Source organism: Protomyctophum parallelum, assembly GCF_964188405.1.
Source record: "Protomyctophum parallelum genome assembly, chromosome: 13".
NCBI classification, from domain to species: domain Eukaryota; kingdom Metazoa; phylum Chordata; class Actinopteri; order Myctophiformes; family Myctophidae; genus Protomyctophum; species Protomyctophum parallelum.
The window spans coordinates 14,888,065-14,959,288 of NC_139708.1; the positions used below are offsets into that span (position 1 = coordinate 14,888,065).

General features: G+C 42.4%; 5 protein-coding genes across 10 annotated transcripts in view; 1 reads left to right on the forward strand and 4 right to left on the reverse strand.

The window, feature by feature from the left end:
• Positions 1–12,349: 12,349 nt before the first annotated feature.
• Positions 12,350–23,282, reverse strand: LOC310869828 (ras-related protein Rab-35). Its single transcript, XM_083780774.1, has 7 exons — positions 23,012–23,282; positions 21,313–22,336; positions 20,365–20,415; positions 19,703–19,826; positions 18,307–18,431; positions 16,676–16,800; positions 12,350–13,800 (listed from the first exon to the last, which is right to left on the reverse strand). The coding sequence occupies exons 2-7, from the start codon at positions 21,365–21,367 to the stop codon at positions 13,657–13,659; spliced, it is 624 nt and encodes a 207-aa protein (XP_083636900.1). The 5' UTR covers positions 21,368–22,336; positions 23,012–23,282; the 3' UTR covers positions 12,350–13,656.
• A 296-nt stretch (positions 23,283–23,578) lies between these two features.
• On the reverse strand, positions 23,579–36,381 carry thoc6 (THO complex 6). Its single transcript, XM_083779902.1, has 13 exons — positions 36,244–36,381; positions 35,775–35,866; positions 35,193–35,257; positions 34,168–34,271; positions 33,628–33,665; positions 33,457–33,505; positions 31,879–31,950; positions 31,145–31,247; positions 31,005–31,054; positions 28,969–29,031; positions 25,270–25,380; positions 24,949–25,077; positions 23,579–24,204 (listed from the first exon to the last, which is right to left on the reverse strand). Exons 1-13 carry the CDS (start codon positions 36,268–36,270, stop codon positions 24,124–24,126), a joined length of 984 nt encoding a protein of 327 aa, XP_083636028.1. The 5' UTR covers positions 36,271–36,381; the 3' UTR covers positions 23,579–24,123.
• A 457-nt stretch (positions 36,382–36,838) lies between these two features.
• On the forward strand, positions 36,839–39,517 carry rrn3 (RRN3 homolog, RNA polymerase I transcription factor). Its single transcript, XM_083780990.1, has one exon. It carries the CDS (start codon positions 37,118–37,120, stop codon positions 38,945–38,947), a length of 1,830 nt encoding a protein of 609 aa, XP_083637116.1. The 5' UTR covers positions 36,839–37,117; the 3' UTR covers positions 38,948–39,517.
• Positions 39,518–40,956: 1,439 nt separating this feature from the next.
• srrm2 (serine/arginine repetitive matrix 2) lies at positions 40,957–58,363 on the reverse strand. Of its 5 annotated transcripts, none has more exons than XM_083780396.1 (15): positions 58,143–58,363; positions 56,550–56,804; positions 53,781–53,873; positions 52,134–52,322; positions 50,732–50,815; positions 50,472–50,537; positions 50,352–50,384; positions 50,002–50,118; positions 49,720–49,849; positions 48,620–48,784; positions 46,032–48,571; positions 44,487–45,266; positions 43,554–43,628; positions 43,010–43,117; positions 40,957–42,305 (listed from the first exon to the last, which is right to left on the reverse strand). In XM_083780396.1, exons 2-15 carry the CDS (start codon positions 56,795–56,797, stop codon positions 42,248–42,250), a joined length of 4,686 nt encoding a protein of 1,561 aa, XP_083636522.1. In that variant the 5' UTR covers positions 56,798–56,804; positions 58,143–58,363; the 3' UTR covers positions 40,957–42,247. The 5 variants fall into 5 exon arrangements, 4 of the variants coding, with proteins under 4 accessions (XP_083636522.1, XP_083636524.1, XP_083636523.1 ...); XM_083780398.1 differs by having other exon boundaries at positions 46,032–48,031; positions 48,326–48,784; XM_083780397.1 differs by having other exon boundaries at positions 46,032–48,015; positions 48,151–48,784.
• Positions 58,364–68,656: 10,293 nt separating this feature from the next.
• The window catches only part of prmt1 (protein arginine methyltransferase 1), a 6,796-nt gene continuing 4,228 nt past the window's right edge, over positions 68,657–71,224 (reverse strand). For both annotated transcript variants that reach the window (XM_083780278.1, XM_083780279.1), the window contains exons 7-10: positions 71,079–71,194; positions 70,239–70,389; positions 69,564–69,685; positions 68,657–69,004 (exon numbers count right to left, since the gene is read on the reverse strand). In XM_083780278.1, the coding sequence (XP_083636404.1) occupies positions 68,921–69,004; positions 69,564–69,685; positions 70,239–70,389; positions 71,079–71,194 (473 nt within the window). In that variant the 3' untranslated portion in view covers positions 68,657–68,920. The remainder of the gene's footprint in view (positions 69,005–69,563; positions 69,686–70,238; positions 70,390–71,078; positions 71,195–71,224) is intronic.

Sequence of the window (71,224 nt, forward strand, 5' to 3'; positions counted from 1 at the left end):
CAACCACTTTGGCCTTTTTCCAGACAGAAGGGATGGTTTTCTGTGCTATGCATGTGTTCAGCATCCCCACAAGCCAGGTCTTTCCGTTAGGTCCCAGGTGCTGTATCATTTCTGCTAGTAGGTCATCAATCCCTGCTGCTTTTCCGGGTTTCAACTTTCCCATTGCAGTTTCACGTTCTTCTAGGTCGAAGGGTTTGGTTTGAAGGCTGGCTGATTGTGGTTGGTCTGATACCACTGTGCGATGGTATTCTCCTGTGGGTTGGTGGCGGTCTTGGTCACAACTGGTGGCCAACAGTTGTAACCAACACCGCCACCGACCCACATAGAATACCATCGCACAGTGGTATCAGACCAACCACAATCAGCCAGCCCTCAAACCAAACCCTTCGACTTAGAAGAACGTGAAACTGCAATGGGAAAGTTGAAACCCGGAAAAGCAGCAGGGATTGATGGCATACTGGCAGAAATGATACAGCACCTGGGACCTATCGCAAGGACCTGGCTTGTGGGGATGCTGAACACATGCATAGCACAGAAAACCATCCCTTCTGTTTGGAAAAAGGCCGAAGTGGTTGCAATCCCTAAACCTGGCAAAGACCCATTATCCCCGAAGAGCTACCGACCCATTTCCCTCCTGCATCACCTACAAGCTCTATGAGAGGCACTACATTTTCTGAACAGACTATATTTACATCAATATGTCTGGGTCCCCACCTACTCACTCAGGGTTGACGTGTCACACCTGCAGTGATGGGAGGGGCACCAAAATGTGGTATTTTGATTGTTTAATGGGGGCACTCCCTTAGTATAAAAGTGTATGTTTTGTGTACACATGACCTGATGAAGATCAAATAGATCGAAACGTTGTCAGTATTTCAATAAAGAACGTCTTTCTTATACCTGTGGTGTGCGGGCTCCATCCAATACCTACACCAGTTGTGATGCAACAGAGTTTGCTGTGACCGTTGTGAATTATGGGTGGTGTGGTCTTTGCCAAGACGGTGGATTGTGGCCCATGCCTTCCTGCTGTTATTTGTCATGTTTGTGTTCTCTATATCTTTTCGTCCTGGGCATGACGTTAAACTGTTCCGTTCGAGAGTACCAGCGACCCTCGAATGTAAACAGCCACGAAAGGAAATTATGTGTGTGTGAGGTGTTCTCTATGGGTTGGGTTTCAGGTGGTTGTATTGTAGTAGCTTGACATTTCTTGGAGGGCACTTTCAAGGACAGACTCAATCTTCTGGAAGTCTGCTTGTTGGGTCGTAATGCAGAGGTTGTCGGCGTAGATGAAATGCTGGCATTAGGCATTGGGTAGTGGCTGGTCGTTTGTGTAGATATTGAAAAGGAGGGGGGCGAGCACGCTACCTTGTGGGAGGCCGTTCTTTTGGGTTTTCCATTTACTCCTCTGGTCATTTAACTGGACATAGAAGCGCCTGTTGTTGAGGAGGCTTTTCCTGACCATTGTGCGGTGTTGGACAGTGTCGTAGGCAGCAGAGAGATCTCTGAATGCTGCTCCAGTTATTTGTTTCCCCTCAAACCCATCCTCAATGTGTTGGGTGAGGTTGAGCTCTGTCCAGCACAGGAGCGGCTGGGACGGAAACCAGCTTGGTCTTTAGTCAGCTTGGTATCTATGAGTGGCAACGAGGCGTTGGAGTAGCAGCTTCACAACTGGTGGCCAACAGTTGTAACCAACACCGCCACCGACTCACATAGAATACCATCGCACAGTGGTATCAGACCAACCACAATCAGCCAGCCCTCAAACCAAACCCTTCGACTTAGAAGAACGTGAAACTGCAATGGGAAAGTTGAAACCCGGAAAAGCAGCAGGGATTGATGGCATACTGGCAGAAATGATACAGCACCTGGGACCTAACGCAAGGACCTGGCTTGTGGGGATGCTGAACACATGCATAGCACAGAAAACCATCCCTTCTGTTTGGAAAAAGGCCGAAGTGGTTGCAATCCCTAAACCTGGCAAAGACCCATTATCCCCGAAGAGCTACCGACCCATTTCCCTCCTGCATCACCTACAAGCTCTATGAGAGGCACTACATTTTCTGAACAGACTATATTTACATCAATATGTCTGGGTCCCCACCTACTCACTCAGGGTTGACGTGTCACACCTGCAGTGATGGGAGGGGCACCAAAATGTGGTATTTTGATTGTTTAATGGGGGCACTCCCTTAGTATAAAAGTGTATGTTTTGTGTACACATGACCTGATGAAGATCAAATAGATCGAAACGTTGTCAGTATTTCAATAAAGAACGTCTTTCTTATACCTGTGGTGTGCGGGCTCCATCCAATACCTACACCAGTTGTGATGCAACAGAGTTTGCTGTGACCGTTGTGAATTATGGGTGGTGTGGTTTTTGCCAAGACGGTGGATTGTGGCCCATGCCTTCCTGCTGTTATTTGTCATGTTGGTGTTCTCTATATCTTTTCGTCCTGGGCATGACGTTAAACTGTTCCGTTCGAGAGTACCAGCGACCCTCGAATGTAAACAGCCACGAAAGGAAATTATGTGTGTGTGAGGTGTTCTCTATGGGTTGGGTTTCAGGTGGTTGTATTGTAGTAGCTTGACATTTCTTGGAGGGCACTTTCAAGGACAGGCTCAATCTTCTGGAAGTCTGCTTGTTGGGTCGTAATGCAGAGGTTGTCGGCGTAGATGAAATGCTGGCATTAGGCATTGGGTAGTGGCTGGTCGTTTGTGTAGATATTGAAAAGGAGGGGGGCGAGCACGCTACCTTGTGGGAGGCCGTTCTTTTGGGTTTTCCATTTACTCCTCTGGTCATTTAACTGGACATAGAAGCGCCTGTTGTTGAGGAGGCTTTTCCTGACCATTGTGCGGTGTTGGACAGTGTCGTAGGCAGCAGAGAGATCTCTGAATGCTGCTCCAGTTATTTGTTTCCCCTCAAACCCATCCTCAATGTGTTGGGTGAGGTTGAGCTCTGTCCAGCACAGGAGCGGCTGGGACGGAAACCAGCTTGGTCTTTAGTCAGCTTGGTATCTATGAGTGGCAACGAGGCGTTGGAGTAGCAGCTTCTCATATAGCCTTGTAGGTGATGCAGAGGGAAATGGGTCGGTAGCTCTTTGTGGATAATGGGTCTTTGCCAGGTTTAAGGATTGCAACCACTTTGGCCTTTTCCCAGACACAAGGGATGGTTTTCTGTGCTATGCATGTGTTCAGCATCCCCACAAGCCAGGTCTTTGCGTTGGGTCCCAGGTGCTGTAACATTTCTGCCAGTAGGTCATCAATCCCTGCTGCTTTTCCGGGTTTCAACTTTCCCATTGCAGTTTCAAGTTCTTCTAGGTCGAAGGGTTTGGTTTGAGGGCTGGCTGATTGTGGTTGGTCTGATACCACTGTGCGATGGTATTCTCCTGTGGGTCGGTGGCGGTCTTGGTCACAACTGGTGGCCAACAGTTGTAACCAACACCGCCACCGACTCACATAGAATACCATCGCACAGTGGTATCAGACCAACCACAATCAGCCAGCCCTCAAACCAAACCCTTCGACTTAGAAGAACGTGAAACTGCAATGGGAAAGTTGAAACCCGGAAAAGCAGCAGGGATTGATGGCATACTGGCAGAAATGATACAGCACCTGGGACCTAACGCAAGGACCTGGCTTGTGGGGATGCTGAACACATGCATAGCACAGAAAACCATCCCTTCTGTTTGGAAAAAGGCCGAAGTGGTTGCAATCCCTAAACCTGGCAAAGACCCATTATCCCCGAAGAGCTAACGACCCATTTCCCTCCTCTGCATCACATCTTTCTTATACCTGTGGTGTGCGGGCTCCATCCAATACCTACACCAGTTGTGATGCAACAGAGTTTGCTGTGACCGTTGTGAATTATGGGTGGTGTGGTCTTTGCCAAGATGGTGGATTGTGGCCCATGCCTTCCTGCTGTTATTTGTCATGTTGGTGTTCTCTATATCTTTTCGTCCTGGGCATGACGTTAAACTGTTCCGTTCGAGAGGACCGGCGACCCTCGAATGTAAACAGCCACGAAAGGAAACTATGTCTGTGTGGGGTGTTCTCTATCATTTCATTCCAGACTTTCCTTCGTTCATCCCCAACTTCACTGTCTATCTCCTGTGTTCTCCATTCATCTTGAGCGATACACAGTCGTCTGATGTGCGGGGTGAGGTGCCGGCTAGCGCATAAAGGCACGGGACAGGTGTTGTCTTGACGCATCCCGTGATGATGCGACAGGTGTCATTTAGGGCTGTGTCGACCAATTTGGTGTGACGTGATTGGCTCCAGCTTGAGCAGGCATACTCTGCTGTAGAGAAAGACAGGGCTATGGCAGTTGCACGGATTGTTTGTGGGTCTGCGCCCCACTTGGAGTTCACTAGTTTTCACAGGATGTTATTGTGGGTGTTGGCCGTGGCTTTTGTGTTCTTCAGGTGTTTTTTTTGAAGAGTGTCCTGTCCAGTGTAACTCCAAGATACATGGGGTAGATCAAGGTAGACGCCGTTGGAAGGCTCAACACAAACCGATGCCCCTAGAGATCCATCCCAAAGCTTCCCTCAGGGAGCCCAGCAAGCCAGCTAGCCAGCAAGCCTGCCCAGTCAGCCAACGCAGCCAGTCAGCTCCGCCAGTCAGCCAGTGTAGAAAGTCAGGCTGCCAAGCCAGAGCATATCAGCCTTGCAGTCAGCCATTGCAGCCATACCAGCCTTGCTCAGTCAGCTCAGCCAGGCCTCTCTCGAGGCCTGGCTCTCTGTCTGCCTGGCCCGGTCTGCCCTGCCCTGCCTTGCAGCAACAGAACCAGCCTTTCTGGCAAGCCAGCCAGCTCAGAATGCGAGCTGAGCAAGCCAGTGCAGCAACAAGCCCAGACTAGGTTACTGCAGCCTTACTGTGCAGCCACAGCCACTCAGCCAGATCAGCAGGAGCAAGCCAGGCTCCAACCCTTGCAGCGCAGCCTTAGGCCGGATAGTCCCCCTGCCTGCACTTTGTTGCCTTCCTGGCCTGTCTGCCTGCCTAGGCGCCTCGGTCTTCCTGTCTGTCTGCCTTGGCCTGCCGGTCTGAAACTGGTTAAGACTAACTGCGTGCTTGCCAGCTGCGCTGGCTTGCTGAGCTCGTATTCTGAGCTGGCTGGCTTGCCAGCAAGGCTGGTTCTGTTGCTGCAAGGCAGGGCGGGGCAGACCGGGCCAGGCAGACAGAGAGCCAGGCCTAGAGAGAGGCCTGGCTGAGCTGACTGAGCAAGGCTGGTATGGCTACAATGGTTGACTGCAAGGGCTGATGTGCGCTGGCTTGGCAGCCTGACTTTCTACACTGGCTGACTGGCGGAGTTGGCTGGCTGCGTTGGCTGACTGGGCGGGCTTGCTGGCTAGCTGGCTTGCTAGGCTCCCTGAGGGAAGCTTTGGGATGGATCTCTAGCGGCATCGGCTTGTGTCGAGCCTTCCAACGGCGTCTACCTTGATCTTCGTCCTAAGAAAGAAAGACAGAAAAAGAAAGACACACACAAACTCAACTACGCAGCTTCCACATGAGGAAGGCAGGCAGGAAGGCACGCAGGCACGCACAAGCTGTCTGCGTGCTTGCTTCGCCCTCCAGTTGCTGCTCCAGTTATTTGTTTTCCCTCAAACCCATCCTCAATGTATTGGGTGAGGTTGAGCTCTGTCCAGCACAGGAGCGGCCGGGACGGAAACCAGCTTGGTCTTTAGTCAGCTTGGTGTCTATGAGTGGCATGAGGCGTTGGAGTAGCAGCATCCCTTGTAGGTTATGCAGAGGAGGGAAATGGGTCGGTAGCTCTTTGGGGATGATGGGTCTTTGCCAGGTTTGGGGATTGCAACCACTTTGGCCTTTCTCCAGACAGAAGGGATGGTTTTCTGTGCCATGCATGTATTCAGCATCCCCACGATCCAGGTCTTTGCGTTAGGTTCCAGGTGCTGTATCATTTCTGCCAGTATGTCATCAATCCCTGCTGCTTTGCCGGGTTTCAACTTTCCCATTGCAGTTTCGAGTTCTTCTAGGTCGAAGGGTTTGGTTTGAGGGCTGGCTGATTGTGGTTGGTCTGATACCACTGTGCGATGGTATTCTCCTGTGGGTCGGCGGTGGTGTTGGTTACGACTGTTGGCCACCAGTTGTGATGCAACAGAGTTCGCTATGACTGTTGTAAAGTATGGGTGGCTCCCAGAGGTCCTTGATCCCCATGGGGTCCAACAGTGGTCATTGAAGCGTGCACACACACATGCACACATGCACACATGCACCTACACACGCACAGGCGCACATGCGTATACACACCTGGACCTGTAAATGAACAACAACACAAAAACTAAGGCACTGGTGTCGGACTTCTGGTTTACCGGAACGGGGTTCAACTCCCTGCAGTGCCCTGCTCAATGTGTTGTATTTACATGGTTCATTGGTCCATGGTCTCAGGTCATTGAGCGGCGCGCTATAGTGCGCGATTCTTCATCATTGTTGAGGATTTTAAAAAAGGTGAAAATCAAGGAAAAGCGAAAGGCTATAGTCCATGGTCACGATGAAAAACGAGGATAAAAAAAAATCAAAAATTCAAAAAACATGGGCTATAACCCATCGTTTTTTCATTTTTTTCAAATCCTCAAAAATGATGAAAAACGGCGTGCTATAGTATGCCATACGACAGGGTTCCCCAATAAATTTTCCTCAAGGGCCATATTTTGACTAGCGTAACAGGCTGGGGGCCGAGTCTGCACGCGCGAGGTCGAGGTCTTGCCCTGAAAATTCATTTTCAGGGCAAGACCCCATTTGAAAAGGTTGCCCAGTTTGACATGCATAGGCTACTGACCCCCATTTAATGCCATTTATATCTGGGACCCTTAAAAAAAACAAAAAAGAAAACCTTTTTTTTTTTTTTTTTTTTTTTTTAATTCTTTCATGGGCCACAAGGGGGCGCTCTGTGGGCCGCAAATGGCCCGCGGGCCGCCTATTGGGGAACCCTGCCATACGATATGGGCTATAGCCCATGGTCCAAAATGATGAAAAACGAGGATATTTTTTTTTAATCAAAAATTCAAAAAACATGGGCTATAACCCATCGTTTTTTTTCATTTTTTCATTTTTTTCAAATCCTCAAAAATGATGAAAAACGGCGTGCTATAGTATGCCGTACAATATCCAAAATGATGAAAAACGAGGATAAAAAAAATAATTCAAAAATTCAAAAAACATGGGCTATAACCCATCGTTTTTTTAATTTTTTCATTTTTTTCAAATCCTCAAAAATGATGAAAAACGGCGTGCTATAGTATGCCGTACGATATGGGCTATGGTCCAAAATGATGAAAAACGAGGATAAAAAAGAAATTAAAAAATTAAAAAACATGGGCTATAACCCATCGTTTTTTTCATTTTTTTCAAATCCTCAAAAATGATGAAAAACGGCGTGCTATAGTATGCCGTACGATATGGGCTATATATAGCCCATGGTCCAAAATGATGAAAAACAAGGATAATTTTTTTTTCAAAAATTCAAAAAACATGGGCTATAACCCATCGTTTTTTTAATTTTTTAAAGGAAAAGCAAAAGGATATAGTCCATGGTCACAATGAAAAACGAGGATAAAAAAAATAATCAAAAATTCAAAAAACATGGTCCAAAATGATGAAAAACGAGGATATTTTTTTTCTCCAAAAATTCAAAAAACATGGGCTATAACCCATCGTTTTTTTTCATTTTTTCATTTTTTTCAAATCCTCAAAAATGATGAAAAACGGCGTGCTATAGTATGCCGTACGATATGGGCTATAGCCCATGGTCCAAAATGATGAAAAACGAGGATAATTTTTTTTTTCAAAAATTCAAAAAACGATGGGCTTTTTTCATTTTTTCATCTTTTTTCAAATCCTCAAAAATGATGAAAAACGGCGTGCTATAGTATGCCGTACGATATGGGCTATAGCCCATGGTCCAAAATGATGAAAAACGAGGATAAAAAAAAAATCAAAAATTCAAAAAACGATGGGCTATAACCCATCGCTTTTTTCATTTTTTCATTTTTTTCAAATCCTCAAAAATGATGAAAAACGGCGTGCTATAGTATGCCATACGGTATGGGCTATAGCCCATGGTCAGAAATGATGAAAAACGAGGATAAAATAAATATCTAAAATTCAAAAAACGATGGGCTGTAGCCTGTAACCCATGTTTCTTTTTCCATTTTTTTCAAATCCTCAAAAATGATGAAAAACGGCGTGCTATAGTATATGCCGTACGATATGGGCTATAGCCCATATCCTCGCGGTGTATGAGAATGGGTGTTGCGGAGGATGAGAGGCATTCCTCTCATCCTCCGCAACACCCATTCTCGTACACCCATCCCCAATGCATTCTCTATGGCAATAGCCCAAACCTTGGCATGCTACTAGTCCTACATACTTACACCTAGCAACCCCATTCTAGCCTACTTAGGTTCATCTTACGGTGGACATGTTTGCCTGAAAAGGAATCTTTGAAATGTTTCATAGTTTTAGAAATATAGTGCTTTAAAATTTGAGACATTTAACATGGGGCTCAATGGCAGCTCTATAGGAACGTCAAAAGTCACTTTCACCTAGAAACTCCATTGACACTTTTTATTATTCAGCTTACTGTGGAGACACATGCTGTAACTTTTTTATTTTGAAATGTTTTGAAGTTTATGAGTTATTTAACTTAAACGCCCAATGCATTCTCTATGGCAATAGTCCAAACTTTGGCATGCTACTAGTCCTACATACTTACACCTAGCAACCCCATTCTAGCCTACTTAGGTTCATCTTACGGTGAACATGTTTGCCTGAAAAGGAATCTTTGAAATGTTTCATAGTTTTAGAAATATAGTGCTTTCAAATTTACAATGGGGCTCAATGGCAGACATTGGCACATCAAAAATCACTTTCACCTAGAAACTCCATTCACACTTTTTATTATTCAGCTTACTGTGGAGACACATGCTGGAACTTTTTACTTTGAAATGTTTTATAGTTTCTGAGTTATTTAACTTAAACGCCCAATGCATTCTAGTCTGTGGCAATAGCACAAACTTTGGCATGCTACTAGTCCTACATACAAAATGATGAAAAACGAGGATAAAAAAAAAAAAAAAAAAGAAAACGATGGGCTATAACCCATGTTTGTTTTTCTTTTTCTTTTTTTTCAAATCCTCAAAAATGATGAAAAACGGCATGCTATAGTATGCCATACGGTATGGGCTATAGCCCATGGTCAAAAATGATGAAAAAGGCCCAGGCCGTAGCGTAACGGTCTGGGCACCGGACTGGTAATCCAGTCGCAGTGTGCCGCGGGTTCGACTCCCGGACCCGACACGGCCTTTACTGCATGTCATCCCCCCATCTCTCTCCCGTTTCCTGTCAGCCTACTGTCTGTCCCTTCAAAAAATCAATAAAAGGCGTAAGCCGCAAAAAAATATCTAAAAAGAAAAAAAAAATGATGAAAAACGAGGATAAAAAAAATCTAAAATTCAAAAAACTATGGGCTATAACCCATGTTTTTTTCCCCATTTTTTTCAAATCCTCAAAAATGATGAAAAACGGCGCGCTATAGTGTGCCGTACAGTATGGGCTATAGCCCATGGTCAAAATTGATGAAAAACGAGGATAATTCTTTTCTTCAAAAATTCAAAAAACAATGGGCTATAACCCATGTTTATTTTTTTTCTCTTTTTTTTCAAATCCTCAAAAATGATGAAAAACGGCGTTCTATAGTATTCCGTACGATATGGGCTATAGCCCATATCCTCGCGGTGTATAGCGGTGTATGAGAATGGGTGTTGCGGAGGATGAGAGGCATTCCTCTCATCCTCCGCAACACCCATTCTCATACACCCATCCCCAATGCATTCTCTATGGCAATAGCCCAAACCTTGGCATGCTACTAGTCCTACATACTTACACCTAGCAACCCCATTCTAGCCTACTTAGGTTCATCTTACAGTGGACATGTTTGCCTGAAAAGGAATCTTTGAAATGTTTCATAGTTTTAGAAATATAGTGCTTTAAAATTTGAGACATTTAACATGGGGCTCAATGGCAGCTCTATAGGCACGTCAAAAGTCACTTTCACCTAGAAACTCCATTGACACTTTTTATTATTCAGCTTACTGTGGAGACACATGCTGTAACTTTTTTATTTTTAAATGTTTTGTAGTTTATGAGTTATTTAACTTAAACGCCCAATGCATTCTCTATGGCAATAGCACAAACTTTGGCATGCTACTAGTCCTACATACTTACACCTAGCAACCCCATTCTAGCCTACTTAGGTTCATCTTACGGTGAACATGTTTGCCTGAAAAGGAATCTTTGAAATGTTTCATAGTTTTAGAAATATAGTGCTTTAAAATTTGAGACATTTAACATGGGGCTCAATGGCAGCTCTATAGGCACGTCAAAAGTCACTTTCACCTAGAAACTCCATTCACACTTTTTATTATTCAGCTTACTGTGGAGACACATGCTGTAACTTTTTTATTTTGAAATGTTTTGTAGTTTATGAGTTAATTTAACTTAAACGCCCAATGCATTCTCTATGGCAATAGTCCAAACTTTGGCATGCTACTAGTCCTACATACTTACACCTAGCAACCCCATTCTAGCCTACTTAGGTTCATCTTACGGTGGACATGTTTGCCTGAAAAGGAATCTTTGAAATGTTTCATAGTTTTTGAAATATAGTGCTTTCAAATTCACAATGGGGCTCAATGGCAGACATTGGCACAAAAATCACTTTCACCTAGAAACTCCATTCACACTTTTTATTATTCAGCTTACTGTGTGGAGACACATGCTGGAACTTTTTACTTTGAAATGTTTTATAGTTTCTAAGTTATTTAACTTAAACGCCCAATGCATTCTCTATGGCAATAGTCCAAACTTTGGCATGCTACTAGTCCTATACATACTTACACCTAGCAACCCCATTCTAGCCTACTTAGGTTCATCTTACGGTGGACATGTTTGCCTGAAAAGGAATCTTTGAAATGTTTCATAGTTTTTGAAATATAGTGCTTTCAAATTCACAATGGGGCTCAATGGCAGACATTGGCACAAAAATCACTTTCACCTAGAAACTCCATTCACACTTTTTATTATTCAGCTTACTGTGTGGAGACACATGCTGGAACTTTTTACTTTGAAATGTTTTATAGTTTCTAAGTTATTTAACTTAAACGCCCAATGCATTCTAGTCTGTGGCAATAGCACAAACTTTGGCATGCTACTAGTCCTACATACAAAATGATGAAAAACGAGGATAATTTTTTTTTCAAAAATTCAAAAAACGATGGGCTATAACCCATCGCTTTTTTCATTTTTTTCAAATCCTCAAAAATGATGAAAAACGGCGTGCTATAGTATGCCATACGGTATGGGCTATAGCCCATGGTCAGAAATGATGAAAAACGAGGATAAAAAAAATATCTAAAATTCAAAAAACGATGGGCTGTAGCCTGTAACCCATGTTTCTTTTTCCATTTTTTATTATTCAGCTTACTGTGGAGACACATGCTGTAACTTTTTTATTTTGAAATGTTTTGTAGTTTATGAGTTAATTTAACTTAAACGCCCAATGCATTCTCTATGGCAATAGTCCAAACTTTGGCATGCTACTAGTCCTACATACTTACACCTAGCAACCCCATTCTAGCCTACTTAGGTTCATCTTACGGTGGACATGTTTGCCTGAAAAGGAATCTTTGAAATGTTTCATAGTTTTTGAAATATAGTGCTTTCAAATTCACAATGGGGCTCAATGGCAGACATTGGCACGTCAAAAAATCACTTTCACCTAGAAACTCCATTCACACTTTGTATTATTCAGCTTACTGTGGAGACACATGCTGGAACGTTTTACTTTGAAATGTTTTATAGTTTCTGAGTTATTTAACTGAAACGCCCAATGCATTCTCTATGGCAATAGCACAAACTTGAATATGCAGAATAAATAATGGGCCTTCATGTAAAAAGGGTTGAAAACCACTGTTTCAAGTGCAAGTGGGTCTGTGGTTTTCAAAATAATGAACCAATGAAAAGTATAAACAAGTGTGATATATTGGACATACAAGGTTTCCACCCAACAGCGATAGTATGCAGTATACAAGTTTACAAAATCCAGTGATGAAATGTGATGTAAAGTTTTCAAATAATTATTGCAGTGGAGTAAAAGCACTGCAATCTTTGCCTCAGAGATGTAGAAGTAGTAAAAGTATTGAAAATCAAAGTAGTACCTAGTAACTTTACACTGACAAATTCAACCTCCTGCATATCGTCACAAATTCACAACACACAGAAGTGGAACTGGGTTATTATGTGTAGGATGTTTAATGTCATATTGAAGAGAGACATGTTGTATTGCTTTGTTTATTTGGAGTCAGACAAAATTGTTTGCTGTTAAACAGTAATTTGCATTAAAAACAACAGACAAGACACTGCCTAGTTACTGTTGAACACTTTTGGGGCTCTTGTCATGAGACGAATACCTAGTCCAGGATTATCATCACATTCACAAACACAGAGCACATGGATGATTGAATTAGTATTTAAGAGAACAACCCTTTAGTAGTGTGTTAGCATCTTCTCTGGGTTACACTTCTAGTGGACATTTGACACTTTTTTTCCCTTTTAAAAAAAATGGAACTGACAGCCGACCATACTGTAAAAACCTAACTAGCAAAATAAAGTCTGCACATAAACAGTGGTTTTGCTATCCTGCTCCCTCCCTCCCCGTTTGTGCCTTCTCAGTGCAAGGTAAATGCATGTAAAACTTCTGGACTTACACACAGGGTTTGAACCACTTTTTCACTCCAGAGACGACTTGTATTGCTTGGCTAGATAAATTGACACTACATCTGCAAATTTAAAGTGATAGCATAAGGCACAATTTTCCCTATAGACTTCAGCGTTGACTGTTTTCCATTGAGTGTCAACACACTTTAAAGTGCAGCGACCCTTTGTTTTTGAGGTTTTAATTATGTAGTCATCTTGCCATGACGTAAATAAATATTGGTGAGTTATCTTCAATAGTTGCTGATAATTGATATTACAAAATGTTCTCATTGACTTATAATGCAGTGAACCAGATCGCAGAGTGAGTGTGAAATCGTAAACAGTTTCAACCTTTTCTGGATCAGGGCTCACGTGAAAATCATTGGGCCGCCGTGGTTAAGTGGTCAGATGGGTTAATTTTGAGAGCTTTTATTTTAACGATTTCATCGATTGTGTTACGGCTTGTATCAATGGAACTAGCATTGTATACTTTATGTTCCCATGTATCTGTATTACAATGTAAATGTATGTAATTAGTATTCCTTTTTATTTCTTATTTTTGGGGGGGAAATCAATTTCTAACAGAGCAACTATAGAAGATATTTCAACAATATCTGGAGTTACATCAAGGCAAGGTAACTTCAACACACAACCCAAACCTCTACCAAAGTGTCATCTTGCTTTAAGGCCCATTTAAAAATAAAAAAACAGCTTGAAAAAATAAGAAAGGGGATTTCTATAAGCTCACACAACTCGTCGTGACAAGACGCACTGTGGGCTTGTAGATCAGCTATTTTCTTGCTATTTATGAAAGTTTTAGCCTATAATAGTTTGCCCAAAACATGGACGCCAGGTGTAAAGTGGTTAAGCGGTAGCATCCAGTAGATCTCAGCAACATTTCTTCCCTCTCTTCCTCCGGTGGTCTCTCTGGGCGTTGATGTGCACAGTGTCATCTCTCTCACGCTCTTTCTCCGCACGGTTCTGGCTCTGCTTCTTGTACCGGAGGACCATGTGAGTGAAGGCCATGAACATCTGAGACGTAGAGAGGAGGAAGAGAGATGACAAACATGACAAATCCCTTTTTAAATGCCATTTTAAATTTATAATTTATAATATAGTTATATAGTAATATATATAGTAATATAGTTACAATAAGTGTTAAATGGCTCTATATTCTGATAGTACTCATTGCTATGGAGTTGTTATTCAGTAACATGAGTCGCCATGTCTCTCCAGCTCTTTAAACAGAAAATGCATTTTCAGGTCAGGATACCAATTTTATTCAATCAGGATACAGACAAGTAAGACGCGCAAACGCAGGAAGCGAACGCAGCTCGTAAATTGCAATAACAACAATTAGAATAAATTACGTACTTTTTTTTTCTTTTTAGTTAGTAATTTTTTAAGTTTTCTACTGTGTGTGTGTGTGTGTGCGCGCGAGCTACAGCTGCGCCCTCTGGTGGCGGGCGGGTGGTGTCACAGCGGGACAGACAGACACACACACACACAGACATGATCCGCAGGGTCTCATAGTTAGTGCTCAGTGCGTTCGCAATTAAACAACTGAAGTTGAAGTGATGACAAATAAATGAGCAAACCAATTTGGAACTGGAACACTATACAATTGAAGCCAATAAATGGGTACTCTCTCCTGATCAAACCCTCCTTTTTGCCTACAAAGCACTGAACCGACTGGCCCCCTCCTACATCGCCGACCTCCTATCATATCCCCCATATCCCGCCATTAGGACCCTCAGGTCAGCAGACAGACTCCTCCTAGCAATTCCAGCGACAAAGAAGAGGCTCTTCGATTCAACTCTATTCTCAATCCAAAAACGATTAAAAACGAAATTCAAAACGTTTCTCGATTCAAAATGATTCTCAATTCAATACATAGGATTTCATCACAATCTACTCCAGCCAACTGAAGTGACTTGAAAATAACTTGAAAATGACTGAAGACATGATGTTTACTCTACTGTGATTAGGGTAAGCTTACATTTCATATCACAAACACCATGTAGTGAAAACTCCTGTAACTGTAACCAGAAAAGAAAAAAGAAATCTTTTGGAAATTATGAATCGATTTTGAATCGTTCATAACGGGAATCGTGATTCTAATTCTAATTGTTTTTTTTAACCCCTATTCACAAGCCTTTCAATCCCCCTGATGCTCTTGCACTTTAATACATAGGATATGCTCTTAACGTTTTTCTTTTCTACTGTAACATAACTGCATAACTATGTACGGTATTGTTTTTATTGTTTTATTTTACACTGGTGTATTGTTTTCTCTGACCTGTGAAGCACTTTGGTATGATGAGTCGTTTTTAAATGTGCTATACATTACAAATACATTTGATTGGCTGGAATTGTGCAACCCACCTGAAATACCCACTCTACAGCAATGACGTCTATCAGAATATAGTGCTTTAATCTTTTAACAAAAATCTTTAACCAAAAAATATCACTTACCTACAATCCATGATTCATTTAAATGAATAAATTATATTTAAAACAATCTTGATGGTAGAGTATGTTAAAACTAGCAGTATATCTGCAGTGGTTGGAGGTGGTCTCTCTACTCTTCATTGAGAAATTTAGACCCTGGTGTCGGGTAGGACAGCAACTGATTGTAAATGTCAATAAAGTAATTTGACCCGATTGGTCACTAGATGTGCCAACATCTTTATTGTAGGTTGGACATCGTTGCAATTGCCTCTCTCCATCGGGAGAGGTGGACAACAAACTTATGGATTGTAGCTTTACAAGTGGACTGAGAAGATTAATTACAGTTAAGACCCATTGCTGTAATGACTGTTAAACTGCAGCAAATTTGACATGTGACAGTTCTATTACACCAGTTAAAATCCCAATTACACACACAATTACATGCGACCAAAACAGACCGAGATTAATGGTCACATGTATTACATGTGACCATTAATGACTCATACTAACATTTTTGTGGAGAAAATAAAGAATGCAAACGTTGTTTGTGCTCAAGTCGTATGACATGTTTTGATTGGTTCTCATATTGCAATCCGCAATGGCTTTAACCTGCCAATCAATTAGTTACAGGGTGGCTCAGGGGTAGAGTGACCGGATGAAAATCACAAGGTTCCCAGTTCGAACCCAGGCTCCCCCAGAGTTAGTGTCCAAGTGCCCTTGAGCAAGACAATGAACCCCTAATTGCTTCCGATGTGCAGGTTAGTGCCTTGCATGGTGTGTGTGAATGTAATGCACAATCTCTGTAAAGTGCCTTGGATAAAGGCGCTATATAAATGCACCATTTACCTCCTTCAGACCAGCAATCTGGTTTCGTGAGGGGCGGCATGCAGATTGTGATTTGTTGGATTAAAAATGTGGATAACCAGCAACTATAAATGATATGGGTACCTAAGGTATGAGGGCACAGCCTTCATTATAATTTGTCTACATTAATTTTGCAGAAACAATTAAATCTAAAAAATATATATATATTGTGTTTGCCTAGATATATAATTAGTTCTCAGCTCACCATTTCAAACCATTGTTTGAATACTTTATATTATAACTTAGTTAATATTCTAAACGAGATGCATGATGAAGTCAGTCCCGTTCATGACCTTTGCTGCATGTCTCTCCCCTTCTCTCTCTCCCTCTTTCCTGTAATTCTTCACTTGTACTATCAATAAAAGTAGAAAAGCCAAAAACAAGTCTTAAAAAGAATGTAATGTAATAAATGTATCGTCTTTAAACTTGTTCCAACTCAAGTGGATGGCAGAGTCCACACCACAACTACGACAGTGGGGAGCCACTGAGCCATATCATTGGGATACAGGGCTTCATGTCATGCAACATAAATAGCACTTTATGTGGAAAATAGCATTTTTTGCTTTAACCCCCCACCCCCTCCCAAGCTCACCTCTTCTACATTGATATTCTCTTTGGCGCTGGTCTCGAACACACGCACTCCCACGGAGTCGCCGAATCGCTGTGCATCCTGGGTGTCCACCTGCTTCCTGGTGGGGTCGTCATTCTTGTTACCCACTGAAGGGAGAGACATCAAAGGTGGTACAGGAGACATTTTATTTCTCACCACCATTATACGTAAACTCACTAGACAAACAACCAGAAAGGGCTCCCAAAAGGAAATCATGAAGGCATTGAGAGCTTGTACAAAGGCTATTTTGGCTATTCGGCTTAGGATATTAAGTATGTATGGCTTAGGTAGGTGGTTAAAGGATGTAAAGGCTCCGGGCCTATAAATATGAGTCCAAAAGAGCAGTGTCTAATGTATACAAGGGCCTGGTATCAACCAGGACTAACTCCAGAGTACATTAAAATAAAAATGGGAAAAAGAGTTGGAGATTACAATCACTCTTGATGAATGGGAAAATATGTGTAAAACATGTAAACAATGTACGTCAAGAATGTGGAGGGAGTTCTGCTGGGAGAATCTAGTTAAAATTAAATCAAGGCTACTAAAAAAAACAAGCATGTAAAGGCAAAGAAGCCAAGAATGGCTTATTCATACTGTAATTAATAGGACAGCAATTAACCAATTCCAACCTGGAGTCCAGAGTTTGGGCATGTCATAATAGGCAGACATTTTCAAAACGAAAATGGCTGATCTACAAAGCTTATGAATATGACAAAAGAAGGAAATTACGCAAGGTGTAAATAACAAAGAAACAGATAACCAGGGAAGGGAATTAAAGTAATTGCATTAATGTCCTACAACCATTTAGCTGCATCAAAAAAGATATGCAAGTTTCTTTAGTGTTGAACCAACAAATCAGTCCAACTCTTTGCTGCCTGCTACAAACTGTATTGGAGGAAATTATAGACACATGTGCTTCAGTCAGCTATTTCTAATCCCTGGTGATCTCACAAAATGGACATACAGCTTAGTAAATAAATTAACTGTAAGTCCTTGGTAACTTCCAAGGACTAATCCAGTCGAAGGTTTTAAATGTAATATGCAAATACAACCAGTGTTTCAATGAGTCAGTTGTTGTAGGTAGTGGTACTGTCCCCAGAGTCTAAACTGAATGCAGAGGAGGAGAGTTCAGCACTTATACACCACATATCTGGAGCAAACTACCAGAATACTGCAGTTCTGCTACAACTCTCAGTACTTCAAAGCTCACTACTGCACTTTTGCACATTTATTTTACTGTACTGTGACTTTATACTCATAATTTAATGAGCTTTATTTCGCCTTATTCTTATTTTCTATTCTCTTAACTGTTTAAAGCACTTTGAATTGCCTTGTTGTTGTGTGCTTGATAAAGAGTCAACAGACTCTTGCAGATACCTCTTTGCAGATAAAATATTCAAAAGAAGATTGGTGTGGCCCAGGCCGTAGCGTAACGGTCTCGGCACCGGACTGGTGATCCAGTCGCAGTGTGCCGCATGTTCGACTCCCGGACCCGACACGGCCTTTACCGCATGTCATCCCCCCATCTCTCTCCCGTTTCCTGTCAGCCTACTTTCTATCCCTTAAAAAATCAATAAAAGGCCCAAAAGAAAAACAAAAAAACAGAAACTCACCCAAGATCTTGCAGACGGTGTCGCAGTTTTGAGAGATTTCATTCAGCCATCTCTTAACATTCACAAATGACTCTGGGTTGGTCACATCGTAAACTATAATGACACCATGGGTGTTTCTGTAATACCTGTGGACGAGAAGAGAAACAGTTGTGACATTTATGCAACATTGTGTGGGGGGCTAAACATGTGTTATGAAATGTTTTGACAGGGTCACACAATCAAGAGTACGGTATGTGCTTGTATATACTGGGTCGTTATTCATGATTAAAATTCACGGTTCAAATTTATTATAATTTTTTGTTTAATGATCAGTCTGTGCTGGGCATTTTCAAACCACAAGGCCAAGCAGAGGTTATTCACTTTCATTAACCCAACTTCCTTCAAAGAAAGGTTATAGTTACAAAAAAAAAACACCTACCGGTATATAGTATAAACTTGGCGTCACTAACCCTGGTCTAAAGTTTTAAAACACACACACACCCACACACTCTAGATTCCTGTAGAATGACCCATTTGCAAACTTCCCTAATATTCCATGACATCATGACAGTCCCTGATCTGCTGTCAGCAATGTGTCTCTCATAATTCCATGATATCCCATGATCAGTACAAATGCTGGAAATTGGTGTTGACCGTCTGTTTCTTTGTATTTTATCATTGGGTTTTGAACTCAAAGCATGATCAAATGACATGAAGCAATAAAGGATTACTTGCCGTCTGATGACAGAATATAAATAAAATGTTCCAGTCTCTGAGAGAAGTCACGGGTGTTTAGGTACAGATGATGTGATGTGTTACAGAATGTTTAACAATTTATGACATGAGAATTAATGTAACGTACTGCCACACATTCTCTCCAGTTGTGTTTTCAATCAGTGGTTTGGGACTCAAAATTGGCCTACCAGATGTTGTATGTATATGTATATATGAATGAACTGAACTTTAGATCTTTCATTCCTCCCAAACTTTTGTTTGAAGAAATGGAATTCACTACAAATGCACTTTACCACAGTGAATTGAGCCCCAACATTTGTGGAAAAGCTGCAATCACTACAATTATGATGCTACATGTAATGACACACATTGACTGTGTATGACAGTTCCAAAATAGTTACATTTTGTCTGCAAATCACAGCCTTTGTAGAGTCTTAATATACATGCATAAACATCTATAATTGGAGTGCAGAAGAAAACTGTGCTCCTGAGGTACCGTATTGTCCCGAATATAAGTCGACGACCCCCATTTTTCAAGACCCATTTGTGGAAAAATAACATTGAATGTCAAATAGTCTAGTGAGTCCTGGATTATAATACGACCCAGTTATTTTTTTAGGATATTTCCATTTGGAAAAAAAGTAATCTTATATAATCCAGGCCAAAAGGGTATTAACATTACGTGGATGTGATGGTTCGGAATCTCTCTTGACCCGCCGTGTCCCAGATTTGCAGTTTGACACGCTCCCCGTCGATGTCCACCGTGCGGATCTTGAAGTCCACACCAATGGTAGTGATGTAGCTGCCTGAGAGAGATCAGAGCGAAGCATTAGAAACATCAAAACAAACGTAAAAAAAGCACAAAGTTGAACCAACCATGAACCCTATCATCCCTATTCTGGGCATGTTGTAATAGGCGAACATTCAATGAAAATAGGCAAATACATTAACAGCTGCAGAATGAAAATGGTTAAACCGTTTTGTGATGAAGATAGAGATTGAGCCATCGGCATGCCATAATCGTTTTGCGGTGTGATTTTGAGACATATCTAACAGAGTGCTATATGATGTAGCAAATGTACTGTATTATGGCATGTGCAGCTGTTATGCTGCTACATACCAATGCTACACTTTTACGCTAATAATACAGACTTGGAGACCATTTGGACAATATGAATTATGGATGGATTGATGGATGGATTTTATTTTGTCATTGGACACAAGTAATTTAAAATTAATCTTAAGATTACTGTGTAGACATTTTACTGATATGAGTGAAATAACTTAAGAACTCATACTCTTCCCCTGTTTGCAGATTGAGACAATGGTGAAACAATAACTCACCAGAGAAGGAGTTGTCTGCAAAGCGTAGGAGGAGACTGCTTTTCCCTACATCTGCAACAGGGAGGACAGAGAGCACAATAACAACATCTCAGTCTAACAACAATTAATAAGCAATAGATTGCTAGATCAATAGCTCGGTTACAGCCAAACCCCAGAAGTCTACAGTAAATCTTCCAAAAGGGCCTATGAATGCCTGAACTTAGTATACAGTAGTACAATACAAAAAGCAAATCTCTAGATTTTTAAGATAAATCTCAAGATTTAAGTATATACTTTGCTGACCGGGGTGTCACTGTCTAGGGGTCTGTACTTGGGCCCTCCTTTTTTGCTCTACGGTACACAAAATCTCTTTGTCGAAAATAGATGATCTATAAGCTATTTTCCCCGAATGATCACCACTAGGGTTTAAGCAGTTCAATAGTCTATGTAACATTGGTCACATTTCAAGATCGTTCCCATTTCATATTGCAGGAGTTACGTAATGACACCAGATATAAGCAGATTTAAACTCATTCTAGCAATAATTAGGATTATTTTAGAGAAGAAAATAATGAGTTGTTTTGGTAGTCTAGTCGACTCAACCTCTGTGAATCCAGAATGGGCATGCAAGACCAGTTAGTCATTATTGCCATCAGATGATTGTACTATTGTTTTACTGTCTGTTTAGTCACGAAAACTGTGAAACTTGCTAGTTTGTGCTGCTTTGTTGGATACCAAGGTTTATGATCAGCAGGACATTACAAAATGAAACTACAGTGGAACTCAATGAGTAGCATGTCCAAAAACAACTCAAAAACAGGAAAGATCACATCCTTGAGGAGAATAGACTAACAATGAATGTGAATGAAGATTTGACTGCTTAGCCTACTTGTAGCAGGCTGTGACATAAGATAAATCGTGGAATTTGTTCTTTGCAGGTAAATAAAGGACAAGTCAAAATGCACTAACTGGAGTCTCCAATGATGAGCAATTTGAAAAGATGATTGTAGTCCTTCGCCGCCATGTTACTGCTGTTAATGTGGACAGTCTCCCCACCAATTCCCAGTAAACACAGATAGTTCCAGTCAGGAGGTAATGGTGCAATGTCCCCAGAAACCTTCACTCTCTTCCCCAAATGCTAACACATCATTGTAGTGTTACTTTTCCAGAAAAGGATTTCCCTATACAGTCATTTCCAGTTGATTTCCAAAATTTTAAGAGATTCTGTGCAGTTTTAAATGTTCACATCATATATGTTTTGTTTTCCACATGCAACCGCAGCCAGTGAAGGTGGATCGCTTTATACACTTGACATGTGTGATTCATGCTAAGGCAAGTAAGGTGACGGTCGCCGTGATTCCACCTTAGTTCCAGTTTCCAATCCAACATTCGAGTTGGGGAATCCCAGCTCACCACATCCAAATGTTAATACTCCTCAAATTAATTCACAGTTTTGTTGCCATCAACTCAGTGTGTGCACTCCCTTCCCCGCCTCGTCCTTGGGCTTCACACCATCAATGGCAAGCCTGGAGCACTTTGGTAGAGTATACAATTCCAAGAGGTCTGTCCCTACTGCTTTGCAGTGGCTGAACTTAGATGTCCTTCACATAGAACCGTTGAAAGTTGTGCATATGTATTTCTAACTGTATTTGTTGCTTGACATTGTGACAGCAACACGAAAAAATATACACATGGGATGCATGGACAACTTGCAGATCAATCAAGTTGCTGCAAGCCAATCCTCAACTTGGTCCCTCATTTGTAATCTTGTGTCATTTGTTAGACAGGAGGTATCTGGGACAAAGAGCAGAAACTAGGATGCTGTCCCCTCTGACGTTATGTAGTGGTTATATCCGATGCCTCAAGTAATAATTCCTTAATTTCACTTCCTCTCCTCAGACAGACGAGCAAAGCGACATCTGCTCCTCCCTGTCTCATTCTACGAACAGGTTGTCCAGCTTCCTCTGCACGTTCGCCTCCAGGTTTAAGAAGACTGAGGAGAGGAAAGGAAAAGTGGATGATCAGGGTTTCGCCATCAACTCTGAGGTTCAAAAAATCGCAGTCATAATTTCCATTGTAGTATATAATTCTCCATCCCAGATGACCTGATCGCTGTGCCCCTCCCTCTCCTGCGTCGCCACAACCAGCAGCTTTGTGTCACTAAATATAACTTCCCCATCCTGCTTTTACCCACCCTGCATGCATGCTGCCATGCATACACCCTTCTCTCTCTCCATCATCATTAAATACGCCCAAAAAACCAACACCACCCACATATACAGTGCTTACTGCTTGGGCTCATTCACCCCCCTCTTGTGGAAGGTAACAGACAAAAAGTCACCCTGGAAGATGAGACAGGGAGGGAACCTTAACAACACTTAAACAACTTTAACATAGTCGCACGACAAGAATACATCTACAAACTGTTTTAGTCGGCAAGCGACAACATCCCACTATGGCGTTATACATTAGGATTTCAGTGACTTTTAGCTAGCGCCTGTGCTAGCAGACTAAACGTTAAAGTTCAGAAGTTGTATAGTTTAATACGCTAACTAACGTTACCCACCCACTCCATTCTCAGTCAACAGAGCACACCTAGCTAGCTGGCGACATCATCATAGTCAACAATGCTAGCAAGAAGAAAACTTCTCCATAACTTTCAACGAACCCGTCTCGAGTCAGCCCCCGTCGGTCCCATGCTGCTGCTCAGTCTGTCGGCGGCTCTAAACGCAGGAGTGGTGCCGCTCATGTCCCCCAGTGCCGTCCCGAAAACACTCTCGAACCCCGAGCCCGGTGGTGCTGGAGGAGGAAGGAATGGTGTTTTGTTTTTCGACCACACCTCACCTGACGACGCTAAAGCAGCAGCCGAGCAGCGATGTTGCTTTGCCGCTGATGAAATGACTCAACATCAGCCCTGTGAGCTCACTGCCGTTTGCTGTTGCGACAAAACCGATCACTTATCCAATTGTGTGAGCCCCACGGAAGTCGCTGCTGCTGTGCCCTGCCGGATCTGCCAAGTAAAACGGCGACATCTAGCGTCGCTTCGTTCGATAGGCCACCAATTCCAGTAAGACACAAGATCATGTGTTTGCCGAACACACCCTTCCTCGACTAGTTTCTTCCTCGTCTTGCTCAATATTCAAGACGTTAATGCACACATGAATGTAATAGACATTTTCATACAGTCAGCTTGAACACAGAACCAAATTCACTTTATGAAACACAAAAATAAATAAAAGTTTAAAAAATGTATTTTATTGTTATAAAATACTACACCACACTTGAAAATGTGAGATGTAATCATGTAACATCTGCAATGTTGGACGAAAAAAAAAGAAAATGTCAACTAAAGAACAGTCTTGTAGAGTAGACAATACTAGGAACTGCAGTTTTATGGTGTCTAACGCAGTGGTTCCCAAAGTGGGGGTCCTTGAGGGAGTTCCCAGCTAAATGATAGTTTGGAACCAAATGGACCCTTATGGGTCTGTAACTCGAGAGTGTACAAATGGACCCGAATTAACATTGATTTTACAATATAAATTGGGAGTCCCAGAGATAGAAATGCCATTAAGTGGGGGTCCGTAGACTAATGCATGTCAAACTGGGGCTCTTTGAAATTAAACTGGTTGAGAAACACTACTAGAGCCCTAAAAATCTTCTCTTATGGGGGTCCCTGGCATTTCTTTTCAAATGGGGGTCCGCGGGGCTAATTAGTGTCAATTCAAGCACAACAACAATTACTGAAATATTCTCTCAGGGTATATGTATGGGTGTATACTTTCAGAATGTCAGAGAAAAAGCTCTGTAGGACAGGTTGGTGAATACATCTATATGATCACTGCTGCCCCCCACAGTCAGCACCTGAAAGACAAACACAACATTATGTTACTTTGACTTACGTTAGTTATATTCTCTACACCAAATCTCTTAGATCCGCCAAAAGAGACAGATCTACAAGCTCACAACAACACATCATCCTCCAGAATAGGGATTATAGGGTTTATCACCACATGAACCCTATTCTTGTGCGAACATTCTTGGTATAGAGGGGGAAAAGGAGGACGCCTAGTATAGTCCCCCTGGGGAACACCGATCAATAAAGTATAATAGGATTCAAGTGGTTAAGATTTTAACTATTGTAATACCAAATGATGGCCTAAACATTAATTAAAATTGGACAGGCTTGCAATATGAGACTGCTGGTGGTCTGTTTGAATAGGGGTGGTTCTGAGATGGTAGACTTCACTGGTGAAACTCCTGAAGGTGTTGTGGGCCTAATTTGACGAAGCATATCTGATGGACCGTGCCCAAATCAGCAAATTCTGTTTCTCACCCACCTCGCTAACACAGTAAAGTTCCTACACCCAGATGGTGTAAAAACGTTTTTTTTCTGGTTAGAGTCAACTACTTTCAACCGGGTGTTCCTATTGTGTGAATGTGGCTGCAGGCAAAAATAGTCAAACATCAAAAACAGCTGATCTACAAGATGTGAGCTTGTAGATTGTCTTCTGTGCAACACAGTTGCATGATAAAATATAAAACATCACACATTCTACCTAAGTCTTCATCCTATAAGAGCAGGAAATCATTCACAATATATCTCACCCTGTGTTCTGTGCTGTTGGAGTTGATTGCTAGTGTGTTGAGGGAGTGGGGCGTACAGGGGATCTGGGCTTTGATGTCTCCTCCCAGCAGGCAGTGGGAGACACACTGGCCTTCACCCACTGTCAAGATCTATGCCACCGGACAGAGGGAGAAACAAATGTCAGAAAGAAAGTAACACTGAAGATAAGTTTAACAATAAATCCATGAACCGTCAACGCAAATAAAAAGCATGCACATAACCAGGCTATAACGGAATGGCATTGGCGCACACACACACACACACACACACACACACACACAATGTGCACACTCCGATCTCACCATATCTTGGTAGAAGGTTGCTTGTCGCTGACAGCCTGACAGGGGAAAGACAGACGTGGGAGACATGGATCGGAGGTGCCAGAGAGACAAGGACGGACCTCCTCCACACAGCTGGAGATAACAGAGAGAGACACCAAGATTCATACAGCCATTATTTAATTCTCAGCAAACACATTGTGTGGACCTTAATTCCTTTTCAATGACGCAAGGATTACAAATGAACACCTATACAACTCCAATAAAGAAAGAAAACAGAGAAGACAAGCGGTTTCTAATAAAGCAGGGGGTGTGCTGCACTAAAAAGGTAAATGGTGCATTTATATAGTACCTTTATCGAAGGCGCTTTACAGAGATTGTGCACTGTAGTTGTCTCTAGGTTTGATGTTTACCTGGTTTACAAAGTTACTTTGTAGTTGGTATATGGCATTTGTTAATGCCATATACTTTTCTTCTTGCACCTGTAAGTCGCTCTGGATGTGAAGAGTGTGTGCTAAATGCCTAAAATGGAAATGGGCTGAGAGCCTCTGTAAGTCTTATGGGAATTAGGTGGAAACCAAGTTCTGTTTTGATGTAAGAAAGCAGGATCTACAGTATACAGGTCCATCTCAATGAATTAGAATATTGTGTAAAAGTTCATTTTTTTCCATGGAGGTGATCAGGTTTGCTTTGATAAGAGCCGTAAATCCATTTGTATTGTTGAGTTTCCATGGTATAACAGCTGATCACCTCCATGCCACGCCCTAGCCGCAATTTGCAACTCTAGATTCTTTTACAATGGGTTGAATCTAGAGTTGCAACAAGCTCCATCCATTTCCTATTCATCTTTTTTGGTTTGTGATCTGCTTGTCTTAAATGACATTAAACTCACCAACATTGCAGCTGCAGTCCAAGCTTGAATTATCCTCTTTCAATCTGCCGAGCTTGTTTTTCATAAAAATCCCCCGTAGACATGTTATGAGCTACTTTCTGTCCAAAATATTCCAAGAGTGACATTTCCGAGCCGCCATTTTGTATTTTTGCAACGTGCCGTAAAACAAGACGTGAGGGGGAGCGCTTGTTTAATAGAAGGCTGTGTGTGATGGGGCGTCGCACTGCGTCGGCCTCTTCTTTGGGTGTCTTACCTGCGCAGGTAAGATTCTATTAAACAAGCGCTCCCCCTCACGTCTTGTTTTACGGCATGTTGCAAAAGTACAAAATGGCGGCTCGGAAATGTCACTCTTGGAATATTTTGGACAGAAAGTAAATTGTAAAAACATCTAGCCACGCCCCATTGATGAAATTATTTGTTCAAAAGTAGCCCAGACCTATTGACTGCATACATTAATATACTTTTCAGATGGTCGACATTTCTCGTTTACATAAAAAAAATTTGTGGTCACGTCAAATATTCTAATTTGTTGATTTTCATGAGCTGTACGCCATAATCATCAAGATTAAAACAAAAAAAAACATTTTAAATACTTCTACTTTATGCACAATGAATTGAAAAGTTGAAAAGTTTCACTTTTTGAATTATATTACGGAAGAAAATTAACTTTTACACAATCTTCCAATTCATTGAGATGGACCTGTATTGTCAATATGGATCTTCTTAAAAGTAAATATATCAACCCTGATGACTGGAAAACTGAATGCATCACTGCACATAAGTGCCTTATAGAGTCGAACGTAATCTACGCAAGAAGCACTACGCAACGGACGGTGAGAATGAAAGTGGTGTGCCAATTAGCTCCCCATCAGTCACGAGGACCTGAGTTTGAATCTAGCTCATGTCTCCGCTCTCTCTTCCCTAGCTTTCTGGTCTCTCTATAGAGCACCGAAGTCTGATGTCAATATCGGTAGAGGGTGCAAATCCACGGGTTCATGAACTTTTTATTTGCATTGTAATCCCCATAGGGGGATTTTAGATCGCCTCATATAATAACTGTGTTGGAAAAATGTCATCCCGGCCGTTTCACTCATATGGATATGAAGAATCAACTGACTGAGAGAAAACACTATAAATACATTTTCACTAGAAACAGACGGTATCATACTGTATATGAGTGACTGACTGTTGCAAACGATACAGAGACACCTCTCTGACAATAACGCTGATTTTTGGACCACAATGCTTATATAAACGATTTTAAGATGACCCCATATTCCTGCATATGCTTCTAACATTTCAAAAGTAATAGGTACACACCTGATTATGATGCTAATGTTCTAAACATCATTTACAGTACATATCTATTACTGTACATACACTATCTGTATATATTTGATTATTTAACCTGATTCTATCGCATGTTTTTGTTTTCTCACCTTTCTTGCTCCGACTCTACCTCTATCCTATCTCTTCTCACAGAAACTACTAAATGATGGCATGGACAAGACAAAAATAATTTCACCCACTTCTTTACACCAGCAAACTTGTGATGTGACAATAAAGCCAATTCTAAAAAGCACAAAATAACCCCCCAAAAAGTGTCAATGGAAGTGATGATGGCATGTATTTAGTTTATTCTGTGCTTATACAAATTCTAAAAGGTATTAAAGTGCCCTGTGTAATGTATCAAAGGAGGGTCAAGGTTATCAATTGCCATTTCAACAAGAAGCAAAGCAGTTTTAGGATGGTATCTGCATAAATGTGGTTACAGTTTACAGTCTTGGAATCTTGTGAAATGGGGAAGCTAAAAGCTTCCCCATTTCCCTTTGAAATTGCTACATATTGCTATATTTGCCAATCACAAAAGGCATTAGGAAATCGTTCAACTTCCTACCATCACTACTTGAAATGCTAAGCCGGCATACCAAATCTGTAGCTTTTACTTTTGTTGCATAAATTCCTCTGCACTCATTGCCATGTCTGCAGTAAGAGTACATTACGCATTTCTAGCCCACTTAGAGAGTAGGATGTGGTCTTGTGTATGGTCGCCTGTTTGGTATAATATTAATGTCTCTGTTTACTGTACTAGCCCTTACCCGTTGTGAGATATTTTGTGGCCGTAGGGGGTACTGCGCCCGGTGCGTTTTTAATTCACTAATAAATTCATTATTAATAATTAATGTGTCAAATCGAAAAAAGGGCTTCGTTAAGACCTCCATATTCATATGGTCAATGCCTGTGTGATGGCAGATGAGGAGATAAGGCGGTGTTTCTGACAGACAGACAGACATTGTTAGAATTATAGTATGATTGAACAAAATAATTTTACTTTTGTACCCCCACACTAGATGTAACAAAAAGAAAAGCCTTGAATTCTACTCTACTGTTCCATTACGTTGAAATCAGATGAACTGTCCCTGCATCAAAGAATTACCACCATGTAAGTACTTTAAATGCAGATTCCAATGTCATGGAAAATGTGTTTATAGTACAGTACTAAATGTAACACTGGAGTCAGTGGACACAATACATTTTCTGGGAACAGGGACCATGAGGAAATGAAAGAAATAGGGTAGGGTGAGTGAGTCATAACTAAGTCATAACACCATCTTGCATCTTGTGGAGATCAAATCTTGCCACCCGTCTCCATTCTTAAATACCTCAAGGATTTCTAAAGGGTGACGCCCGGCGGGCCTAGAGAAATGATAACCATTTCAGTAGCATGTTTTAAGGAGAGAGCAATTCTTGACAAGTCTGGGCAATGTTCACAGTCCAACTGCAGAAAGACAACCTGTACAATAGGAGGGTGTATAGATGTGGTTTCTTACCATCCAGTCAGAGTCTGTGGTGAGGCAGCTGATCCATTTGCCGTACTGAGGGCGGGCACAGCTCTATCTCACCATCAGCAGGTGAGGTGAAGAGGAGAGATGGAATAAGATTTTGGTTTAAATTCCTGATGCTAGGTTGTTTAAATAGCAATTAGATCAATTAATAATACATAAAATGATGCAGTAAAGCTTCAACAGTTTAATGTATTGGTACACAAATCGTTGCACGATTGCTCAGGGTGGCACCAATTCTGTGCTGAACAACTCAATCCAGGTCCTACAACCCAGAACTTACTTTTTATAAACAAACTGTTTTTTTGGGGTTTTTTTGCAATCTGTATAGTAGAGTATGTAAATACAATATAGCCAGCACATCTTCAGTGGTTGGAGATCGTCTTTCAGCTCTTCCATTGACACATTTAGAGTTTTAGACCCTGGTGTACGATAAGAAAACGGTACCCCTTTTTTTGGTCTTTGTTGAAATATTTGCTCATTTCTTTTTCTTTTCAGGCCTATGACGGGGTGGGTTGGGAGGGATTAATTTATTTTTATTTATTTACAATTTGTTCGATCGATTTTTATGTTGTATTTAATTGTTATAATAACTTTTTTGTCAACAGTGGTTGGTGCTGGGGTTTGGGGGTAGGATTTTTAGGGGGCAAGCCACTGATTGCAGTTGGCAAAGAATTTGAATTATGTTTTGTGTGCATTTTCTTTGTATGCATGTATCTCTCTGTGCCTTTAATCCAAAAATGAAATAAAAACGTATTTAAAAAAAAGAAAGAAATCGGTATCATTTGAAGCAGACGACATTGGACACTAGCATACCATTTGTATTGTACTGTAGTTTGGACATTGTTGTGATTACCGGGGGTCTATACTTGGTACACGTCCTTTTTTCCCCTCTCTAACACAATATAACACAAAATGACGCGTGAGCTTGTAGATCTGTGCTTTTGACAGAATGTTTGCAGATGCACAACTGACTTTGGCTAAGGAATTTGAACCAGTGTACCAAGTATGGTTGCAAGTTGGCTCCGTTTCAATAAGAATAGAGAGTTTTTGGTTAAAGTACATTGTTGACACTGTTAGAACATTACATGACCCACTTTTGCGTCTTGACATACTGGTTGAGAAACTGTTCCTGAGGGCTGAATGAACAACCTAGCTGTGTAAATAAAGTCTTGCTATCACAGAGTGAAAAATGCCATTTTCCATTTTTTTCCTTCTTCTTTTACCTTTTTATGAACCTTTTAGAAATGATAACTACAGGTTTGTGGACCCTTTTGTCAGTATTCCTTTTTTCTACTTTTCTCTCATTTCAACAGTTTTTTGTCTGATTTCAAAATTAATACATGTCTGATTTATTACATCTTTGCATTTCGCTTCCAAAATGTTCATCACCAAGATCGGGACTAACGACCAGTATAAAACGTTGCGCACTCTATAGCAGGATTAGCAGCCTGTTTTTTCAGAGAGAATCTTATATATATATATATATTTTTTTTTTTTTTTTTTTTGCGGCTTACGCCTTTTATTGATTTTTGAAGGGACAGACAGTAGGCTGACAGGAAACGGGAGAGAGATGGGGGGATGACATGCAGTAAAGGCCGTGTCGGGTCCGGGAGTCGAACCCGCGGCACACTGCGACTGGATTACCAGTCCGGTGCCCAGACCGTTACGCTACGGCCTGGGCCGAGAGAATCTTATATTATTACATTTCTGTTGCTTCAGAATGATGCATTGATGTAAGTTGAAAAGGGTGTGTGTAATATGTGTGTGTGTTTATATATTCATGTTTAATTAATCATATTTAAGTATTAAACAGGAACCCATGTCTTGTTACCTCATACTTGTAAACTTCAATGCAGTCAGTAATATTGCACATTCTAGCAGCCTGTTCACCAATACAGCCTACATAACATCTCTCCTATTTTTAAAGTACCATATATTCTTTACTAATCAATTCCGTCCAATTCATGTTTAATTGATCACATTTAACTATTAAATATTCAGGAACTCTTGTATTGTCTTACCTCATACTTGTAAACTTCAATGCAGTGTACAGATTGGTTCGTCCTGGAGTCTAGAATTATAGCAAGAATTTATTTTTCTATTTTTTTAATCTCAAGTCAAATGAGGCTGAAGTCAACTGCCATTCAAGGCCGCCACTCACCCCAGATCCTGACGGCACCGTCCTCGCTTCCTGACAGTATCTCCCCTTCCCTGTCTCTCAGTCCCAGACAGTGGATGTAGTCTGTGTGACCCTGGAGAACGGACTAGCGACAGAAGACACAGGCAAGTTAACTTAAATGTAATCCAAAACATGAATACATTTCGATTTAGACTCAGCTGTATGGTAGAATATGTTAATACAATATAAGTGGCACATCTGCAGTGGTTGGAGGTGGTCTCCACCACTTTATCCATTGAGAAATCTAATACTGGTTCACATGCAGCTCTGCCTGAAGCTATATCCCCTGTCCAAGGGGCAGTTTCCTCTTGGATGAGTAGCTCTCCCACGCAGGGGACCATCTTGTATCTTTAAAACACAATTATCCAATCGTAATGAGTCAGGGTGTTATTTGTTCTGATGGGATTTAAATCCCTTGTTGGTTGTTTCTCTTCATTTTGTGGACACACGCTCTAATTGAAAACAATTCATGCATCTACTAATACTGTATTGTGTTATCATACTATAACGCCTGGATCGGTTTCACCAGCACACAGTTGGTACACTGGACCATAAATGTGCATCAACACAAACACACAGTAAAATAATGAATGTTAATTTAACTCTAAGTTACAAGTTACGAGTGTACAAGACAGTGCAACCAAATTACCCGGGCCATTCCATTTGTACACTTTGGGTTAAATTAAACTTAAACTCAGGAACAGAAGTGTCATTACCTTGAAGGTACCGTGCTCCAGGTCCATGATGTGAATGTTGTTGTCTCCTCCACCAACAACCAGACTGTTGTCCTGAGATGCACACAATGGCAAGAAACTTAAATAAAAATATCTTCTAGCATAAGCATCGGTGTCAATAGATTTGTTAAAATCATTATTTTATATATTGGCTATTAAAGAATAGCAGATATACAATCGTATCGCATTATTTCGTGCCATGCACATAATGCTAAGAGCTTGTAGATCTGCAATTTATTTTTTTACATTGCGCAGTTGAGACCAGGAAGTTGTACATGCCCAAATTTGTGCATGTACAACTTCCTGGTCTCAACTGCACATGTTTCTTTCCTTCCATGGAGCACCATGGCGTTGCCCGTACGGTCTTCGCGTCTCGTCCTCCTTACAGTCCTTGATGTAGTCCAGGAAGTAAGTGAGACCAGTGTCGATGAAATCAGAGACACTAGGCGCAGTGCTAAAAACTAAAATATCTAAAACCACATATTACACACATAAAACCCCCCAGAAAAGTGTTCTAAATCTTCTAAACGTCATTAACATATATATTTGTAGCAAAAGTTGTGAAGTTTCCCATTAAGCCTGAAGTCAGACTTTATTTATATTTTTAATTTAAAGATATTTTTTGGGCCTTTTCTGCCTGTATTGAAAGGTTGAAAATAATTTTACAGGAAATGGGGAGAGAGATGGGGGGGGGAAGACGGGAGTCGAGCTTGCGGCACGCCATCAGGCTGGCTCAGCAGCCTAGGTGCCCAGGCGGTTGAGCTAACCGCCCAGGCCCTGAAGTCAGACTAAGTCGGATTTAGCTCTTGGAGCTCTCTGGTGGAGCTTTTGCCCCTGCGACCCGACTACAGATAAGCTGCTGAAGATGGATGGATGGATATATGAAAAAGGTTATTGAAAAAACACAGCCCCCTAACGTATTATAAGGACAATATCGGTTACCAGAACCAAGGACAGGTGTAATGGAGTTTGTTTGTACAGGAAGGTGTCTGATCAAATTAATATCAAATATCAAAAAATACTTGCCCCCCAGTCCACGGCCTGAAGGCTGAAACCTGCCTGTTAGAGCAGGGGTTCCCAAACCTTTTTGGCCCAGGTACCCCTTGGGGGTAAGACATTTTTCATCATCGCAACACCGATAAGCATATTTTCAACCTTACATTTAGATGCTTTTCAATCAAAGTCACAACACATTTTCACAACATTTATTTAAGATGCTATCTTAGTAGAATAGATGTAGCATGTAGACCTATTTGACAGTGCAGTAGCATAATTGCCTCCCTTGATGCATCAATTAATCTGGTCACTGTCACAGACACAGCCTCTGCAGCACTGAGCACTCTAACTGAAAGTGATTGCATGGAGTCTGTTTCATTTCTATCCAAAGGCCCTTGAATGATGGAATAAGATTAAGGATTACTGTGATTATGGTAAACTCACATATCACACATACCATACTTCACTGGCAAAGAAAATAATCAGAATTGTTTTGCGGACCTCCTGGCTAGGCGTCGGTCCGCGGACCCTACTTTTGGAACCACTGTGTTAGAGTATACTTACTGTGGGGTTGATAATCATGGCATTAATCTCCGGGATCTCCAGGCTGGATCTGAAAGCAAAACAAAGACCCCATTTATGGTCTGCATACCATTAAAGCCCACACACGCACACACATCTACGCTGAAACACACACACACACACACACACACACACACACACACACAGTCTCACTTGTAGTTGGGCCTGCGAGTCCAAGCCGCTTTGGTATTCTGTATGAAAAGGCACAAATAGAAAACATGTCAGATTATAATTTCTGGAAATAAACTACTGTAAGTGACATAACTAAATACAATAGTTAAAACAGGTGTTAAATAGCTCTATATTCCAATAATAAGTATTGCTATGATATAGCGTGTTTCAGTAACAGGAACTCCCTGTTGCTCCAGCTCTTAAGTAAACAGAAAATACATTTTTAAGTCTAGATATAAATTTCATCCAATCTGGATACACGATACAGGGTACAGTAGAGAGGACTCATGCAGGATTCAGGGTACAGGATAAGTAAATGAAACTGGAAATTATGAAACAACTAAATGATCCGGAATTTGATAAATGATATTTCAACTCTGGGTGAAATTTGTAACCCACCTGAAAATGTAATTTCTGTTTACTAGAGCTGGAGAGACAGGGAGACTCCTGTTACTGAACAAACAAGCTTTAACTTTTTAACAAAACAAACACAAAAACTGTCTAAAGTAAAGGATAGTGTACCTTCTTAATGAGTTCAGTCCAGCTCCAGGCACTGACCTCACCGTTCCCAGCACTGAGGAGCTGAGAGTCGGTGGAGAGCAGAGAGAACACTGGCCCCTCATGAGCTGAGGAGAGAGGAAAAATACACCACCATTTGTGAAGGAATACTCCACACCACAGCTAAAACCTGTACCTGTGGACACTGCAAACTGCCAAGGCCATTGTAGCTGCTGATATCTTGCCCGACAAAAAGGTTGTATTGGCGCTTCATGTACCATTCATTGAAGACTGAAGAAATGTGCTCGCATCAAACAAAAACATCCCAATGTCCCACAGAGAGCCCTGATGGGATGTATCACAAGTTCACAACTAGTGCCCCGTTTGAGTTGGTCTGTAATATTGACTATATACACACTTCAACCCAGTAAGGGAGGATAGAGTATTATCCTTGTCATTGTCGACCGCTTTGCAGTTTTAACTTGACACTCTTGAGCTATGGTGGCTAATTTCAAGTAGTGTTGGCCGTGAATGCTGAATGGCTCAAGTTTTCTGACCTAGGGTTCACCCAAAGGACCTTTGTAATACAATGATGAACACAAATGAAACATTAAAGTTGACCTTTGTTGCATAGAGGGAATGTGCACTGCAGGATCTTATGTCCCAATCACATAATTCAGAATTCACTTTGACTAATATTAAGGCAATAGATACATTTTGACTAATATTAAGGCAATAGATACACTTTGACTAATATTAAAGCAAAAGATACAGTACATAACATTGCTGTCATGGGTAACCATACCAATGCATATTTGCATAAAATGCATTACTTAATTACATTTTCTAATTGTTATTTGTTTTTACAGTTACGTCCATTTTCCCACATATTTGGAAACAAAACAGAGAATATAAGCTACGTTCAAACATACAATGGCTCAAAGAAATAGGCAAAAAACATTGTACTTCTGGATATGTGCAGATCTATTCCAGGCAGTAGGTTCTAACAGGAGGAAATGTACGACACTGCCAATACAATACTGACTAACCTGTGAATGTTAGTATGGGTTTTTGGCTCAGTTCAGTAGCATCTGGGCTGAGAGCTGAGGAGAGGCTGGAAAGAGCGAAACAGAGAGTGAGAGTGAGAGACCAAGTCTTCAATCTGTAAATACATTACTCAGAAAATATATTTGTAATCTTTTTGGAGCATTATCTTACACATACTACTGTATTTAAAATTGCACTACTATGTACATACTTAGCCAGCATGTATGTATTATTCTGTATTGTACTGCTGCCTACAGTACAAAAGTGTAAATTATTTATATAGTTTTTTTTTGCACAGAATAAGATTACCAGTATTCAAAATTGTCCCATTTTTTACACTTTATTTTTTTATTTAGTCTGGTAGTAACCCTGGTCCAGTGCTTACAGCGAGAGAGAGACTCGCTGTAAGCACTGGACCAGGGCTAGTCTGGTAGTACAAATAGATATGTTCATGTCCTTAAAAGTCTAATCCGTTTTCACTATTACGGTGTTTCTAAATGTCCAGTTTAAGCATTTATTTCAGATGACGTCTGGGTCCATAATAAGTCAGTCAATTAAATCAATAGGGTGGTTAAATAATGAACCTGAAGAGAGCTATTTCTCCATAGTTGTTGCCCGCTGCCAGGTAGCGACCACATGGAGAGAAGCTCTGGGAGAAGACGGACATGTGGAGATGCTGCATGGATGGAGAAGAACAGAATGATTGGAACAACATAGCTCTGGTCCATAACTCTAAATGAAACGCATTAGAGCTATGGGCCAGAGCTAGGAACAACACTGGTCTGGAGTGGACCATCACCCTGACTAACTCATGTTTGTAACTCTTTGTACAAAACAATAAACAACAACAAGCAAATGCATCCAAACCCAAGTGAGACTTTTGAAGGTGCAAATGGTAGATCTGTCACCTTCTCAGAGTTAAAACACCCAGGATTGAGTCCAGTTTATCACAATGGACCTGACCATCATGCAGAACATTAAGGTGCTGCTTGGGAGAGTTTGGCTAGTAAAAACTAGAACAATTTATATCAGAAAAGCATTTTAAATAGTTACCTCTATGGGGCCCATTTTTCGACTCATGCAGGGTTCTATCTGTCAATGCGAATGTGAGTTTATTACAAGAACAACTCAACAACACTAAAGTATTGTCGTTTTCAAATCGGTGTGGCGGACGCGGAACTATGACATCAGAGCTCAATGGTCGCATCATGGGGACGTCATCTTGCGTCACCAAGCTGCAGAACCCATGTAAAGCTTCTAGTTTCTGTTTACTGCTCAATGCTTTGATCCGGCCCAAAGTCCGCTTACTGTATCCGGTAACACATATGCATATGCCGTTTCTGTATCCGCTCTAGTTCCAGCCCGGATCAGTGAATGGATCATCCTAGTCTAGCTGGGAGCAAGGACTGTCTAAAGAGGACAAGAAGCGAAGACCGTAAGGGTGCCGCCATGTTGCTCACATGGTGCTCCATGGAAGGAAAAAAACATGCGCAGTTGCAGACCAAGGAAGCTGAACGCGGAAGTGTTGGCTGCATATAGCCCATTGCGCATGTTTCTTTCCTTCCATGGAGCACCATGGCGGCGCCCTTACGGTCTTCGCTTCCCGTCCTCTTTATACAGTCCTTGGCTGGGAGTCGGAAGTCTTCTCGTGGCGCTACGCATTTTCCCCACTCCAGCATGTATTGTTTTTCATGTACGTCGTACGTGTTTCGAGGTGACTGTCATCTCCTATGAATCACTATACTATCACGAGATGCATCTGTAAAGTCATATAGACCGAACTGTGAGTAGTAGTAGTAGTATACCACGCATCTAAGCTAGCTGTATTACGTTTTTGTAGCTTGAGTCGTCATGGCTGATGTTAGCCATTTAGCTTAGCACCACGCTAAAAACACAAGTGCCTGTGGGTCACTTTTTTTTTTGCAACATGGAGATGGGCAACCGTGACTTCATGAACACTCCTCCTATGAAGACTGTCCGGTTTGGAAGCAGCGTGGTGGACACCTTGACCAAACACAATCAGGGAGACTCCAGTGACTATGAGCTGCTGAAACACCAGCTGGCTGATCCTGAGATAAAGGACGCACAGATCATCAACTGGCTCCAGGAGTTCCGGGGCTGTGTGACCCTGCTCAGCAAGGACGACGAGCAGCTCATCTACACACTGCTAAGGGTGCCGTGGCTGGGACGCAGCCCAGCGGTGGTGGAGGAGTACCTGGCCTTCCTCAGCAACCTGGTCTCGGCTCAGACGGTCTACCTCCGCTCATGCCTCAAGATGGTGATCTCCCACTTCACCCCCAAGAGAGTGAAGATCCACGAAGAAGGGGTGGACATCTCGGATTCGGACGACGAGAGTGAGGACCTGCCAAAGAACTTTGATCAGTGTCACCGGGCCCTGCAGCTCATTGCCAGATATGTCCCGTCTACCAGCCACTTCCTGATGCCCATTCTCAACGACGGTTTCCCGTTTGTGAAGAAATCCTCCAGAACCCTGGAATGTTACGTCCATAACCTCCTGAGGTTAACAGTGTATCTCCCCTCCATCCGCCGAGATATACTGGAGCTCATCATTGGAAGGATGCTGAAACTTGATGTGAGTGCCCCACGGGCGGAGATAGAAGAGGTAGAGGAGGATTCCACACTGAAACACATGGAAGGAGAATGTGTTGAAGAAGGACTCTTTGACATGGATGAGGACGACTTGTCAGCGTTCAAGGCCTCCGGGCCACCAGGTGGTTCAATGATGGCCCACCCAGTGGCCGAGAGGCTGGACACTCTCATGGCTGTGCTGTTGGCTTATATCAAGGACATCTGCCATGTCAACGGTAAGCTGGAAGTGGAGAGGACAAAAGAACTGTATAGAGAGCTGATGGGTGTGTTTGACAAGCTCATCCTCCCCACGCACGCCTGCGCTCATGTCCAGTACGTTCTGTTCTACCTGTCCAGTTTCCATGTGGGCCTGGCAGAGGCCTTTTTGGAGCATCTGTGGAAGTTTGTTCAGAGCCCCTCGCAGCCTGCAGTCCTGCGCCAGGCCGCCGCGGGATACATGGGCAGCTTCCTGGCCCGTGCAAAATTCCTTCCCGTGGCTACGGTGCGTGCTTGCCTGGACCTGCTGGTTCCCTGGCTCCACCGCTACATCAACGGCCAGGACTGCGGCGGGCAGAGGGCGTACTGTGACGTGAGCTTGCACGGACCTTTCTACAGTGCCTGCCAGGCCGTCTTCTACACCCTCATCTTCAGACACAGAGCCATGCTGGACGGCAACATGAAGAAAGGCCTCGAGTATCTGCAGAGCCTCAAACTGGAGCGCCTGGTGATGTGCCAACTAAACCCTCTTAAAGTCTGCCTGCCCGCCGTCACAAACATGTTTGCCGCCATCACCCGGAAGTACCAGCTGGTGTTCTGCTACACTGTCATCGAGAAGAACAATCGCCACATGCTGCCAGTGCTTCGTAGCTCCAAGGGCGGCGACGGTGCCCACACCAACACCAACCCGCTCGACAGCTTCTTCCCCTTTGACCCCTACCTGCTCAAGGTGTCGGGGAAGCTGATCGAGCCCCTCTACCAGGTTTGGGAGGAGCCCGCAGAGACGCAGCTTGATGAAACCGGCCGGAGGAGGAGGCAGAGCTCGATGGAAGACGAGGACGATTTCCTGCACTGCGGTACGCCGAAGACGCCTGGCTCCTATGACTCACACCTCCGCAGCCCGGCCAGTGTGGGTTCTCCTCCCATCGCCTTCCTGCAGAGACCCTTTTGAGTGTTGACTCACTGTTCTGAGAGCTTGTATTTGCCAGATTAATCTGAAGAGCAAGTAGACTGTCTGGAACACTAGTGTCCCTATTATGGGTGTGACATAACAGTCAGCGATCCACAAATACAACACATTGCATCGCTACGAGATAGGATGCATTGCGTGCTGGTGGATCTGCTGTTTTTAGCAAAGATGTCTCGTCGAGGGGAAAAAAGGAGGGGGCCGAGGACAGACCTTTGAGAGACCTTGGTCAATAAAGTATAAATGTATTTAAGTTAGAAATGAAAAGAAAACAGACTAGAGTTTACGTTTACCAATTAAAGAGAGCAGAAGTCTAGGTGTGTTAACTGGGTTATGCTTATCCTAATCATTTTTCAGACTCGGATAATTTTATAAATCTTAGTACTGGCTCAATCAGCTAAAGATTAATCCTGATTCATACTTAGATGTGCGACACAATGTGCATTCCAAGTAATACATCAGTCATTACTGTATATTCATATATTGTTCTACTTGGAAGATATTTGATTTAATGTGAGGAATAAATCATACTGCTGACACTGTCAGTTAACTTGTCATGTGGACAATTCTTGTGTTTTTCCCATCATATCCTGTATCCTTAGTAATTTTCTCACTGTACTTTACTGTACTGGTATTTCCATTTTGTCATACTTTTCTGAAGTTTTCTCCGCTACATCAGCACAGAGACAAATATTGTACTTTATCCACTACCTTTACTTTGCACATTTAGCTTATTAAAATAAAACATACATTGCCGGATTTTTTTGTATTAAGTTAAGCTACCCAGAAACATGTTAATTAAATTCATCCCCACCTTTACCAGCTGCAACATTAACAATCTAAGAAGATGATATGAAATAGTATTTTTGATTCTTAAGTACTTTTACATTTAGTACTGCAAGTATATTTTTATACCAATAAACCCAATATTGTATTTTTACCCCAAAACATTCTGAATACAGAATGTTTTCAACCTACCGGTATCTTCATATAATTGGTGCTGACTCTGAGCAATGTGGATAGGTTTGTAATTTCAATTAAACAAGATTTCAAATTTATTTTGAATTAAGGTCAGGAATACTGTATCTACTAAACATGAAGAGAATGTGAGAAATATATTAAAATAAAATAAATGAAGCTGTTCTGCATCGGCCCAGTGAACACTCTTTTTTTTTTTTAAGATATTTTTTTGCGGCTTACGCCTTTTATTGATTTTTGAAGGGACAGACAGTAGGCTGACAGGAAATGGGAGAGAGATGGGGGGATGACATGCAGTAAAGGCCGTGTCGGGTCCGGGAGTGGAACCCGCGGCACACTGCGACTGGATTACCAGTCCGGTGCCCAGACCGTTACGCTACGGCCTGGGCCCCAGTGAACACTCTTGTTTGCTGGGATGATGCGGTTTGATCTCTTTGGCAAAGTAGGAAAGTATGTTATTTATTTACCATTATTTATTCCGCATTTGAGCCATGGACCACCATTTAACGAGATTAAGCCTCTCAGACCCAAAACGAAAGGATATTTTGTTGTCGTTGGATAAGATTGTCTACAATTCCATGCTTTTGGCAAATGTTGATCAAAATAACAATTCTACATTCTCTAAATTGTGTAGAATTATTGTAAATGAAGTAATGCAGATGTTTAACAATAATGTAACTCTTGAGAGCGTTACAATGAACTCCATTTAGCTAGGGCCCACCTGGAACCCCCTCAAGGACCACTGGTGGTCCCTGGAAACCACTGGTTTAGAGTTATATTTCTTGGACCCTTGACTGAGACACACAAGCGTCAGTACCTTACTCGACCACCCGAGGGCAGCAACACAACACCAATGTGACCCATGTCTTGAGTTGACTAACGCTAACCATTCATGTGGTCTACCAATGCGTTTTTGTTTGGGCCACAATGGAAATATGGTGTGTTCTTATTTCTGAGAAGCATGTTAGTCATGTTTTCTCTTAAATAAATCAAATCAATTAACTGATGCTCTTAAATGTTGTCAGCATCTTTTATTTACAAGAAAGATTTCTCAAACATTGCCTTACAAGAGACAAAAAGGTTCAAAACTACATATATCCTGATTGTATCAACAGTAAAACTATACGATACTTCTTTCTAGAAGTACAATATTTCATTTGAAGGAAAAAAAAGTGAAAGTACAATTGATTTTATAATCTATTCAAAGTAGTATTACATTAAAAGTTACCGTAATGAGTATTTGTAATTAGTTACTTTTCCTGGAACCCCTCCAACCTTCTCTCAAAGGTTTTCAGGTGAAACTGCAAAAACAACCTTGAGACCACATCTTCCAGTAGCATCTCAATGCTTTAAACACTTGAACCCTAGCATCCCTATCCTGGGGTGAACATTTACAAGAAGCTAAAGTAGCCCGTCTACAAGCTTGCAACGTATTGTGAGCTTGTAGATCAGTTAGAGTAGACCCTATACTACACCCTCTTGTTTTCAGTCCACAGCATACAGTCTACATTGTAAAATTTTAACGGGAGGTCTAGTCTAGAGCCCTAGGAGACTCCCAATGACATTTCCCTCACAAATGTACAGTACATTTACAGTGCAGGAAATTAATGCAACACAATTAAAAGGTACAACCACATTTTATTATTTTAAACAAAGAAATGAACCACATAATATTGTACCTCCTAATCACATTACATGGAAAGGGCACATCCGTTCAGTTAAGATTAAACAAAATACAGACGGCTCATACTGTATCTACATTTAGAACAATGCCAGACAGACAGCACAGAGGGCAGAGGAGAGCCAAGTTAACATTCTTTCATTGAGTTACATTTATTTTACATCAGTGTGCAGTTGCCGCCTGTATTGCCTCAGTTATACTTGGTTACGCATCATCTCACACTGAACATTGCAGATCTACAAGCTCACGTGTCGGCGAGCTTGCAGATCGTTTATTTTCGGTGCAAGACACTGGCACGCAAATAAGTATAAATCAGGTTCATGTACGTGTGTGTGTGTGGATGCGTATGTGATAGTGCAACTCTCCCACCAGCTAATCTCGTCTCGCTTACAGTTCTGCCTCCTCTACCACTCCTTCAGATCATACAAAGAAATTAGTCAATTACAAATTCAGCCGACTTGACTATTCGGAAGTGACCCCAGAACCAAAGTGGGCTCCCTCATCAGTCACAGCTATACGTAGCCAATCTGACCACTGGCTATGCAGTCCATAGTACAGCCCAGGGACCATTCCTTTGGGTTGGGGGTGTTTAAATGGTGAAGGACTGAAGGGTACCAACTGTGGGCTCATTTTCTTCGCCGTCTGCTGCTCGGAGAGCGGCTGGATGAACTCTTACCGTCAGCCCTGATGAGAAAGCAAGGGAAGAAAACGCGGATGGTCAACACCAGTGGTTCCCAAAGTGGGGTGTAGGGACCCCCAGGGGTCCTTGAGGGAGTTCCAGGGGGTCCCCAGTTAAATGATAGTTTACAAATGGAACCAAATGGACCTGAAATTAACATTGATTTTACAATATAAATTGGGGGTCCCAGATAATGAAATGCCATTAAATGGGGGTCCACAGACTAATACATGTAAAACTGGGGGTCCTTGAAATTAAACGGGTTGAGAATCTCTGCTAGAGCTGTAAAAGTCTTCTCTTATGGGGGTCCTGGCATATGTTTTTAAATGGGGGTCCACAGGCTGATAAGTTTCAATTTAGGGGTCCTTGACATGAAAAGGTTTGGTCAACCACTGGGATAAGGTTGAGCTGATTCTTCTGATTCTGTAAATTACAATCCCAAATTGACATATTTTCATACATGAATAGCGATACTAGCGATCCAAATCCAGATAAAGTACATTTCTCTATCAGAGTGCCAAATGAGTATATACATTTTGCAATAATGAGATGCTTTATCAAATTAACCCATTTAGACCTGAGAACAGATTCTACAAATGCCTTCTAAATCCTAACAGTTTTCTGAAGAACCTATGTTTCTATGTCAGTCGTTCTCAAACATTTTCATGTCAAGGACCCCCAAATATAATAATCATATCATATAATATACCTGCGAGCGGACGGGGAATGTGCAGCCCTTCTGTGTCCCGGGGGAGAGTAGCTGAGTGAGCGAGAATCCCTCAGTGAATCTGCCGGCACCCTGGAAGGTTTAGGCGGGCTAGTGAAGCAAATAAGAAAATCACCAGAAGAACCACAGAGCAAGGATATTTAATTTCGTAAATAATAAGCAAGTACTTCTGTCTAGGGTTCCAGGTCATTAACGATTCACTCTTAATGGTCCCCTTTAACGATTCCTATGGGGATGTCAAATGGACCCTGTAACTATGTCTGTCTGTCGGTCTGTAACTCCAACATGACCCAACGGGGCAGCATTTGTGAAATTAGTAAAAAAATATATATATATGCTTTTAGCAAGATGCTAGGAAAGTAGCACCTCATTTGGCTATGTAAGGGACAAAGACGAAGGCAGAGATACCAACTGACATAAGGTCTGGTAGTTCCAGGAGGTTGTATGTCAGCGTTCAACAGAGGACACAGGATCAGGAAAACATAAAGTTCCTAAATAATTACGGTAGGTATGATTTTCTGTTCACCTCTTTTTCTTGGTTTCCTTTTCACTTTCAGAGGAAGATGATGAAGATGAGGAGCTCTGAGCTGCAGTGGTCTTTCTGTTCAGGGGAGGAAAACAGAAGAGAATTAAGCACACATCCCTATTCTGGGGCAAACATTGGGAAAATATAGCACATCTACAAGATCACAACGCATTGTACCGCCTTGTAGTTCGTGTGCAAGTACTGTTTTCGGCTGCGTATGTCGTTGACACCCTCTGCCAATCAGGGCGCTGCGTGCGTACGTCGGTGACACCCTCGGCCAATCAGGGCGCTGCGTGCGTACGTCGGTGACACCCTCGGCCAATCAGGAATTGTGAATTTTTGGTGGTCCCCTCGGCCAATCAGGGATTGTGAATTGGTTTTGACTGGACAATAGAATTGTTATAAGTCTTTGCAACACATCCGAAAGAGAAAGTGTAGTTGGATTGGCCACACCCTCAGAAAACCTGCGACAAACATCACCAGACAAATGAAATGGAACCCCCAAGGAAAAAGGAAACGAGGTCGCCCCAGGAACAGCTGGAGAAGAGGTATCGAAGCAGGAATGGCAGAGAGAGGGCTCAACTGGGGAGATCTCTAAAAAGCAGAGTGAAATGGAGGACATTTGTCAACGACCTATGCACCCTAGAGGAGCAAAGGGCTTAAGTCAAGTAAGTCAAGTTTGCAACACATCGTAATTTGTGGAAAGTTAATTAGGTGTAAGAACACCTTAATTCTCGAATGTTTTTTTATTTAAAGTTATATTATTGGAAAGGAATTCTGTTTTCGATTGGTTACACCACAGTAAGTTGACAAGAGTCAGAGATAAGTTGCGTGTTGTGCTCACACACAAGTATGTGTGTGCAAAGCGCAAGTTGGCAGCTCGACAGTGCATTTCTAGTTTCATCTGTAATGTATTCAGTAACGTCTGCTCACCCTTTCACCTGCTCCGCCTCGGAGTCAGAGCTATCTGACGAATTAGATGATGAGGAGGAAGATGAAGAAGAAGAGGAGCTGGAGCTGCTGCTCCTTTTGACCTTCTTGGCCTCTTTGGCCTGCTTCCCGTTCACGCTGCTGCCCTGCGTGCTACTGGCCTGCTTGGGGGGCTGAGCGGCTGCCGGTGGAGACTGATTCTTCGACGCGTCTCTAACCAAATCACTAGCATCTGCTTTGCGGTTGGATGGCGACATACTGCGGGCCGGGTCAGAACACCTGGCTTCCGTGGCATGGTCTCCGTCGTCTTTGGAGGGCACATGAGATGGGGAAGCTTCAGTTCTCTTCCCCCCATCCGCCTGCTCTGTCCTCCTGTCCCTTGTCTCCGACGACGCCTTTGGACCCTTCTCGGCAGGGGGAGCCTCCTTTCTTTCGCGGGACGGTGAGGGCGACGGGGAGTTGGAAGAGGAGGATGAAGAGGAGGAGGATGAAGAAGAGGAGAATCGACGATGAGTGGGCAGGGGAGGATCTCTCTGCCGTTGGCGCTCCCTCCGTTCTTGCTCCCTTTCACGCTCTCGAGCTCTCTCTGCCTCTCTCTCACGGCCTCTCTCTGCCTCCCGCTCACGCGCTCGATCCGCCTCCCGCTCCCGCTCGCGTGCTCGATCTGCCTCCCGCTCTCGGTTACGCTCACGTTCCCTTTCTCGTTCCTTTTCTCTCGCTCGTTCCCGGGAGAGTGAGCGGCTGCTCCTCCTCCTGCGTGGGGGAGAGGGGGAGCGACGGGACCTTGGACAAAACAGGGCATTGTGTTTATCAGAATACTAAAACTAAGATATCATACATTTATGAATTCAGAGTTTTGAGATTCATTGTAATTTAATTAATTGAATTGCAAAAAATTGCACACATTTTGAGATCCAGCTACTTGGAAGTTTGCTGCCCTATACACTGGTACTGCACGTGTTATAGACGAATGTATACTTTGGTGCACGAGAGGACTGTGTGCCAAAAATAACAGATGTGCCATTTCCGACACAGTGAAGCATAAGTTGACATAGTGGAGCTGTTCTCACATTATTTCAATCACCGGGCTGGTGGTGGCATATATTTTTGTCATATCGCTCAACATTAATGGATAGCAGACCGTTGCTATAGACATGAACTAATTTGGACTATAGATATGGCAGCAATTTAAACAATGACAGAATGTAATTTACAAAACAGTCACTACACTAAAGAGTACTTTCGGGCAAAGCAGTAATATACATTAATTTTATTTACCGTAAGCAATGAAAGCATTTTTATTAAATCATTTAAATAATTGTGTTAGATTGTCAATTTATAAATTTAAGTAGCTAACAAACAGGAAAATAAATGAGCTGATAATAATTGAGAATTAATTATCCCCTTGATTTAAAATTAGTTGCAGGCTGGTGTCGCACAGTGAAAATAGCTAGTCTACAAGCAAACAGATTGGCTATTTTCGGTGTGCAGCGAAAACAAGTATAAATCAACGGTTATTGGATACAACAAGCTCTAATGTCACCTTACCTGTAAGCGGCGGGGCTGCGTCTCCTGGGGCTTCTAGACCTGCTCCTTCTGGCAAACCTCTCTCGGGTGTCTCTCACACCTCTCTCCCTGTCTCGCTCACGGTCTCTATCCCGCTGCCTCTCTCTTTCCCTGTCCCGATCAGCCTCCCGGCTTCGGCTGCGTCTCGGGGAGCGTGCCAGAGGAGAGTGTCTCCCTCTGGAGCGAGGCGGGGGGTCCTGGTATTGCCGCGGTGGGGTGCGGCGAGGCGCCGGGGAGGGCGAGCGGCGCTGCTGGACGGCGGGGGGTTTCGGGGATGGAGAGGGTGACGTCCTCTGCCCTGGGCTATATCTTTCGGGATGCTTGGCTGCTTCCTTCTCCCTCCCTCTCTCAGGATCTGCAGGGGCCATAATCCGCGGCGGCGAGGGACGAGGGGGGCTGGGACTGTCCACCTGCGTGGGACTGTATCGCTCCTGGCCTCTCGCTTGCTCGGCGCATTTGTCTTTGACGGGCGATCTGTGAAGAGGCTTTTCACTGTCTTCTCCCGCTCCCCTCTCATCCTGCCTCTGTCCATCTCCGTCTCCAGAGGCAGAGCTCTCTCTTCCGCCACTGGCTAAATACCTCTGGTAGGCAGCGCCGATGGCAGGAGCTGGGACCAGAGGGGGTGGCGTCACCTTCACTGGGGAACCTTTGTCCTTCCCTTTCACGCTGTCTTTCTTCGCCTTACCCTCATCTTCCGAAGACGAGGAGGAGGAAGATGAAGAGGAGGATGAAGAGGAAGAAGAGGAACTGTCACTGTCACTATCGCTATCACTGCTACTGCTCTCTTTCCCTTTCTTGGCCTCCACGTCACGCCTCCTATTTTCCGGAGGGCTCGGATCCCTCGTGCGTCTTTTGTCCATCTCTGGCGGCCGTTCAACTCTGCCCTTTTCCATGGCTCTGTCTCGGTCCATCCTCCTCTCCACTTCGATGTGGCCGACCTGGCGCCGCTCCTCTGAGGATGCTGTCTGGACATTGGAGGGCCGAGGACTGGATCTCGGCGCATCCCTCTCCCTGCCACTGTCCCGGGTTTGCACCCTCTCCTTCTCTCGTGTCTTTCTGTCTTTGTTTGAGTCTCTCTCTCTGCCGCCATCCCGGCTTTGGTCACGCTCCTTCTCGTTCTCTCGTCGGTCTTTGTTGGAGTCCCTCTCCTTGCCGCCATCCCGGCTTCGCTCACGCTCCTTCTCACTCTCTCGTCTGTCTTTGTTCGAGTCCCTGTCCTTGCCTTTCTCACCCTGCTCCCTGTCTCTCCTCTCCTCAAGCACCCGCTCCTTAGGGCGGCCGTTGGTGAGAGACAAGGGCGGGGCTGGTGACGGGGAGCGGTGTGTCGGCTGCCTGCCCCTTGCTCCATCTCCTCTCTGTCCGTGAGGAGATGCCTCCCTCTCCTTTCCCCTCTCCCTGTCGTCTCTGCTGACTAAGCCCCTTGGCGATGCCGCATTCTCCTTCTTACGCTCCCGTTCTTCGCTCCTCTCTTTACTCACGTGCTTTCTTTCCGGTGATGGCGAAGACGAGGAAGAGGAAGAGGAGGATGAAGATGATGATGACGACGACGACGACGACTCATGTCTCTGCTTTTTGTCCTGTTTCTTCCCGTCATTCTCTCGCTCAGTCTCTCTGCTCCTAGCACGCCTGTTCTCCGTTTTAGGAGGCGGAGAGGGAGAAGAGGAGGAGTCGTGTCTGCTCCTTTGCAGGGCTACCTTCTTTCCTTTGTCCTTCTGGGCTTCCCTAAGGTCTCTACTCCTAGACCGCCTACCTCGCTCCTTCTCTCCACTTTCTGACTGTTTGGCTCTCTCCTTTTCCCTCTCTTTGCTTCTTGGCCGCCTCTCTTTCTCCTCACTTCTGGACCGTGCAGGTTTCTCGTGTTCCCGCTCTCTGCTTCTCGAGCGCCTACCTTTTTCCTTGTCCCCACTCCTGGAGCGTCTAGCGTTCTCCCGCTCTCGCCCTCTCTCCCTGCTCCTGGAGCGCCTGCCTCTCTCTTGCTGTGCCTCTCTGCCTCTCTCTTGCGGTGCCTCTCTGCCCCTCTCTTGCGGTGCCTCTCTGCCTCTCTCTTGCTGTGCCTCTCTGCTTCTGGAGCGCCTGCCTCTCTCTTGCGGTGCCTCTCTGCCTCTCTCTTGCTGTGCCTCTCTGCTTCTGGAGCGCCTGCCTCTCTCTTGCTGTGCCTCTCTGCCCCTCTCTTGCTGTGCCTCTCTGCCTCTCTCTTGCTGTGCCTCTCTGCCTCTCTCTTGCGGTGCCTCTCTGCCTCTCTCTTGCGGTGCCTCTCTGCCCCTCTCTTGCGGTGCCTCTCTGCTCCTGGAGCGCCTGCCTCTCTCTTGCGGTGCCTCTCTGCCTCTCTCTTGCTGTGCCTCTCTGCCCCTCTCTTGGGGTGCCTCTCTGCCCCTCTCTTGGGGTGCCTCTCTGCCCCTCTCTTGCGGTGCCTCTCTGCTCCTGGAGCGCCTGCCTCTCTCTTGCGGTGCCTCTCTGCCTCTCTCTTGCTGTGCCTCTCTGCCCCTCTCTTGCTGTGCCTCTCTGCCCCTCTCTTGCTGTGCCTCTCTGCCCCTCTCTTGCTGTGCCTCTCTGACCCTCTCTTGCGGTGCCTCTCTGCTCCTGGAGCGCCTGCCTCTCTCTTGCTGTGCCAGTGGAGAAGGTGACGAGGAGTCGTGCCTTCTCCTGGAGGTGACCTTCTCCCTCATGTGATCTCCTTCTCTCTCCTTGTTGGACCTCTGCTGGTGTTCCGGGGAGCTGTGGGTTCTCTGAGATTTCTGAAATACAGTGAATTAAATAAATTGCTAAATCAGATCCTCGAGGTCTAGGGTGAAAACTACAATGAACTTCAGATATCACTTGCAATATCAAGTTGGGGGTGAAATGCACTTGCCACATGACAAGTTAACATTTCTAATCCTATAATTTGACCAATTTGATAAATTGAAAACTTTGTCACAACTCATGTCACAGTTGCCATTGACAATGAAAGGAGATTTGTCTGATATATATATTTTTTTATGGAGGGACAGACAGTAGGCTGACAGGAAATGGAGAGAGAGATGGGGGGGAAGACATGAAGTAAAGGCCGTCGGGATCGGGAGTCGAACGCACGGCACACTGTCAGACTGGATTACCAAGGTGCCTGGACCATTGAGCCATGGGTGTGTCAACGGGTGTGATTTTTTTTATGGATAAAATATTGAATTGTCTGAATACCTCCAATGGCTGACTGATTAGTTAACTGACTAGTCAATCATTGGGAGTCATCATTTAACTCACTCCCGGGTCACCACTGAACTGAAAGACTTCAGACACTTAAAGGGGAATACCACTCATTAATATACCTTAGAGCTGTTCACCCATTCGGTGTTTCCTAGAACTGGAGGTCTGGGGGAAAAAATCATTAACATGGTGAATCACATCTTGATGACATCATCAAGATGTGATTCACCATGTTAATGATTTTATTAATTAATTACATAGTAAAATGTTGAAAATGAGTGGAATGCCCCTTTAATGATCAGGCTCCTGTACACCCAGTGAGAAATATTTGAAATTGAGCTCCCAGTCACAACTGTACCATTGAGTGAGCATTGTCCAAGTGTGTTTCCTCCTTCAGTATTTTATCGTTGATTTCATGTGTTTTGTTACTATGCAAGCAAACAAATTACTGTGTTGGTAAAAATGGATGCACATGTCAGCTTCTGACCTCTCTTTGATGTGGACTGTCCTCCTTGCGACCCCGCCCCTGTCTGTCCGGTGACCGCCCCTTTCTGCCTTCATCTGCTCTCCTGATTGGCTGCCCCTGCTGTCGTGGTTTCTCCGGGGCTGGCGATTGGCTGGAGAGTACAGGCAGGGGAAAGCAGAAAAAACTTCTTCTTTAATGTATGCCATTCTGAATGATTAATATCACAATACTGAATGTAAATGTTATCTTTGTGCAGAGAACAGACTGAGCGGCTCCTTAATGCCCTGATCCATCTGGTTCTACCTGTGTGCAGAAGCTGAAGAAGCGCTCCTGCGTCTGTGAACCTTGGTTTTCGGTGGACTACCATCGTTGCTTCCCTTCCGTTTCCTTTTCGCCGCCTTCTGCTTCTCATCTGAAGAACTGGGGGGGAGAGAGAGGGGGGGGGGGGGGGGGGGGGGGTTAAGAAAAATGTAGATTTGATAAAAGTTTTAATTTGAGATCATTTAATGTATTTAGGGACACAGTTTTAAAACACACAGCTACATAATGGCTGATACATCAACCGATATTGGTCACTGGCTCCAATTTAAACCCTATGCAAATCTACGAGAATGAGATCCAATAATTTGAAGAAAAATGCACCACCTACGTACCTATCTATTTCATCGTCATCTTCTGATGCCGCTCTGAAACAAGAGACAGTTCAAATTAATACATCACCAATGTCACAAATGTCTGAAAACAGATGGAGGTCAATATCAGAACTAGCATACCGTTTCTTTTTTTTCTTTTTGGGTTTCTTCTTCTCGCGATTAGGGGATGGGGAAGGACTCTCCGAGCTGTGCAAAGATAAACCAAAATGTTCATAGAAAGTTATATAAGCCATCTGCGCTTGGATTCGCTCCCAAGATGGAGTACAATTTCACATCCCCCCCCCAAGCCCCCTCTTCTATATCGCAAATATGCTTTTTTTAATAGGAAAAACTATATATGTGTGTGTATACCTCTGTCAGCAGACCTACTAGTTCCTCACCTGTCTCTGCTCTTGTTCTTCTTTTTCTTTTTTCGGCTCTGTTTTCTGGGAGGGGAATCAGAGTTGTCTGAATCGTCAAGTATCCTGAGGGAGTGAGACAAACCATCAAACGATGATGATAATTCTACATAACACCTCAAGTATGTGTGCCATTTTTATTAACAATTTTCTTCTCTATGGTATGAATTGTTTGAAACTAAAGGTTAGTCTAAATTAAATGTCCTACTCATCTACCCCCAAAGAATTATGAAATAAGGAATGCCTATTTACAAGCAATAAATAATTTAAGAGCTGAAAAGCCTTTTAATCTCATGAAAGCTAGCATCCATATTTTAGGACAAACATTCCACATCAAGGCTTGAAATTAACTTTTTTACTTGGTAGCACTGGTGCGCACCAGAATTTTTTTTAGGAGCACCAATGTGTTATCGATTTGTTTTAACCCTCTTATGGCCACCCTAATTATCACTGGATTGTGCCTTCTACCTGCACTATTCATATATAATTGATCATTTTAATGCCAATAGAAAAATCTGTGACATACACTATATCTAATTTTAACACGGAAATACTATAGTATTATTTTGGCCAAATAGAGCGAATCTGGCGATGTCATTTCCGGTTCTACGGATCACAACATCAGCTAGTTTTCTTCACTGTGTTACACAGTCAGATGTCCGGGATGCTAAGCTATAGTAAGCGAGCTTGTAGATTGGCCACGAAGACATGAACTTTAACTTTGTGATCGTGTTTTTTACAGGTGGCTTAAAAAGCCATCCTGTCAACCTTTTCATGACTGGCTGCGCTGGCTAGTATGTCAAGGTGCAGCTGTGCCTTTGCGCCGCTGAGACAAAAACAGTCCTTTTCATGATTGGCTGGCCTCTAAGCCAAAAAACTAAATCGAAAGCTGGCCTCTAAGCCAAACACAATCAGACACAGAGGCACTCATTTTCTTTATATTGCTAGGGCAGCCACCTGTAAATGACATTTAATTTCTTGTTTTTTACTTTCTCACTAACAGACTAGCAGATATACAATTCAAAGAAGTTCTATTGCACCCAAGTGCACAGCCATCCTAGTGCACTGCAGTTATTTAAACCAAACACTATATACTTTGTTGACATGTGTCCCCCAGGGGTCTATACTTGTACCCCTGATTTTTCCCTCCATACATAATCTCACCACTGAAAATAGCCAATCGACAAGCTCACGTGTTGCAATGTGATGTATAATGAGCTTGCAAATCTGCCATTTTTGCTAAATGTTCACTAATTATGCCCTGTGCAGCTGTATTATCTGGGAAAATATAAAGATTGGATCGGTAGTCTGACGGTACATTGATTTAACTCAACACCCCATGATTTAACACCCCATCTCAAATCCATCCCTCTCTTCTACTCACACATATTTCTGCTGCTGCTGTTGCTTCTCTTTCTCCAGGCGTTCCTGCTCCCTCTTCTCTTTCTCCTTCACCTTGCGGTCGGGGTGGAAGGAGGAGCCGTCAACGTAGTCGGTGGCGATGCCGAAGGCTGCGCGCAGGCGGTCGTTCTTCTGCTGGTTGGCTGCTGCCAGAGCATGCGTCTCCGTCACCCTGAGAAAGACAGAGAAAGCTAGAATCACCAGTTCTACAGTTTGGATCGGGATCAGATTTCTGAACACAGAACCAACATTTAACATTGGTTTAAAAAGGTAGCACTGGATGACGAAATATCTGAATCTCATATAATCAGTTTTGAAACATGCAGTTTCCAAATTTATTCTAATTAATATTATCCAACCAATAGTTTTAACCTTTCCAATGCCACCTGGTGGACGCAAGTGCCAACACTTAACTGCCGAGGTGGATCTACTTGGTTTTAGTGTGATGGGCGTCCATTTTAGATGCTAAAATATTAGCGTCAATTCTAGCGAGCTAAAATGAGGACATCCGTGCTCTAGAAAACGCCAATGTTCCAATCAGGATCACCCTATAATCAGAAAAGACCTCCGAACATCTGCATTATGTCAAAACTATGGAGAGCTCAGTTGATTTAGAGTTATTCAGCTTTTTAGTCAGCCTGTATACAAGTGAACGGCACTGCGCATGTGCGAAACCAGTCTAGGATCGCTGAAGAAGGAAGGGCCAAGCAAAAATAAAATAAAATCAGCGATCCTGTTTGATAGCAATAATAAAGCTTATATGACGGAGCGTTCCGCCAGGAGCAGTTGCCGGTTGGATTCTAATTGGCGGAACGTTCCGTCACGAGCAGTTTTTGTGTGAAGAAGCTGGACCATGAGAATTAGAAGGAAAAGGTTTTCACTGGTCCTGGTAGAGAATCAGCATTTTAAGTAACCACTGATAATATTAAGTGGTGGAATCGATAGTCACTGCTTTCTCCCTGCTCTACCCACAGGACAGCAAAGCCCAATGCGTGTAACCTACAGTAGGCTGAAAGCCACAGGCTCCAGACGAGAAGTCTCTTAAGTTCACCTTTTGACACAATTCCCCTTTTCCCAGAACCTTTTGATTAAAGTCATTTTAAGTTCATTTAAGTCTGAAATCTCCTATTTTATTGTGAATCTCACCTCCACTACCCCTTGGTTGTCACCCACAACACAACAAGAATACACACCGCTCACAATGAGCAGGTATGATATGCTTATATCCAATGGTTGTTTTCTTGGTTGGTTGTCTTTTAAACAATAGACTATTATGACTTGAGAAATATGTCACTGTTCATGATTTGACGCTAGTATTTGGAGGGGTTGCTACCAAACAAAATGTTGCGTTGTTTTTTTTATGGAGGGACAGACAGTAGGCTGACAGGAAATGGGGAGAGATATGGGGGGATGACACACAGTAAAGGCCGGCGGGATCGGGAGTCAAACCCGCGGCACACTGTTAAGACTGGATTACCAGCCAAGGTGCCTGGACCGCCCAGGCCAATGTTGCCGTTTTTAATGCTATGACAAATCTTATCTTAAACGTATATTATTTTAGTTGAAGCGCTCCTTTCTGAAGTAGATGAAGCTAGTCAAGTTGAGCTGGAAAAGCACCATGGGTACTTACAATGGTCTCTCTGTGGTAGCTGGTGGTGGCTCCTGCTCCTGCAGCATCATGCGAAAGCTGTTCACTTTCTCTTCAATCTCCTCATTAGAATACCTGGACAGCAGAGGGGAGGTAAGACATTTAACATTGTGCAATAGTTGAACAATTAAGTGAAAGGGAAATGTAGTGCCTCAAAAAGTTCATGTCAAGCCCTGCTCCCTACCCTGCTTCAAAACCACCAGAAAGAGCTCCTGTCTGCAATTTGTAACTGGACTGGACCTGGTATTCTAGCTTGCCAAAATAAATGATCGCACAATGTTTTTCTGTAAATACATATTTTATTGCTCCTAGTATTGATGATTTTTTTTGTATAGAATTGTATGTCTTGATTAATTGAATACATAGGACCACAGTGGAAACAATCGCTCTCAGGGCCAAAATGTGTCAAAATAGGTATGCAAACTGAATTTGAACAGAAATGACCCAAAATTGGCCCAGGCCGTAGCGTAATGGTCTGGGCACCGGACTGGTAATCCAGTCGCAGTGTGCCGCGGGTTCGACTCCCGGACCCGACACGGCCTTTACTGCATGTCATCCCCTCATCTCTCTCCCGTTTCCTGTCAGCCTACTGTCTGTCCCTTCAAAAATCAATAAAAGGCGTAAGCCGCAAAAAAAAAAAAAAAAAAAAAAAAAAAGAAATGACCCAAAATTGACAATATACGTGATTTCTGTGTTTCTGCATGTGTGCAACAAACACGTGGGGGGCTGGTTTCCAAATCACCCAAATCAGTGAATGCTCCTTTAAAGGGTAAGACCACTTTAGAGGTTTGGGTTGTTTTCTTACCTTATTATGGGCAAACTATTACATTCCATGAGTTATTTCGCTCCGTTGTGTTGTTTATTAGCAATTTAAGAAATAAAAAATAGGGTCCATTGACTTCCATTGTAGCGGGGAAACAGCTCTCAAAGTCACTCTTTTGATTCTGACAGTTTATGACATAAGGAAAACTCATGCTGTTTTATTTTTAATAAAGAATGTCAACTTAGTCTTGTTTTAACTAATTTGTGTAGAAAGAAGATCCGGTAGGTATGCCTACGCCGACCGAATCACTGCTGTTCGCGTCTGATCTGATTGGACCAAAACTGTACACCACTTCCTTATTGGAAACAAATGGATTTGATCTCGTCCGTGTGTCTGTGTCTGGGATTGCTCATATGCAAGGGTGCATCTCAAACAGCGTGGAGACTTCCGTTTACAAACGAAACCTCGCAAGACGGCCCGCGAGAGTTGGGAACGCCGTAGTACTGCTGCAGTCTATCTCTGACTAAAATAGTAACTTTATAAATCTATCTTAAAAGACGAAAATAAAACTGCATGAGTTTTCCTGAACAACACAACGGAGCGAACGGATAACTCATGATGGAATGGAATAGTTTGCCCATAATAAGGTAAGAAAACAACCCAAACCTCTCAAAAAGTGGTCTTACCCTTTAAGGATATAGGAAAAGCCAAATGCCAGTGCTGCTGTACCCTTAGTTTATTGGGCATTTGTCCAATATCGCAGTTGTGCTTTCAAAATGTCAAACATCTACTCTTCCATGGAACTGGTAGAAAGTAATATAAATGAAATTAAGTGAATAATGTTGTCCACCCTAAGTTTCATCCACATCCAATGTAAGAGCTATGGTTGTTAGACAACACAAACAGTGACTGCAATACCCCTGTCACTGTGCCACATGTGTAATAATCCACAGATGCAAGAGGAAACCCCCACCAAATGAAATGTAAACCAACCAGCTGTTCATGCTTAGATTTGTGACATGATCCACTAGGTGGGCGACATCGTGATAAATATCGTCAAGACAATACAATATTGTCTCCACGATATGCCATTTCAAAGATATCGTGATACAGTGAATGCAAATTCTATGATTTGCAGTTCTATACCATAACACTTTGAGGGCTTAATAGGAATAAATATATCCAATATACAGAGGCTTGTTTAATTACCGTTGGAGCATACGCCGAGGTATTTGCACCTTTGATCCTTGAATAGTTCCATGGCTTGTTGTCCAACCAAAGAATATGCCACGTTGCGATCCGGAACAACAACAGGCAGTGAGAGCTGCTGGAGTGCAGTTGAAACTACCATTCACTTGCATTGAACTCATTTTCCCAGAAGCCCTTGCAGCCCAGAGCACGATTTCCGGTTTCGTCATAACATGACGGCCTCGTCACCAGGTCCACGACAAATCCGCTATTTATTTTTAATTATTAAAACGGCGAATTAAACACATAAAACAAATAGCGGGTTTAGCATATTACGCAGGGCAGAAACATGGATTAAATAGCGTAGAAAGTGGGTTATGCAGCAGAACTGTTAATTTATACTTCTGTAGAACGATGGTTTTGTTCACCAAAAATACGTATTTTGATCTAAATGATCTACTCCTTTTTCTTTTAGTTTATTACTTTATAGGTGGTTGTACTGTTAAGTAACTTGAACAATAATAATAAAAACGCAAGAAAAAATATTATGATAGCGCTTGATTTTTTTCTTTTAATCATTTTTCCATATGGGTCCAGACACCCACCCCTATGATCTAGTGGTTTGAAGAATTGTAAACACGGCCGGGGATTATTTTAACCTCGCACCGGTCCCACCTATTCACGTATAATGCCGACTCACAGCTTAGCTTGGCTTTGTCAAACCAAGACCCCATGAAGAACCACAGCCATTTGAGCAAACATCATGAATAAAGGCTGTCCTGTATGTCTGTCCCTCTTACCCTTGCTCCTCCATCATGTCCTGCAGCTCGGCACACTTGACCTCCAGCTGTCGCTTCCTCTGGTGCTCCAGGATGTCTGCATTGGGCTGCCGGTTGAGCTGACTCTCCAGGCGCTCCCTGTCCTTCTCATCCCGCTCGCCACCACGCTCGTCCCGGGGACGCTTGGCTCGCAGGCTGGACAAGTTGCGCTGCACATAGCCGTTGGTGCCGCTGCCACGCGGAGTGGTCAGTCCAATACCGTTGTACATACCTCCACTGAGAACGAGGACAGTGGGAAAGAAAATGGTTGGAACTCAAAGTTAACTGTATTCCGCATGACGGCAAAATTAGGTCCACAATTTTGTACAAGTAGAATAAAAGTAGAGCTGTCCCCTTAGACAATTCACCTGTCAGTTTGGTCATAGTCCAAACAATGGGCGTGTTTTTTCCACACACATCTCTTAAACTCTAGAATCTAGATACAACCCTTTAATAGTGACAGTCAATAACTTTTAAAAGCCAGTAGCTAGTGAAATTAACCTAAAAAAAGAGAGCTGAAACTAAGTGAAACCTCTAAGTAGGGTGTTATAATAGTGCATTAGCTCATTGTGTGTGTGTGTGTGTGTGTGTGTGTGTGTGTGTGTGTGTGTGTGTGTGTGTGTGTGTGTGTAAATGATGGCAAACAACGATGATGATGTCACTGTATGATGCTCCACTTTGTACTGTACTTGGTTGGCTACTTTATTTTCTTATCCTTTATCAATTGCACAGATTTGCCCATGCTATGTTGTCACATGTCTGTTGCTGTGTTTTTACGTTTCAAACCTCTACGATCCCCCCCCCCCCCGGGACATTAATAACGAACTTGAACAACGAGATGAGTTCTAGTCTAGAGGGAACATTTTAGGACAGGACAGAAAATGTTACTAGGTCTAAAATGCAGAGGAGAACAATATATGCATAAATAAAACATTCTAGCCCAATGGTATGGTATATTAGTGGCGTAAATGCACTTATTGCACTACCACGACTGTTAATTTCCCGATGCAAGCAGAATCAGCTCAAATCAAAAACCGAACTAGCATGTCCTGGACAGGACAGGTTCATCTCAGGCCTTCATGTTGCTCACTAACAAAAGACTGGTCCAAGTTGTTGCGCATAAGCACGTGTGACATACCAAAGCCAGGCCTGCTCCTCCTAAAAGGCCTGGTTTATTGCGTACGAACCCCGTAGTTAAGACGGTAGCGCTTGTTTTTAAAGAACTACAACAAGATCTACAACAAGCTACCGACGCATCGCGATGGTTGTAGATCGGTTCTTTTTAAGCTGGTTGCTGGGTGCTATTGAATCTTTTTGACAAACGGCACCGCGGTACTACGAAGTTATAAATGACAGCTTAGTGCTTACTGTTGCCACTTAATTTAGGACAATGAATCCCTCGAGTTTCATGTGTACGTGAAAGATCTATAAACGATGAACAACATGTATTAACGTGATAGTATTAGTATTAAACAACCATAACAGTTTAAATGTTGCACCGAGAGGCCGCTGCTACCAGCTAACCCGCTCCTTGGTGCTAACGTTTGAGCTACGTAGCGTAGCTAGCATTATTACCTGTGTTTCCTCCGCGAACGGAGAGAACAGCGTCGGAGGAGGTCGACTCAACGCCGACGGAGAACTACCGATGTCGGATAGGAAATAAAACACCCAAGTAGCAATCCCTCGGCTGGCTCTCCAATAACGACTGTGTGTTGTGTGGTGTGGTGTGAAAAATAAAAACAGCGGTGATGCTAACGAGGCTAACCCGCTACTAGCACTGCCACTGTCCCGTCTGTGGCTCTCTGTTCACGCCTAGCAGCGATCAAATCATAGGGGCAACGATTCAGCGAACGCACACGGACGTGATGACGTTGGTCCTGTGTGTTTGTATCGCGAGAATAGTCTGTGAACACGGAGACACGCCCCTTCCCTTATCATTGGCTCCACTCGGTCGCCAGCGGAGCCAATGAAAACCAACGAAAAGTTGAAGACTGAATCATCGCGTGAAACAGTCGTTTCAGTCCAAGCGACAGGTGTCTGATTTGATTTGTTAATTTTTCAAATCGACTTTCACCGGACGCAGTGACGTCACGAACATTACAAAAAGCAGAGGATGAAGACAGTTCTTATCAGTTGCATTCAGACAGACAGCAGAGATGGAGAGACGCAGAGCGAGTTCGACACTGTTTGCAACTGTATCATCCAACGGTTCTGCAGAACTGAGTAAGTAATTTAAATGTAACTTAACTTTAACGTGACTGTCACACTATGCTACATTTATACTCCCGTTTCAGTTACCGTTTGTGTTTTAAGTCCATACATCATCGTCTGTTTCAACTTTCAAGACATTTTAAACCAACGTAACGTTTACGTTTTAAACCATAATGAGTTGCCCATGGTACCGTGGCTTAGTTGGCTAATAAGGTGTAATAATTTAAATGTAACGAGTCTAACGACGTCACCATACTTTAGTGTTTACTGTTTAGTATGCTACATTTATAGGCCTACACTCTCGTTTCAGTTTACCGTTTGTGTTTTAAATCCATGTATCGTCGTCTGTCTCATTTTATAAACCAACCGCCAACGTAACGTTTATGAGCTTCCCAGGTACCTTGGCTAATGTGGTGTAATAATAATTCAATCTTATTTCTTCAGTTTGAAATCAATGTCGTCGTCGACGACGACTTCAACAACGGTTTAAACCGAATGGGCGCCGCTTCGTTCAGGAAAGTATTTTGTGACCAAAAGTTTTGCTCCTGTAGTCTCAGCTGGTTGAGCCGTGTGCGGACAGTGCTTTTCATTATATTATTGATCTTCGTTGTTCATTGAATCTTTTGTCTACGCAGACAAGTTTAATCTAGGTGTGCGAAAGTTTTTTAACAGTGGTTATTTTAACAATTAACAATATCGCTACATCGTGTAGAAAAACAGGCTTAACTTCAAATGAAAACAAAATCAACATCCTAGTTAGTCTAAAATAGCTTTATCATATTATTTAGGCTATATCCATTATTTCATTCTAATAATCTCTTTAAGAATTCGTTTATATATAATGATGTATTAAAGCATTGTTATATTATTGACAATTAATGCAGTAAAAACTGATTATGGTTTCATGTTTGTGATCCTGTAGTGACTCACAACATGTATCTTCTGGAGGAGACGGAGAAGAGAAAGAGGTCACTCTGCTCATCTTCATCCTACAAGAAAAGCCCAGGTCGGGGTGGTAAAAGGATAGCCCCTCGGCCCCATACCTGGGGGAGCAGAGAGAAAGTACTTGACCCAAACGACAGAGAGAGAGGGAAAAGTAATTGCTATGCAGTAGTAAGACATCCAGACAAAACTCATGGAATGGTTTCTCACTGTGCAGGGAGTCACAGAGTTGATGTTCTCCTGGAGGAGAAGACGGAGAGGAGGAAGAGGAAGAGGTTAATGTCACCATCCTCATCTTCATCCCCTTACTGTTACAAGAAAGGTATGCTATGCAATGGAGTACTTGGTATTGACCGATACGCATCAGAATCGGTATCGGGAAGGAAAAACTAGTAAAGATGGATTGATATTCATTACATTGTTATTGTTCGTTTTAAAATGCCGTAAAAGCTCATCATCATGCATGTTTCATGTTTCTAACCCTGTAGGGAGTTACACTGTTGATGATCTGGAGGAGACAGAGAGGAGGAAGAGGACATTGTCCTCATCATCATTGTCCTGGACATCGTCTCGGTCATTCTCCCAAGGCTACAGGTCCTCATCTTCAGCACCATCTTCATCCCCATCCTTTTCCTCACTGTCATGGACATCGTCATCATCCTCTTACAGCCACAGCTCAGACTCCAGTGGTGTGCATTTGGCCCTAATGGAGATGGCCAAGAAGAACTTTACTTCCTCTTATAAGAAGGGTAAGCCTATGCAGTAGAATGTAAGGGTGCAACACTTAATCCAAGTAATCACATATTTATAATAATACAAAAATGATAATGGATACTTTAATAAAATCTATTAATAATCAATCCCTATAGGTTAAATGTTTCAAATGAACATAAAAAATATTTTGATAATACAACATTTCTATCTACAAGTGTTGTATTGTGAATTGTTATGAGCTTGTAGTTCTGTTATTTTCACAGGACACAGTGTACACAAAAATCACAGATTAAACTTTTTTTTTTTGTCTTTGTAGCTATTTTAGATGACGTATATGTCCAACAAGAGCCGTTGGGGAAAGGAGGCTGTGGGACCGTCTTTGGAGGCTACCGTAGAGCTGACAGCCTGCCTGTAAGGATCACATACACACACACACACACACACACACACACACACCTTATTTATTAATAATAATAAACTTTATTTATATAGCACCTTTCATACATAAATGTAGCTCAAAGTGCTTTACAGGGCAGAAAAGATAATAAAAACAAAACAGCATTAAAACAGGCATGCAGTTAAAATACAATAGCGCCAAATCAGGAGAAGGCAGTGGTACAAAGATAAGAACAGATAAAGCAAGGCAACGACATTAAAAGAAACAAGCAGTAATAAAATACAGTGAGAACATGAATAATAAAAATAAATAAAATAAGATCACTTCAAAGCAATGTTGTAGAGGTGGGTCTTGAGCTGAGCTTTAAAAATGTCTAAAGAGGCTGCCTGACGAAGGTACAGTGGGAGCTTGTTCCATGCCGACGGCCCGTAGAAGCAAAAAGCTGCTTCCCCGTATTTTTTAGTTGCCATTCTTTTAGGCAAAGCGAGCAGGCCAGCAGTGGAAGACCTTAGGGGCCGGTTTGGGACATATTTAGGCAGGCAGTCATGTATTGACCTATCATCGCTGAAGCCATGACTGATATACTGTATTTGTTTTCTCTCTCCTCAAGGTGGCCATCAAATACATTCCAAAGGAGAAGGTGCCCTACACAGAAGTGGTGAGTTGTTTTTAGTTGATTGAAATGTTCACCAGTTCTTCTCACTGTAATATAGTGAGATATAATAGCCTATAGTGTCTCCCCATATTATGTGGGAGAACCTAAACATTACTTTTACATGAAACCAGTCACGGCCATTCCAATGCACCTTACAGTAAAGTATATGAAATATATCAAATCTAATAGATTCTTTGTATCTGTGACTTCAGACTGTGGACGGCAACCTGTTCAGGATTCCCACGGAGGTGTTGCTGCAGAGAATTGTAGCAGGAGCCTCGGTTGGTGAGTCTGCAGCCGTCACCCTCTTGGACTGGGTTGACCTGGGTCAGCAGGTGGTCCTGGTCCTGGAGAGACCCGTCCCTTCTATGGACCTGTTTGACTACATTATGGAAAGAGGAGGCAGTCTGCCAGAGCATGAGGCTAAGGTAGGTGTAGGTGTGTGTGTGTGTGTGTGTGTGCACACTGTGTTATAACATGTATTTCTCAGTCATAACCCATGACCCTGTCTCTCTTTCTCTTTCAGAGCATAGTAGAGCAGCTAGTGGACGCACTGATAGAATTCCATCAGAAAGGTGTTGTTCACAGGGACATCAAGCTGGAGAACATAATACTGCAGACAGGCTCTCAGGTTCCAGTAGTCAGGGTCATAGACTTTGGCTGTAGCTGCGCCCAGACGGATGAGGAATATACCGACATGGCTGGTACAGTATTGTTTTCTTTGTGTGTCAACTTTCCCCATTATCTGCCAATATAGTCGTTATGCCAATTACCTGATATCCCCACACACTTATGTGTAATTTTGTCATTGAGCGCCTGCCATGTACCAGTGAGGAACCACCCTATTCACACTCACAATTCAACATGCCTAGATCAACCTGTAGGAGTTGCTAGTGCAGTGACAAAGAACACAGACTGGCTTTGCTCCCACAATATTCTTGTCTCCATTTTTGCCTCTGTCTGCTCTGGACATTGTATGGGCATATAACCAGAATAATCTAGTAAGTGAGTGGCGACACGCTTTGATCTTGCCGCAAAGCAGGTGCTATGGGCTATAGTTCCAAACATTTGAACTATCCCATTGAGATAGAATGAGCACTTCCGCATTCCATTGTTATAATGGGAGTCAACGCTAGTGTCGCCACTCTCTTACTAGATTAAGGTTACAATGCCTGTTTGTTAGTTCTCACTTGCTCTTACCCTTTCGTTCTCTCTGTGTGGATTTTAGGAACCTTGGATTACTTTCCTCCAGAGTTCTTCGGAGAAGGGTCCTACAGGGCAGTCCCCTACAGCGTGTGGCAACTTGGAGTAGTGATGTACACCATGTTGTTTGGACGCTTTCCCTTCAACCTGTTCGATGACTTCACCCTCCAAGAGCCACAGATGAATAATGAGCAGCTGTCCCAATGTAAGCCTTGCACACACTCAAGTACACCGCAAAATACTTCCTTTTATTTATTCTCACTTAACCTTTAAGCTTTATTATCTTACTGTACCAGGTGCTGTTTACATTACTGACTAATAAAGTATTCAATAAAGAAGAAAGAAATGAACAAACGGACCCACACTCACCCACTTTTACACTCTCACTTTTACATTTAGACTGCATATGGATGTATGCAAAGTTGCAAACATGCTTTCAGTCTCTTTGTCACTCTCACGCCGACATCGACGTGCACACACACACATACACATAATCATTGCAAACAAACACAAACACCTACAGACCAGACTCAAACTGGCTTCTGTGATTCCCTTAGTGAGCTTTAAAGGGATTACCATGGTCACACTTCCCAAACATTGCTCCTGCTTTGATGATGATGTATACCAAATCTCTTGATATTTTGTTGCTTAGTTTTTATATATTAGCCTTTATTGGTTGCATTATTAGATGTACCTGTTCTCCCTCTGAGCTTCTTTGGTAGTGGGTACTGTATTTATGAGCGTTGCATGTTCGTCCTGTTATAGAGCGTCGCAGTCCCTCCCCCTTTCAGAACGACGAGTGGCCCAGGAAATTAAATGCAATGCATTCTGTTTCTGACCATAGGATTTTCTTTAAGTATTTATTTAAAGACGGTTACGCCGCGGACAAAGCCAACTCGGATCGTGACAAATCATGACAATGAACACAATGTTTTGGGCAGATCAAATAATTTATAAGAAGAAAAACAAAACAAATAGTGTTGTCTCCTGCCTTTATTTTCTTCTTTCTAATGATTTGATCGGCCCAAAATATTGTGTTCATTGTCATGATTTGTCACGATCCGAGTTGGATTTGTCCGCGGCGTAACAGTCTTTAAATAAATACTTAAAGAAAATCCTATGGTCAGAATGCATTGCATTTCATTTCCTGGGCCACTCGCCGTTCTGAAAGGGGGAGGGACTTCGACGCTCTATTGCCTTGTATTCATTGTTACTGGCAGAGCTGTGTTACTTATTTTGCCTCTTCTCTTGGCCAGTTCCCACTTGTAAAAGAGACTTCCGTCTCAATGTGGTTTTTACTGGTTAAATAAAGGTTAAATATATAAATAAAATATTTTCACTGACTTTAGTTTTAATTCTTCTTTCTATCCTTCCAGGTGGCCAGGACTTTTTGAAGCACTGTCTGGTCAAAGATCCAGTATCCAGGGCGACATTACCGGACCTGTTGTTCCACCCCTGGATAAATCTTTAAGCATTGTAAATAATCATTGCAAATAGTAATTGTAAATAATCATTGCAAATATATATTTTTAAAGACATAAAATACATTATATTGTTGTTGTTGAACCATTGTATTGTAAAAAGTACAATTTTGAGATTTGTCTTACTTCTTACTATTTTAGCACTACTAGTACTTTGATGCCAGTACTTTTGTACTTTTATTCAAGTCAAATTGTGAATTGTGCCTGTTACTTGTAACATAGCATTTCTGTATCATATATTTTTAGTTTTTTACAGTATTATGCTGTGTATTTTAGTGACAGTGATTGATGTTCTAAAGCATTATTGTAAATAATCATTGCAAATAATTGTAAATATGTTTTGTAAATAATAGCTCTAATTATGATTCTGTAGTACCTTTATCAATAAAATGTATAATTTGATTAATAGTTGATCTTGTCTTTTTCTACAGCCCTAAAGATATAAAATGCATTATATTGTTGTTGAACAGAACCCTTGTATTTCCATCAGTGGTGGAAACTAAAGTAAAATTTTGAGGTTGCCTAGTTTTACTTAATACTTTGGTTTTCTAGTATGTTTGATGCAGTACTTTTGTACTTTTATTCAAGTAAAATTGTGAGTTGTAACATAGTATTTCTGTATTGTAGTTGTAATACTTTTACTTAAGTAAAAGATCTGAGTACTTGATATTGATATTTCCATCCAACAGTATTATGCTACATGTATTTCAGTGACAGTGATTAAAGCAGCTTCTGGTCACTCAAGCCAGTCAGTCAGATGTTCTCTACCCTTCATAGACTGGATAAATGAGGACACCTGGTGGCTGTTTCTAGTTACTGCATTATGTCACAAAAGGACGGTTGATCATTCCTGACTGGCTAACATGAAGGAACTGTCTTTATGGACATAGCACATGTCATAAACATGACCCAGTAGGCTTAATTATCAAGTTGTCCTAACAAAGACTTCCATTTAAAGTGACATTGTTACTACACAGACAGATGGGATTTAAAAAAATGTTTGTTTAACTTCGAATCTGACTCATGACCTGTGCTGAATGTTATCCCCTCTTTGACTCTTCTACACAGAAAATCCTTAATACACTGTGTGAGTATTATACTTATGGCCCATAGAATAGATAGGAATTAAGTGTCCTTCCATAGGCTCAGATACATTGCTGGAGGACTTGATAACACTTGTAATGGCACTTCAGTGAGCTCAACAGAGATGATGCTGTTGAACACAGCATCAGTTGAACACGAAAATAAAAAATATACACTAAGACTATACAGACCACGAGTTTTAATAGCTTTATTGTTTATTATAACTCATGAGCGGGCTCATTAGCCATGGTTTCAACTTCAGTCTGTGTTTTGGGACTGCTACATTTACAGAGCAAACTCTGTAAAAAAAAAAACAATTATTATGTTTTAGGGCTTATGAGATGTATTGTTATACAGTTGATCTTGCATCTGTGTGAATGACTAAAATGTAATGTAGCCTACTAAAATGTTTGCTCAATGTAGAATACATAAACATACAATGCAGCATAATTATTCTGTCTGTGATCTAAAATTACACCATCAAAAGAAAGGAGTTTGAAACAGTTATTGTTGAGTTTCACAGCTGTAATAGGCGTGTTGTACCAGAAATAAGAAGTGAAGAAATACATGACGGAGGAATAACACTTGGAGTAAATAAATAAACACACCAGGAGGCATCAGCTGTAGTGTTGCTGGTTCAGTACGACACACGTCACAGCTGATTTATTTACACCGGGTTATATACACACAGTTGATAGGCACTTAATAAAATATATATACAATTCAGATCATTATTCAGTTCATTCATTATATCAGTTATTATATGCCTATCGGGAATATTTTCAGCAGAAAACAAGATCAACTCGATGTAAATGTCAGTAGCAGAATGGAACGTAAGAATACTATCAGGCAATCTATTTTATAAACCGCCCATCTATGTTTAAATTAATTGTATTACTAAAATATGAAAAACTAATTAAGTACCTACAATACAAATAGTATCTACAAAATGGGTGCTTTTCTGAAAAATGTTCTTCCAGTTCAAATAATAAATGCCTTTTACATTTTATACTGTGTAATTATATATGATTTTATTGTATAATAATTATGAATCTGTGCTCCATAGTCTTTTGATTGATTGATTGAAATATTTATTAACAGTTTGTAGAATTTACAGTACATTTTAAGCACAAACTCAATACAAAGACTGTTAACTGTGAGTGGACGACCCAATTAAGCATTACACTTTACAACAGGGTCCACAATGTTCAATTCATCAAAACATTTAGAGACATAGCCTACAAACATTTAGAGACATACAAATAGACATTTAGAGTCCATACCATGTGAACATGGTCGTGAGTTAAATAAAATGATCAGAGACGATCAGAGAGAAAAAACATTGCATTAAATTTAAAAGATCAGAGAGAAAAAACATTGCATTAAAAGGGGGCATAAAAGACTGGGTCTCGCTGTATTACTCAGGCTGCACTGCAGTGTCTATTCACAGGCGCGAACCCACTACTGAGCGGCACGGGGGCTTTGACCTGCTCCGTTTCCGACCTGGACCGATTCACCCCTCCTTAGGCGACCTGGTGGTCCCGGGCTCCCCCAGGAGCACCATATCGATACCGAACTTAGTGCGGACACCCGATCGACATAGTCCACAGCAGCTCAGAACTCCTGAACTCAAACGATCCGCCAGCCTCAGCCTCCCAGTAGCTTGGATTACAGGCGCACGCCACTGCACCCGGCGAGAAGCACAGACACTTATTGAGCTTTTAACTTTTAGAGAAATTACGTCATTGATAATGCTGCACCACCATCTAGCGGTGAAAATGGAAATTGCCTGTGTTGAACCTGTGGTAGGTACTAGGTATATTATGAACCATGTCCATTCCAGTATACTATGGCATGGGTCAGGCCATAGGCTATAGCAGTGGTTTTCAACCAGTGGTCCTTGGGGGGTTCCAGGTGGTCCCCAGTTGAATGATGGAGAGAGTTGGTAACCAAATGGACCCTTATAGATCTTTAACTCTTGAGTGTATAATAAAGTGTAAATGAAACCCAAAAAAGTGTAAATGAAACCAAATGGACCCATACGGGTCCATATGCTTTCATTTACACTCTCAAGAGTTAAATTATTGTTAAACATCAGCAATACTTAAGTCTATACAATTTGAGAATGTAGAAGAATTTCTATTTTTTTATCAACGTGTGCTGTTGCCTGTTATCACTCATTGTGGACAAACTTTTATCCAGTGACAACAAAATATTAAAAAAATTGGGTCCGAGGTTAAATCTTATCAAACACTTTAGACAGATGTGAGACACACACAACCCTATATCACAGCATATCATTGCATCTGGTTAGTTCTCAAAACCTATTCCTTTGAGCAGTGAATGTACAGCATGTCTGTTATAATACATACATACTGTGATTTTGGGAGAATGATCTGTGGCTACAAAATTGGGAACTAATCCGTTTCTAGCAAGAGTGAACTGAGCATGGCCAGGGGCATCAACAACCATCAATATTGATTATTCCCAGACTAATACCAGCCCTTTACCATTTCTGAACTCCTATACAGCAAATATAGTTTAAATCTTATAGATGTGGGTGTCTACATGTAAGATTCATTAGAATAATCTTTAAACCACTGATTCCAATTCACATCACTGACACAGCAAAACAATTATTCTGAAACAGATTTATCCAGTTTAATATGTTTTATTAGAAAAGCAGCAAAAACAAGGACATAAACAAAAGAAAACATCTGAAGCCAATGGACTGTAACTGAAAACAGGCCTGGAGAACCATATTGGGGGATAATTTGACAGCTACAGTATGTGGTCCATTTATTTATTTATTTAATAACAAGGGTGAAGTTACATTTTGTCTTAAAAACTATAAGGGTCCATCATTTATCAGCAACTCATTACAGCAGCAACTCTTGTTAATGGGCCAGAAGGGGGGAATCATCCCTTTTTAAACAGTAATGCCCGATTTATAATTGGCTGTGCACCATGACAGATTCGTCTGAAAATAGCAGGTGCACAATGCATGTTGGCTTGTAAATCTGCCATTTTCAGTGTACGCCAGCACACAACCAAGTATAAATCACCCTTAAGGAATTCAAAAATACACAGATGTATGACCATTTTATGGTCAGACAGGGGCACCAGACACGGGTAGAGGAGGTGCTTCTTACAACCAAGATGAGAACGGGAGTAAAGACAGGGGTAGAGGGATGGGGGCAGTAGGGTCATTTGTCAACAAGGTCCATGACTATACAGCGGGGGCCAAAGTGACTCAACAGTAACGCTATGTACAGGCAGGTCATGGTGGGGGGTCAGAGTATGTGTGTGTTACACATGGGGCTCAAGCACAGTCCAACATCACATGTAAACAGAAAAAAGATGCGCAGATTTCACCGCGTCAAACAAACAGTTTTTTTTTGGGGGGGGGGGAGCGACTATTGCACAATAAATTGCCAGAGTACACAACTTTGGCCCCATACGTTTGAAAATCCTTTTGTTAAATATACTCAACATCTGAACAAGTAACATTACACAAAGCCAGTCTTAAAAAAAAGTTATGTTTTCTTTTTAAGGAGAGAAATTCCTTCTCCCACAGACACACATACACTCTGACCCCTGTTGTCTCCTTTCACCACACCCCCTTCCTCAAAACACAGAAATACACATGGGGATGAACAGGCATGTACTAGCGCATCCTGTATTCTGAGGTCTTGGACACCTCACAAAGCTGACCCTTGAAGTCGATGTCTACGGTGAAGTCCAAATCTCTCTGCAAATCAAAAGACAGAATAAGTCAGAATTTTCCAAACTTTAGATATGGACAGTAAATTATATGAGGGACAAGAAAAAGCACATAATACAGCAGTTTGACGGTTTGCAAAAAACACAAAATAATGCTAAAAGGATAACCCAGATATGCCCTCAGAGCATGTTTCCATTAAGGGTTGATTAGAGGCAGACTTAGTCATAAACCAATCACGCTGTGACCTTGTGGCTCTGGACCATTCCAGTGTGACATTAGGCTGCAAGATTCAACAGCAGCCAATAGGAAACAAGACAATGATGATCTACAATAAAAAAATATGGACAAAGGCAGATGCGTGCAATGTAATCTCTTATTACTAGGGTAAACTGTAAATTGTCACATTTATTTCAGTGAATCTGCAAACTGGCATATTTGGTCACAAGCAAGTAAGCCAGCATTAACAACTCTCATGTTCTAAAAAGAAAAAAAGAAAAAGATGAAAATATTTGCCAGTCATCATTAAGACTGCACAATGCACACATCAGTATCACAATAAATCATATCTGAGCATAGGTGGTCTTACGTTGTTCTTAACATTTGGCTTCATATTGATGGTGCCGAAAATCTCCTCCCCAGTTTTAACTGTCAGGTAGTCATCCAGGTAGAAGACGGTTTGCTTCCAGTGGGTGTATGGAGAATCAGGACCTGGAAAGATATAGAAGTTATCGTAAGTTGGCTGGGTCTACTCTAGACCTTTGAATCCTTCCACCCCACCAAACTAACGGATTCTGGTCTGGCATCAGAACAAAAAACAGGAGCTTCTCAACTGAAAATCTATTATTCAATGAGTGCTGTGGGGGACAAAATGATTAGCCAATCAGCACAGTGGTGCTGATTGGGACATTAGCCAGTTTGGGAGAGGCTGGAAGGACCACCGCGGCTTGTGATTAGGTGAGACCATCAGTGGGGTAGGGAATCTAGGGACAGCTCCGCTGTGTTCATTGTAGGTGGGGGACGACGAGGATTTATTATTCTGTGCCAACTCTGATAGGGCTGAGTCGGCTTGAGCCACGAGAGACACCACTGAGCAAGCTTATACGTCGCGGTCTAAAACTATAGGTCAAAGGTCCCTCCAACCTTGTGTCAATCCAAGGAAGAATAACAATGGCAACCACAATTTAGATTGACACTGAAAAACACCCGTCAATCTGAGGATAACATGCATTTCTGCATTGGGAAAAAAAAATCTAAAACCTACTAGTGGAGAACCCTGTCCTCTTGTGGCAGCGTGTGAACTCTATGTTGAAGTAGGTGACCAGGGCGTGAATGTAGTCGTTCCTCTTCACCTGCAGGCAAAATGGTGAGGTGAAGGACAGGTCATCGATCTTCACTGTGTAGATGTCCACTTCCTGTGACAGACAGAAAAAACCCATGAGGAACAGTGAGACCCTGCGAGTAGGGCTGTGATGGCATAGATTTCTTTATCACAATGAAAAAGCAATAGTCTCCCATTTCGGTCTATTTGTAAACTCAAAGCAGCGGTAGAAAGTTTCCTTTTTTCTATTAAATGGGTGTATACATGGTGTCTGAAACAACCTTCTTGTGTACAATGTCAATGGTCATTTCAGACCAACTACTGGTTGGCTCCCACTTTTAATAAAGGAAAGTTAGCAAAAGTTGTAACAAATCTGTTAAAAGCATTAGTTTTGCACGGAAAACACTCCTTGGGCCTAAATGGCCATGGCTGGCATCACAAATGTGATGAGGCAACCACATTTGGGCAAGTGGCTATGGTCGAAATTAGCCCAAGGAGTGTTTTTGTGCAAAAATGCAGCAGTCAAAGGGAGTTGGGTTGGAACAAATTGAGGTGAAGGTAGAAATCTTTATGAACACATTTGTGAAGAAAGCTAGTCGTAAGCATTTTTGTTTTGCAGATTAGCCACACATTTTGCTAACTTTCCCTACCCATTTGTCTTGACGCAGAATGGCAGCAGAAAAGTGAAACGCATTTTCTCAGAATGCAGAATTAACGCTGCTGAATTCAGATACTGTGGTAGGTCTTATTGTAGTCCAACAGCACTTCGAATCAACCACCCACCTTTATGAGACACGCGCTGCTGACCAACTGTTTTGGGTCCACCACATCCACCAAGGGCTCCTTGATAGCTACCTCCTTGATACAGGACATATCAAAGCCATACACGTTCTCCCACCCTATGAAGAAATGTTAACACATGAGATTGA

Excerpts from the sequence above, each read along its gene's own strand:
- LOC310869828 (XM_083780774.1), bottom strand. The coding sequence starts at position 21,367 with ATGGCGGCGAAGGACTACAATCATCTTTTCAAATTGCTCATCATTGGA. Across the intron at positions 20,416-21,312 it reads GCTCATCATTGGAGACTCCA|ATGTAGGGAAAAGCAGTCTC; the intron begins GTTAGTGCATTT and ends TCCCTGTTGCAG. Across the intron at positions 19,827-20,364 it reads TGCAGACAACTCCTTCTCTG|GCAGCTACATCACTACCATT; the intron begins GTGAGTTATTGT and ends GATCTCTCTCAG.
- thoc6 (XM_083779902.1), bottom strand. The coding sequence starts at position 36,270 with ATGAGTCGAAAAATGGGCCCCATAGAG. Across the intron at positions 31,951-33,456 it reads CCATGATTATCAACCCCACA|GACAACAGTCTGGTTGTTGG; the intron begins GTAAGTATACTC and ends TGTGCATCTCAG. Across the intron at positions 25,381-28,968 it reads CCACAGACTCTGACTGGATG|CTGTGTGGAGGAGGTCCGTC; the intron begins GTAAGAAACCAC and ends TGTTATCTCCAG.
- rrn3 (XM_083780990.1), top strand. The coding sequence starts at position 37,118 with ATGGAGATGGGCAACCGTGACTTCATGAACACTCCTCCTATGAAGACT.
- srrm2 (XM_083780395.1), bottom strand. The coding sequence starts at position 56,797 with ATGTACAACGGTATTGGACTGACCACTCCGCGTGGCAGCGGCACCAAC. Across the intron at positions 52,323-53,780 it reads GCTACCACAGAGAGACCATT|GGTGACGGAGACGCATGCTC; the intron begins GTAAGTACCCAT and ends TGTCTTTCTCAG. Across the intron at positions 43,118-43,553 it reads AAGGAAACCAAGAAAAAGAG|CCCGCCTAAACCTTCCAGGG; the intron begins GTGAACAGAAAA and ends TTGCTTCACTAG.